Below are 72,089 nucleotides of genomic sequence, written 5' to 3' on the forward strand. Positions count from 1 at the left end.
TTTCTTTTTGAGATAATTTGAATCCTCCTTTGGTCTTGTCAATTTGAACACCCAAATATTTGTTTACCTTCCCCAAGGTTTTCAATGTAAAATGTTTCCCCAATTTTTCAGCGAATTCATCACACTCATGTTTTTGTTGTCCAAAGTATAGAATGTCGTCAACATATATGAGTACATATTCAATGGAATTTTCTCCTTTTTTAATAAAAAAACATAAGTCAGCGGATGTGGCTGAGAAGCCCATTTCTTTAAGTATCTTTGCCAAACACTCATACCATCTTTTCCCAGATTGCTTTAATTCGTATAAGCTTTTGTTTAATAACCAAGTTTCTCCCTTTTGTGTATTATTTCCCGGGGGTGCCTTCACATATATTTCTTTGTCAAGGTCAGCATGTAAATAAGCAGTTTGTACATCAAACTGGTACACATCTAAATTTAAAATGGATGCTATTGTTAGTGAGCTTTTAACACTCTCTGACCTTACAGTGGGAGAGTACGTATCCACATAGTCATCTGGGAACTGTTGTGCAAAACCTTGGGCCACAAGTCTAGCTTTGTATAAGAGTTCATTATTTTCTAGTTCCTTAATTTTGAATATCCATTTTGTCCCTATGGGAGTTTTACCTACAGGTGGTTTTGCGTGTGTGTATACATTTAACTCCTTTAAGCTATCCATTTCCTTTTTCATTGCTTGTTCCCACTTGACCTTCTCCTCTTGTGGTAATTTTAGTATTTCTTCATATGTACTGGGTGTTTTATTGTATGCATCGATAGACAGTTTGTAATCCTCCAATCTTTTTGGTACTTTGTTTCTGTTGGTTCTAATGGGTCTATTTGGGGGTGCCTCAGCATCATGCATATACCTTGCTTCCTTTTTTGTTAATGCATCTACTTGTAGGTTGGGATGATTTTTATTCCATTCTCTATTTGAAGCCTCTTGGTGTCTGTGTATGTCAATTTGTCGTGTTTTGGGTTCGGTTTTATATGGTATGTGTTTATTAAGATCTATTGAGTTTTCAACTTTAGGGTACAACTCATTTAAATGTATTTTAGACCAATTTGCGTGCTCGTGGAATACAGCCGTTCTAGATATTATGAATTTATTGTTTTTGTCTATAAATCGATATCCTTTGGTCCCTGATTTGTATCTCATGAATTTAATCTTTTTGATACCTTTTCCCCTTTGTGTCTTAATTGTTTTGGAACATATACATCAGCAGTGACACCAAATATATGTAGATGGCCAATTTTTGGTTTTCTGCCATACATGACTTCGTAAGGTGTTTTCTCAATTACACTAGACCATAGCCTATTTATGGTATAATTTGAATACATAAGTGCTTCGGCCCAGCATCATCTAACACACATCTAACCATGGTTTGTAACAAACTATTTTTGCGTTCTACGACTCCATTCTGGAATGCAGAAAAAGGAGAAGTTTTGAAGTGAAGTATTCCTTGCATTCTTAGCCAATTAGAGAATTCCTTTGACAAGAATTCTGATCCCCTATCAGTCATTATTTGCTTAATTTTTATATTATGTTGGGTCTCTACTCTTTTGTGGAATTCTTTAAACTTTTAAAAAACTTTGTTTTTGTGATTGAGCGTATATACGAAACCATATCTACTGAAATCATCAACTATGGTGAGGAAGTATCTTTTTCTATATTTAATTGATGGTGTCATGGGACCAACTAGGTCCATATGTACCAATTGGAAGATTGAGTGTGTGGTGCGTGTGGCTTTTCTTGGTCTGGGTTTGTTTTTGAGTTTTGAAGATTTGCACACGGAACATTCTAAATAATTTTTGCAATTCTTTACTTTTACATCATCAGAACATTCTAACATTTTTTGAATAACAGGGAAACTGGCATGTCCCAACTTTCTATGGAGTAAATGTGCGCACTCATCATGCATTGGCTTACCATTGGATATTTTTTCAGTAGAAACATCATCATTAATGTGGTTATGTTTCATGTCAGATTCAATACCTTCATGATTATCTGTCTTATATTTTTTATTTTCTGACAGTATGTTTGTGTGTGTTCCTTCATCATCTTTTGGTTGAAAGTATGTCAATCCTTCTTTGGTAATAATATTTCCTATGTCCCTTTTGTTTTTAGTCATATATACCTTTCCATTTTTGAATGTAATTTCTATTTCCTTTTCTTCGCTTAATTTAAGAGTAGCTAATATGTTATGTGGAATTTCTGGAATAAACAACACCCCCTCTATTTTTCCTATGCCCTTGATGTGTGTGTTGCCTATTCCTCTCACTAGGACTTTATCTTGATTAGCCACATTAACATAGTAATTCTTTTCTGTGAAATCATTAAGAAGTTCTTTATTGTTGGTGGTATGATTAGTGGCTCCAGAGTCAATAAGCCACGTGTTACTTGATTCTGTTGGTGTGAACTTGTTATGTCCTAGTCCATATAATGACCCATGTCTATCTTCCTTATAATTGCCTCTGTAACTTTTTCTATCTTTAGTGATGGATGAATCTCTATGTTTGTATCTATAATCAGGTGAATGTCTGTCTGTGAAGTTAACTCTTCTATCTGACCTCTCTCTGCGATATGATTGGTCCCTATTTCTTTCATACCTTGGGCAGTCTCTCATATAATGATTTCTTGAACCGCATGTGTGACATTCAGGTGTATATCTACCTCTGCCTTGGAACTCTACCTTCTTTGTAGTTCTACTTTCTCTGTGGCTCATGGAACGTTCCTTTCTCAGATTATCTTCTGATATAAGTTTGGTTGTAAGTGTTTCTAGTGATAGGTTCTCTAAACTGAGACTGGCTAATAGGGTGATATAGTTATCCCAGCTAGAATCTAATGAATTGATTATAATACTCTTTAAACTTCCCTCTGAAATATTTTCTCCTCTTTGAATGAGATCAGCTCTGGTGGCAATTAAATTCAAAATATGTTCATTCATGGGCGTTCCACTTTTTAGCTTGGCAGAGTGGAATTCCCTAGAAATCCTAGTTGTTGTGGCAACACTCTTACTATGAAACATGTTAAACAATTTTTGAAATATTTCAGAAACAGTTAAGTTGTGTTCAATGCTAGGGTAGATGCTAGGTGATATAGTGGCAATGAGAATATAATAAGCTTTATGGTGTAAACAGTCCAGTTCATAAATCCAGGGTTTGCTGGGTGGATCATTGTAGTCGACAGGTAAATCCCATTATCGTTTTAAAGAGAGAAAGACCAAAATAATCCTGGAACAAAGTTTATTCTTTGCAAAGGGCCTTTCTCTCTAAAGTAGAGAAAGACGGAAATAAAACAATTTACACAAGTTTTTATAGTCTTCAGGACATTCAGAATACACGTCAATAAAGTACCTTGGGAATCAGTTTCAGATCTTACATAACATCTTATATAACATATGCAGTACATAATTCCACCCTGGAAATTCCCCAATTCCCAACAGAAATACCCCTCAAAAACATCAATTGCGTACTTCCTTTAATTAATAAGGGCAAGTTAACCCAGGAACATATTTCCTGCAAGACAAACATCTTCTCAAAAACAGGAATTACACATTTCCTTTCTCATGTTCTTAAATGTTAGCTAAATTATATAATCAGGTTATACAAGGTAAAACAAAACCTTAACATGATTTCAAAATGGCGTAACTCAGGTTATGCTTTTACAGGAATAATTCCTATTTTTCTCACAATCCCCAATTCTCCTCTTCATTATCTTTTTATTCCTGTAAACTATGAATATCCTGTAACAGTATAGAAACTCCTCTCCATACAATAGGTAATTTGGTCAATGCCATGTTACCACATAAAAACATTAACTTGGAGGGAACTTGTATCCTTAGACATAGAAAATGTAACCCTTCCTCCAAAATCCAAAACTTCTTGTATGAAGGTATATAATTACCAAATAGCTCAGTGCATTACTTATATAAAAATTCCATTCTATTTGTAAGGCCAATGTATTGAGGAACTATCTCATATGTACGTTTGCACTTGGCAGACACCATCTTCAAAAGATGACTTAATACATATCTCAGCTTCCTCAGTGGTGTCTATTAGGGTTAGTGGTGTTTCTATAAAAGAATAACGGTGCTCGAATTCAGTATGGAAACATAGCTGCTACCATGTTATAGGGTAACTAGGCAACACAGCCAAAATCCCCATTCCTATCCACACCTGTAGAATCACAAACATTACCACAAAAAACCCCATTATTCCTAGTGAACTAGCTCTCCCAACATCAATCAATCAAGGAGAACTTACATCCACTGGATACCAAAACATAGATTTACACCAATCAATAATATCTTTCCTCAATACAATCAAAAACACAACAAGAATTATTACCACTCCTAGCCAATTACAAATCTCTTCATAAAACTCTTCTTCCATCCATTGGTCCCCAATCGTCTAAGGTTTGTCATCAAAAAGTCAATTTAAGAGGGTTTGCAGGTTCTGTAGCAACTGTCCTTCCATAAGGCAAAGCCACCAGTCCCTTGACTCTGGAATAGCATACCCAAATTTGTTCCTTAGTCCTTACAGCCGATTCAGTAGTCAGCAAAACTTGGAACGGTCCCTTCCACACCAGCTGCAACTTCTTCTCAGTAATGGCTTTTATCGGACCCAGTCTCCATTTTTGTATTCATGTGCTTGGAAATCAAGAGGTGGATTCTGTCCTTTTTTCCTTAAATGAGAAAAACACTGGGACAGTCTCTGTATATATATTTTTCAGAAAAAACATCCTTCAATTCTATCCTAGGCATCTCAACTTTCCCCACATATGGCAATCCAAACATCATTTCATACGTAGATATCCCCAGATCTTTCCTAGGACTAGTTCCTATTCTTAATAGAGCTAAAGGCAAACACTTCATTCAAAGTAGTTGAAACTCTAACATTAATTTTTATAACATAGATTTACTTATCTGATTAGCACATTCACAACACCCTATAGAACTTTGCATAAACAATAAATGTAATTGCCAATCAATTCCTAATTGTTCCATAAGCTTCATCACCTTGGACAATGAAATGTATACTCCTATCACTATATTTGGGTATTATTCGCTCTAATATGATTTAACAATCTTCTGAGCACCTATCTTTACACAAAGAAAGGCTTCAACCTATCCAGTAAAATAATCCACTATTATTATTACATATATCAATGGTCACACCACCAGCATTTCAATGTAATCTACTTAGATTCATTGAAAAGGCCAAATGGTCAAATCTCTACATAATTTTTTTCATACACAATGTATTCATTTCCGTACCATTCGTATAACTATTGTATACACACCCCTAGACACATATATGCATATACATTTAATAAAATCAATAAGTGCTTGCGTTCCCCAATAGGTTCCCTCATGCACTCATTCAATCACATTCCACATCACTACTTTAGTAAAAATTCTCACTCCATTTTAGTAATCCATTTCCCATTCACTTACACACCCCTTCATCCACTATTTATATAATATCAAGTTTAGAAGGATCCCCAGCTGCCTTTAAAACAGCTGTGATAATTTCCACCTATCGCAATTCCTTTTACTAAATATCAACCCCCTTTCAATCCAGATTATCCCAAAAGTATGTAAGATACCATAAGCATAGTTTAAATCAGCATAAATATTCCCTACCTCATTAATTAATATGTGCAATGCTCATAATAAAGCAAAAACCTCACCTATCTGCACTGACCATTCAAACGGTAACTTTCCACCTTCCAATATCTCAATAGTGTCTCCATTCACAACTGCATCTCATCCAGTCTCATCCCATTCTCAATTCATTTATTCATAACCACACAATTTCATTCCACATCTTCCCATCTCTCTCTCCTATTGGTCAAGAGAACCAAACTCTCTTGAAACAATTTTAAAAACCTAGCATTTGTGCACCACCTTTTAGTTCCCAGTTCACATGCAAACCAACATTCCTTTGGCTATACCATCTTCCACTACTACAGACAAGTGGAAATTTTTCTCCTTAAACCAGGCAAACATAACACTGGAGCAACACTATATTATTACTTTCTTCAACTCTTCAACTCTTCAACTCTTCAACCTTTCTTCCAAACAACTTAGTTTAAAATTAACTATCAATAAATCAATAGAGTCTCAATAAATACTCAACTCTCCCCACTTCAGAGGAATCACACCACACTTCTATCAAAAATTAGCTAAACTATTTCCAAAAGCTTCAAAGAAATGCAAAGCTTAATCTAAATTCACAAGTCTATACAGACAAACTTACAAGTAACTTCCTAGCTAACCAGACCAAAAGTCCATCTTTACCTTCTACCAGTAATTCTTCCCTCAAGGAAACATCCTTTACCTAGACAACACTAAGCTAAAATAACATAGTCAACTATTCCCCAGACTATCCAGTATCTAGTATCTAGAAATCTCCTTCTCAGCATTCAAAATCAGACACAAAAACATAAAAGAGGGTAATAAAAAACTTCAAAAAGCAAAAGAAAATCACCTAATAGAGGTATTCCGGATCTCTACTCCCAAAAACTTTTCAAACTTTCAATGTCACTTCTCTAAAGCAGGACAGGAAATACATCTGCATAGCTGCCAATGCAGTCAAAAACAATGCAGGATCAAATCACCCATTCGCCCCTCCTTTCTCTCAGACAAACTCAACAAAGGAAAAAAAAATGTGTAAAAGGGAAAACAAACCGCACCTTCCCTCCCCCCTTTCTCACTTCTCTTATTCAGAACAAAAAGACGGGGGAAATATAGAGAAGAAAAATACTACTCCTGTCTCTAATTAACATCGCAAATACCTCTACCTAATCCTACTTCTCCATAGGATCTCTCTCATCTCTCACTTGCTCATTTAAACACTTGCTATTACAACATAACAACAACTACAACAACAAACTCTTGCCACTCACTATTTCATTATACAAAAGGAAATTTCTCAGGCATTCACAAATATCAGGATCACCTTACCACCCCCATTTAAGGGCTTACCACATACACTCATATTTATCCTGCAATCAGACCTTTTAGTGTATTCCAACGCACACATGCCTTTTCCCTGCCAATACAAATACTTCAGGGAGCTTTACTATCATTCTCATTATTATTTTTTTTTACAAGACAATGAGCTCTATTGCCTAAACAACTCTCATTACACACACATACCATTTAACAACATTTGCAAACCTGGAATAAAACCTGGAAAGGTTCCATCCCTTCAGATACCCATTTCAGTTTTATCCTTGACATCTTGTAGCCCATTCCTCAAGCAGTGGAAAACTTCAGGATGCGGTTTTTAATCAAAAACTTGATTTGGGGCCCTAACCACACCTGTCCTCCACAGCTCCAGACTTAAGCCAAGAAGGTCACTTAATTAGCCGGCACACACATATCACCATCACATCACATTAATCAAAGACAAAATATTCGCATTCAACCTCAGGTAAGAAGAACAATAAACCTTCCTTACCACATTCCTACAGAGTTTTCTGCCTCATCCAAGAACAATAAAGATCTGTATACCAAGCTCACATCCCAGAAGAGACAATGCATCTCTCCCAAGCAGATTAAGACCTACTTCTAGAACAAATATCACATCCAAACGTATAATACACTTTTTGCTTTCCAATCCACCAACACTAGACTTTTTCCACTGGTGTAATCCTCTCCCAATTCCAGGACACTGTCGCCACATTGCAACCAAAGTTTCACAAAACCTTTTCCTCTCCTCATCATTTCTTTCCTTCCTTTTCTCTTCTAGTCTTGGCCTCGTCCCTATTCACATAGACCTTTTAAGCTTCTTTCAACAGAGCAGCAATATCAGTAATAGCTTCTGTATGTCTGGCCATGATTTCGTCACAAATTTCATTTTCATTAAGGACTCATAAGCCGGCGTTTCAGGAGAAAGACCAGTGTGCTTATTCAAATTGTCCTTAATATTTTCCAGAAACACAGACGGTGTTTCTTCCCACAACTGTTCCACCTCAAAAAGTTTTGTTTCTTCCTTGAGGTACAGCTGTCTTAACTCCCTCCATTTGTTCCCGATCAGCTAAATTATTATTATTCCAACCAAGATCAACTAATGGAGACTTAACATCTGCAGCAACGGGCTGAACAGCCCCCACTTGGGTTTAATCCCCAAAGAAAACCATAGCTGCCTTTCGAATTTGTGACCTCTCCTCAGGGGAGAACAAATAACCCAATATACGCTGTAACTCTGCAAAAGTATACAGATTGGGTCTCAAGAACAAATCCAATGACTCAGACAACTTAATCAGATCCGCCTAGAAAGACGCATATTTCTTTTATAATCTTCCAGATCAGAAGATGTCAAAGACTCATTCACAAAAGCCGCAATACCATTCGGCATTCCTCTTAAAGGAAACATTCCTTTAGTTTGTGAACATGTAACATGAGGAGAAGTGGATGGATTCTGTTTCACAGTTACTAACAATTCACCCAACTCCTTTTCCAGCTGCCTATATTACTGCCCTGCTGAAGTCTCTTCCTTTCGGCTCCCAGCAACAACATCAGTTTCACCCACAACTTGGATTATACGAAGGAGGGGGAGGTGGGCATGTAGCATAAGCTAAAGGATCCCAACCTTCCTCTTCTTCTTCCTTCCCATACAAAACTCTAGAACTTCTCGGGGAAGAGGAGTTAAACTACTGAACATGGAACTGAGGTTCAACATTTAACAATTGAACTTTCAACTTCTTTTTTCACCAAAACTTTCTTCAAAGCATTGATCCAATATGGGTCTGACTCCCCAAACTTACTCCACCTATAATTAGGCTGTATCAACACAAACGTCAGCCAAACCTCCTTACAATAATTAATCATAGTCACCTTATCTAATACCTTTGTACAAGCTTCCAACCAACCTGTATTACACTAATTATACACACAAATCATACAGGCCACACACACAAACATACACAAATCCAAACCACCAAAAAGAAAACATATACTCACTCCTGGTGCACCGAAGTCTTCAGGAACGTTCCTCTCTGTCCAGGCATTCAGGTCTCTGCCTCAAGGTTCATAGAAAAGCAATTCCGGCTGGAAAGGAAATAACCCCATCTCACTGAAATCAGTGTTATGTGCGCACGCAGGGAAATCCCTTCCAGACAGAATGTTTTCAGTCCCTTCAGGCACCAATTGTGGTCGACAGGTAAATCCCATTATCGTTTTAAAGAGACAAAGACCAAAATAATCCTGGAACAAAGTTTATTCTTTGCAAAGGGCCTTTCTCTCTAAAGTAGAGAAAGACGGAAATAAAACAATTTACACAAGTTTTTATAGTCTTCAGGACATTCAGAATACATGTCAATAAAGTACCTTAGGAATCAGTTTCAGATCTTACATAACATCTTATATAACATATGCAGTACATAATTCCACCCTGGAAATTCCCCAATTCCCAACAGAAATACCCCTCAAAAACATCAATTGCGTACTTCCTTTAATTAATAAGGGCAAGTTAACCCAGGAACATATTTCCTGCAAGACAAACATCTTCTCAAAAACAGGAATTACACATTTCCTTTCTCATGTTCTTAAATGTCAGCTAAATTATATAATCAGTTTATACAAGGTAAAACAAAACCTTAACATGATTTCAAAATGGCGTAACTCAGGTTATGCTTTTACAGGAATAATTCCTATTTTTCTCACAATCATTAATAAAAAATAACATGTTTTAAGTATATAACTTGGAGCTGTTGACTCCAATCCAATAAATTTGATCCATCTGACTTTAATTTGACATAGTCTGCTGGTAAAGCCCCTAGGTTGTGTGAAGAATTACTTACAGTCTGTCGCTGTCCATAATTTAGGTCTTTAGAGAACTCACAATATGGCGTTGGAATGCTAGAGGCATATCTGTACTGACCTGAGTCTATGTTTTCTGCATTTTTTCTTACAGGGGTGTTCTGAGCATGCTCAGATTGTATTTTTCTCCAGCAGTCGCCGATGAAGGATCCTGTGCTCGTGGCTCTCGGGAGAAGGCCCCAATCTTCAGGATTTTCCTCTGTATCGATTCTGGGAGGCCTCGAGTAGTTGATGGTCGCCTGGGAGGCTGTTTGAGTCACTGGGGCATTCCTGCTGCTCTGCTGGTCATCGGAGTCATCTGGGAGGGTCCGGTGGCTCTGTTCCTCTGCTCGGCTGCAGAACTGGGCCTGGTCTGGATCATCGCTGTCGGAGTACATTGATTGCTCAGCGTGAGGTCTTCTGATCGGTGAGTATGATCTTTTATTTCTGGGTTCTTGCTTGATTCTCGAGTGTGCCTGGCAGCTGGATTCGATGGGTGGCGGCTTGTAAATCTTTTTGCGTGTGGTGGCTTCATCTTTTATGCAGTTTAATTCAGTTTGTTGTTTATTATAGGTAGGTTTAGTGGATTTTTACTGTTTGTCTGGCTGTGGGTCTGGTAATTTTAATTTCTTTCCAAATGCCTTGGTTAACACTTGCATGGCATTATTTATTTCTAGTGTGGAAGGCTGGTCAGATAAATCATCTTTTAATGGTTTATCATTTGTTTTTCTTGTTTGGTGGCCGTTTTTTTTGTAGGCCCTTTTTTGTTTCCTGCCTTGGGGTTCGAATCCTGAAATCCCATTGGCTGCTGGTCGGCCACCTTTAATGAATTAGTCATGCAAGATGGCCACCATGAAAAAGGCGCAAAATTTTTGCCGGCTTCATCATCAGTTATAGAGTCATTATTTGGTTCTCTTACCTCACTCTCTTCATCTTGGCTCTTCCTCCTCATCTGTCGCTGCTCCATGATTTTCTATGAGATTGTGGAGTTTTGCTAACAGATTTGGATCGCTTGGGATTTCTTCTATCATTTTAATTATTTTCTTTTTCATATCTTCCTCCCTTTTGATGACTGATGGGGTATCTTCATTTATGATTTGTTGTTCTTTGGTATCTGACAGTATCTCATTACTGGAAAGTTTCTCTTCTTTCTCTGTCTTTTCTTTCAGTGTGTTTTCTGTAGGAGTTAGTTGAGCTGCCATTCTTTTTTTGATTGATCTGGTAACAGGTCTTCTTTTTCCTTCATCTAGTTTTGGAGTTTCTTGCATCTTTTGGATTGGTTGGGCCTTTAAACCATCCTCTGCTACCAACTTGTTTCTTTTATTTCTTTTATATAGGCCCAATAATCAGGATGCAAGTCATGAGAACATAAACAGTATTTATTTCTTTGTTTCTATTGCAGGAGATCATCAGGCAAGGCAAGGCAACTGTTTAGGACCTCAGAATATATACACAGTAGGAGGAGTCAAATGGTAAGCAGGAGTCAGTGGGACAATTGATGTATAGATGATTAACTCTTACATGACTTTAAATATGTACATATAGTTAGGTATTTTCAACATGCAACACTGCATTCTAACCCAACTATTCCAATTCCAAAAGGTCTTCAAAGACAAATACATGTAAAGCCCATTGCAACTGTACAACCATGAGATAACTAGAATATGAGTGACTAGATATATGGTGGGCTTCCAATTCAGGAATGGGGACAACAGACACTGTAAATGATGCTATGGTCAGAACTGCTGCTTGCTCTTTGAGAATAAACTATGCATCCAAGACAGTATCCGGATTGTACACAAGTCTCAAGGGGGGGGAGGGGACCCTATCCAAGATTAAAGATGGAATGCTCCAGATCTAGAGGCTCAAATATTAAGTTTAGCAGGACTGAATAGCCTTCAAGTATTATATAAGTTTTATGTAGATATTAAACAGAAGGGGAGAGAATGTTGAACCCTGCTACTTGCTCTAGGTCTGTGATGGTGAACCTGTGGCACCCGTGCCAGAGATGGCACGCAGCGCCCTCTCTGTGGGCATGTGAACCATTGTCCCAATTCAGCTCCACTGTGTATGTGCGTGCTCCTCCCGCCAGCCAGCTGGTCTTCAGGTCTCTGCTGTACATGCGGGTGTGTGTGTGTGTGTGTGTGTGGTGTGTCCACACTGTTCTGTCAAGATAATATTCCTTACACCTCATAGACTGGCCTAACATTCAAGAGTTGCAGCCAAAGGCTAAGACCCAAAGAACCTAAGAAAATGAGAGCTAGACAATGGCACCATTCTCAAACAGGAGGCCCATTATTAACAAATGTGATCCATCTTTAGGTTACTAACTTTAGGTTACTAACTACCTGATGACATAGAAATTACTCTATTCTGCTGTAAGTCTTTGCCTGGTCAAGCTGATCTCTTCTTGGTTTTTTTTTTTTTCACTTTTTCCCCAAGGAAATTGTGCACTGCCTCTCTGTACTGCAAGATATTATTTATGATATAATAAGCCTGTAGCTTCCCCTTTTGCAATCAAATAGCTTTTCTTTTCTGGCTAACAATGCAATTAACCCTTCACATTCCCTGATCACATAGCTTCTCATTCTCATTGACTGATCTCCTACACTAGTTGCAGGGAACAGGAATTTCTCATCATCCCCAAACATATATTTTGATGACATAAACAACTAAGTGACAACTTTGTGATTGAACATTCCAATACAGATGGGAGGGGAAAGCCGAGGGTTATAAATGTATGTACTGAAAAACCCATAAGCATGAACATAAGCCATGAAATGGACTTCTACCGTTGTTCATCACAGCAGATTGAAAGGAAGCTGTCCTATGCAAGCATACAAAATTTATCAATATAGCTCTGCTTATTACATTTATTTTATCGTCTTTTGTCCACTCCTTCTCCAGAACCTGAAGTGTACTGAGGTGGCGTCACTTGCTTGTTTTTGTTTCAATATTCCATAATCAAGCTACTCTATTGATGTAAGCACTATAAGTATCAAAATCATCTGAAAAGAGGATGTGAGAATCAGTTCGTATGTAATTCAAATCTGAAATTCAGATAGTAGATAGTAGAAACTTGTAGTAGCAAGGTTCAATATGGATTTGTGCTTTGAGTTTTGAAGGTAACCACATGCAATACAAATGATTCAAACTTCAAGCTGGGGATATTGAGAAAACATCAAAGCACTTACATGTTTCATTTCAGAGGGGGGCATGGGAAAGAAAGAGTACAATATTAAATCTTTCAGAAATATTGGCTTTAATACAACAAATTTTCAACCTAGGGTTTTATTACTATCATTAAACATTTTTTTAACTGTATGTCTTTTAAGGGAGAAATAGCAGGATGAAAAAAAAGGAAACACAGCAATTTACAAATTATCCAGCAAAATACCTATACAGACTTTTTGCAGAACCAAGGCAGAATGTTCTATTCCAAATTAGAAAGCTTTTTTTCTAAATAATAATAATAATAATAATAACAACAACAACAACAACAACAACAACAACAACAACAACAACGACCACGTTGCTAAGATCATTCACTGGAAATTGTGCCAGAAATTTGGATTTGAGTACAGCAAAAACCACTGGGAACATCAGGTTGAGAAAGTTTTAGAGAATGAGAAACTCAAGATCTTGTGGAACTTTAGGATTCAGACTGACAGGCACTTGGTCCACAACACACCTGACATAACAATAGTTGAAAAGAAAAAAGTATGGTTCATTGACATTGCAATACCTGGTGATGCACGGATTGAAGATAAGCAGCAAGAAAAAAATCACAAAGTACCGGGACTTGCAAATTGAAGTTGAGCGACTGTGGAAAAAGAAATCGTATGTTGTCCCAATTGTAATTGGAGCCCTTGGAGCAATACCCAAAGGGCTATCTCGCTATTTAGAAATTCTAAATTTATCAGACTTGAACATTTTGACTCTACAAAAAACCACCTTACTCGGAACAGCTTATATCATCCGACGATACCTTAACAGTTCCTAGGTCCTTGGTTAGGACTCGAGCTGCTGAGCTATTAACAGCCTCAAAGGCTGTGAATCTCACTAAAGATTAACTAATAATAATAATAATAATAATAATAATAATAATAATAATAATAATAATGTTTAAACTGAGTTTTTTTAAAAAATTAAAGATGAAAGAATCCACTTCATATCACTTTTCTAGATGGACAAGTAAGGATTTTAACAGAGTCTATATTACAAGTCATATACATTTTCTAAGACACAAGAATGGGTGAAAATAAAATGTGTGAATTTGAGAATCATAACACAATCAGAAAACCAGGTTTTCTAAAGAGGAGTTTGATCATTTTACTTCTTTTCTCTCTCTCAACCAGATGAACTTGCCTAACTAATTCTAGAAGGAGATTGAGATAAACAGCAGCAGCACAAACATATCCCCAAGTGGGTCTATGACAACTCACCCTGTCCATCCCCCTCTGGCTGACTCACCCCAGCCTACCATGGGACAACTCAACATGGGATAAATCAAGAGAGGAACAAGAGAATTGCAGCAGGTCTTGTCTTGCTTTAGCTTTGAACTTTCTCAAGTTAGAATTTCTCGAGGCTGGGCTGAGCCAGAACATGGAGTCCTGGAGGCCCATCAGTCAAGCCGTGGAGCAATGCAGCACACCTGGGTAGCAGATCCAGGATAAGGGGAAGGGATGTCTACAAGAGGAGGCCTGCTGCCGCTGCTCCTTCCTGGTAGTCCTGTTGTGAGGGTCAGTCACTCTGCTGACATCCAGGTACCTTCAGCCTTGCCAAACGTGCAAGTAGTGAACTCAGGGTTCTTTGGTGGCTTTGTTTTAAAACGGTCCACAGATTCCCCTGGGGCTATTTACTCAGCCAGAAAGAATTCCTAATTGATCCAGTGGCATTCTCCTTGCCAGTCAATGAAGAATTCCTTGAGGATTACTAGGATCAGCCTGTTTGCTCCCACTTTACAGCAAGGAGCCAAACGCAGAAAAAAAATGGGCTTATCCTTCGGGGCGAGCACCAGCATGTCCGCTCTTTTTCTCCCCCGTGCCCCCTTTTTCCCTTTTTGTTCTCAACTTCAAACCTGCCCTTTCCCTTTTCATGCAAGCAAGCTAGCAGCTGCAAATTACCTGAGGTGACTTGACCAGGACAAAATGACCAGGGCAAGTTATCCCATTCTACCTCCAAGCAGTATGATAAGCAGGAGTGCTAAAGAATGCTAAAACTGCAACAGTGCTAAAACTGATCACATCACTCATTTCATGCCTTTCAGTTTTGTCTATTAACAGAAGAAAAGCTGAAACAATGTTTGTAAATCTGCAAAGGCAAGAAGCATTGGAACATTAATTTGATTCAAGACTTCAAACTGATAGTCAATGACTCAATAGAGTAATTTAATTTCATCTTCTTTGAGCTGAGCCACCCCTTCAAAGCTTCACATAAAGAAATAATAGTACATTGTAATGATGGATTGTGTTTACATTATTTATCCATTCCCAAAATCTAAAGAAAATGACAACGAACCTATCACACTATTATATAGTTTATCCATTATTTCCCTCTTTCTCTTTATTATCATCATTTGCTGCATTTGCCCTTGATTATTCTTTAGAAAGATGTAAGCACTAGTACATTCATGCCCTAAAGAAAATATAGCACCTTTGCATCAACATAACTTTCCAATAACTTTTCAGTCCATTAGGCAGAGACAGATATTTCTCAGTTGGTGCTAGATTGAGTCAGTTTACCTACTGCAGTCAGAATGAAATGTATTCACTGAAATAATGTGGAAAAGTCTTTAAAAAGATGTAGGAAAAAATAAACTTAATCTCTCCATTCTCCGTCCTCTATTCCCCACCCATACACAGAACCCCATGCATTCTCTGGAGAAGATTTATACCATCAGGTGGCATAATTTATGTCATTGACTTCAACTCCTGTTTAATGTAAGGAGTCAAATTGACCCATGCTTGTAAGGTAATTATCCAGCTTAGTTGGAACCAGTGGTGAAATATGAAGCGGTTTACTACCGGTTCGCTGACTGCACATGCGCACTGTGTGCCCGCATGCGCAGTGCACACCATGCACCAAATATGAGGTGTGCAAGCATGCATTGCATGCCAAAAGGAGGCATGGGTTAAGTAGAACAGCGTGTGTGTGGGGGAGGTGATCAGCTGTGGCGCGCAATCTTTTTTTTACTTTTAAAAGCATTTTTTTTTTTACAACCTATTTGGCCAAATAGGTTGTAAAAAAAAATGCTTTTAAAAGTTAAAACAAAGGCTCTGGCAATCGCGTGGCTGAGCTGTGATCGTCAGAGCCTTTTTTTTTACCTTTTAAACACATTTTTTTACAACCTATTCAGCCAAAAAAGTTGTAAAAAAATGCTTTTAAAAGGTTAAAAAAAGAGGCTCTGATGATCAGGCAGCTCAGCTGGGATTGTCAGAGCCTCTTTTTTTTACCTTTTAAAAGCATTTTTTAAAAGAAGCAGCAAGTGGGCGACCGGGTGGGCAGGCATGGGCGGGCGGCAGGAATTTCTTGCTATCAGTTTTCTGAACTACCCGCTGCCATTGCTATCGGGGACAATCCGGTCTGAACCGGGAGCATTTCACCCCTGGTTGGAACCCTTCAGGTGAAAGAATGAGTAAGTAATAGTTTTACCATTGAACTGTTCTTCCTATGGAGAAGTTTTCCACTGCCTTTATCAAGATGATTTTCACAGGGACTTCCTCAAGATTATTTCATTCCTGATCACTCCCCACTGCTGTTTTACTTTACAACAGATGTGAAATACATTTATGCATTAACAGGCCTGATCTGCTCAGTTTTATTGATGGATAGATGTGGAGCTGAATTAGGCTCCAGAAACATAGGCATTTATGTTTTAAAAATGTTTATTTTATAAAGTTTATTATGTTTTGCCCCACCTCACTCCTACATGCCCCTCTTCTCTACCCTTTGCCTTCTAACTGCTTTTGCTGCCAATCTTTTCACCAGCTTTGCTTGCTCTGATTCTGGCTGACACCTCATATTTCTGCCTCCTTGCCTGGGCAGCCTGAATGCACAAAGCTTGGCAAACAAAAGAAGAGAAAAACAGACACGTTAGCTTAGGGCTGTGAGTATGGCAGGAAAGAAACTTCCAACCTGATGTTGGCCAGGTTCTCAGGTTCCTTAAACTGGCCCTGATCAGAACCTCTAATTACTTCAGCAGCTGCTGAGACTTTAGATTACATGGCATATTGAATATTTTTTCTACAGAAATGTTATCCACAAAAGGCATTCATACAGGAATAAAATCCTGATTAAATTCTATAAAGGTTTAGAACAGGGCTGTTAAACTCGCAGCCCATTGGCCAGATGTGTTATGTACTGGCTACACCCATGCCTGGTTTAGCAAAGGGGGAAAAAGTCGAGATACATCACATCATGCCATGATGCTGTACGTTTGACATTCCTGGTTTAGATTGACAGTTAGTTTTCCTATAGTTTGCTTTGGCTTCACCTTCTACACACAGATTTTGTATATTTGCATTAAGAAAATGATGGTTTTAAAAAATATAATTGGTGAATGCTCATAATTTGTTGCAGGAGAGAAACACTAAATAGATGGTTTTGACAGTAAATATGTCCTAATCATGGTCAAAGTACTAAAATCTTTGAATCAATTTTTGGAATATTTTTTCCACTGGGGTATGATGCAATATGCAGCTACTCTGGTTCATAATATTCCCCTTGGAGCAATAGCTAATAGCAAAAGCTCTTGAGAAATATTTTTGAAGGTCAACGTATGGTTTTTTTCCCATGAATATGCTATGTAATTTTATACTCAGAAATTACAAAAAAGTAAACTACTGTGCTGTACTACAGTTTATGAATTTGATGCAACCATTTCAATTTATTTTCAATGTTTCCTAAAATGGAATCTGTTGTGACTAGCTGTCCAAAAAGTGTAATTTCTTTTTAAAAAATAAACTACTTGTTTTTATAAATATTCCCACTAGTTTTTTTTATTTATAGATAATTCAACTTTCTTTCTCATATCAGTTTTTTGTTTTCATATTTACACCTTTCATTAGTTTTCTGTTTATGTGTTCAGTACTCTTTATATCCAAGAGTCTTTAAAGAATTAGAAAAGAAAAATATAACTATGCTCTTTCTAAATTCATATAGAAAATTGAAGCTAAGGCTGCTTATTTTCTGAGCTGGTTTAGGATAAAAATTTATCCTTTTGCATATCATTGATCTTCAGTATTTCTCTACTCATGGTATCTTGCTGTATTACTGATGACTTTGGTAGCATCATCATTTTACTCTGTAGACCAACTTATAGAGTGGCACTACTCCATTTATTCACTTAGGAATGTTTGCTTTCTTTGTTTGCTTGGTCATTTGCTTGCTTTATTCATCTTCCATAGAAATTCACAACACAATTGTTTGGTGCAAATTGCTCAGATACGCTGATATGGCTTTATTTTATCTTAATCAGTAAGGTTGGGTTGAAACAGACAACTCATCAAATGCCATCTTTTAAAACAGAACACTGTGTAGAAATTTCAGTTAAAAGGTCTCCAGTCCTACTCACCATTAATATTCCATTCATGTCAATTAAACTGTTATCTGAAAGTATAATCTGGAAATAAGAGCTAACTAGATACCCTATTGGCTGATAATTTCAGAGATACTTCCTCATCTAAACAGATAAACATGATGACCATGGATGGCCAAAAAAGCAGTGGCAACAGGAGCATTTCTGACTTTCTGCCATTTTCTGTATTAAGTTTTCTTGTGGGAATCTGTCAACAAGCATCATAAATCCCTTTCCCTTTCTCTTTCCTTTCCCTTCCCGCAGGCATGTTAGTTGCTGCTGCTGGATGTGGGAGAAAATGAGGGATTGCAAGATTGGTTGGTAAACTGCCACAGAACATTGGAAGTGAAGATCACATGACTGCAGCAATAGCCCAGCAGTGTAGCAGGAACTAGCACCAATAAAGCAGTCACAACTTCCTCACATTTCATTCCCTTGGGAATCATAGGTCCTAGATTTTGGATACATCTGTATGTTAAGCCACTTGAGGTACCTTGACTGAAAAATTGTTGTCCTATGATGCACCATTTCATCACATTTAAAGGTGATGCCAAGACATTTAGTAGTATATAGATAGAATTTATTTTTAAGTCATCTGTAAATATACTTAATTGAACTTTAAACATATTCGTATTTACAGCTTTAGAATTAAAATTACTTTTATTCATATCATCTTAATTGTCTTCTTAAATGCCGCAATGATGAACTTACAGATAAATATGACCTTCATGCAATAGCTTTCATCCAATATGGTGAAGAGAATAATAAAGAATCAAGCATACACAGCTTTGAACAAGATAATAAAAGATTCAAAGCTGACAATTGAAGATCTGATACTCAGAAATAGATTATGTACTATTATGTTCAATTCCACAGTTTATTACATAATATTGCACACTTTTGATGAACTTAACTGTACTCTTACACAGCTACTGAATAATATTCATAGTAATAGAATACAATGTATACTCCTTAAGGACTGTCCTAACTGATACATTTTAACACATGTAATTCAGCAGCGAATCCCAATTCTCAATCAAACAAAAGACAACTTTTGAAATAATGATATTTCCAATTCATAGGCAATTCGATTCAGAAGTATGCATGGAATAGGTTGAAATGAAGGTTATTTGCTTACTAAGTACAACAATAGATCTAACAATGATTCTTTCAGTACCTTGAAATTTAACAAATTTAAGGAATTGTCATGGAGTAAAATTTTCAACTGCATGGAGCTTTATGCAGTTACATCCCTGATTACTGGAAGGAAAAGCATTGTGAGTGGAGTAAAAGAAATTCAAATGTAGAAGACGTAGATAATGAAAAGTTTCATTTTAACAGTCACCATTTTTTTTAAAAAAAAATTGTTGACTATCTCCACAATTTTCCTCCATTTATGAACTTATTAACAATCAGATTTTAAAAATCCACTGTCCCTGCTAGACACAGTCGAAGATATTGGTATAGTATAGTTCACTTGATCTCTCTCTCTTTCTCTTTATTAAAAGATGCTTTGTTAGGATTGATCAATTTTTATTGGTTCATTGAAGTATCAAATACAAAGAAAAATGAAAATAATAGGAAAGTGAGGGAGGAAAAAGGAAAAAATATAGGGTAAAAGGGAAAAGAAAAAAGCATTGATTTCCGACTCTTTTTGGCACAGTAGAGTAAGGTAATAACATACAACTTCATCTTTTTCCTTTTGCATAATAATATATACATATTTCTGTCCATTTATTATTTAGACCAGAATGCTGCATTGCTTCCCCAATTCAGTGAGGCATTTGAGCTAGACCTGACATCGGTATGGCTACGTGGCATTGGGAAACAGGGTTTCCAATTTTTCTCAGATTTCTGAAGTATAGATGACTTTTCAGTCCTTTTCAGTGAGTATTTTCACTGCCATAGATGTTACATTAATTATGTTGGCTTCTACAATTGTTCCAATTAAACAATGTAACACCAATTGAGTGGCATAATTTGGGGAAAGGAAGAGTAAGTTTAGGATGTCAAAGATTATTGGAAGCATCCCCATGGTGAACATGTTGAATTCAACAGTGACCTGAAAGAGTCTTACTCAACCATTGTTACTGGCAACAGTTGGCTTAATAAATTTGGCTTTCTCAAAGCCTTTTTCCTGTGTCTGAATTCAGAAATACTGAGATTTAATTAATTAATTAATTTTGAAAATATTTTTATTGCCACCTACTTGCTCACAGTGACTCAAGTGGCTTAGAGGGAATAAAAACACAATAGAAAAGAAATAAAAATAATAACAAGTAAAAATAATAAAATAATAATCCCACTCACCCACCCTGGCAACAATGCACACTCATACCAGCTATTTAATGGGCTTCACCCTGCTCTGGGTTTATATATGTTTTGTTAATTTATATGGCTTGTTCTGCACAACACAGAATGCAACTTATTACCTATGTAGGATTTCACAATAGCTAATTGTTTTTCACTGTCTGCCTGAATTCCCAGGAAAAAAAATGGGGGAAGAGAATGTGAACAATACTGTCAGGCCATAGACTTACATTCAGCACTTCTAACCATTCTATCAATGAGCAGTTTCCTTTTGCTTCCCAGCCCTTGTTTTGAAAAGAGAAAAAATATAATCATATAGATAGTTGAGATGACATCATCTTGATTCATCTACCAGTCCGAAACATTGATTTCCAGTAATGATCATACTAAGCTGAAAATAAAATAAATGTAACATGTAAAATAATGATCTTTACACTATAATTTAATTGTGCAACTTTCCATTAGAGTCATATTTTGATAGGTAATAATGTAACTCACCCCTTTTAAAATGCATACTACTACTGCATACAAACATGCAATATGACTGGAATTTTATTTATTTATTAATTTGTTAAATTTATTTGCCACACTCATCTCACTGTGGCGCTACTCTAGGTGGCTTACATCGTGTGTGTGTGTGTGTGGTGGTGTGATACCACATGATTTTTGTATAATTGGGACAAAATCACCAGGTTTCTGCAGACACTCGTGCAATCCAGGAATCTCTGAGCTCACTACATTGACCTGACAAATTCAGAACTCTTTAGTAGTCATGGCACTTTTGCATAATTTTCATTACTGATTGAGAGCTAAAGCTTCTCTTTTGGACATAGAGGTAGAAATGGAAGCAGTAAATCTTACAGGATCAGATAATAATTGTTATTTATGGTAATGTTTAATTGGATGCAATGGATAGAAATTTGTAATACTTGAATTGCTATTTTTGCAGTACAAATAGTGGTTGCTATTTCTGGGGATATTTAATGGAGTTCTTTTTAACAAAAACAAATGACTCAATGGTGAATTGGACTTTGATTATTTGATTATAGGATCAGGGTGAATTTGTCTAAATGGAGGTGGAGATATATTTAAATAGTTATTTCTGATAACCCTTACTGGACTGTTGCTGACTAATAAGGAGAGATGAAAATTTAGAGAGTGTCTACTGGAAAATAAGGGGAAGCATGGAATGAAAAATAATTTGGTTGTATTTAAGAGATAATGATAATTATCATTATGTTGTGTATGGGAAAAAGGGGGGGAAATTTCTCCTCTTCTGCTTTGCCCCTTCCTTTCTTTTCTTTTTGTTCTGCACTTTTTCTTCTTTAATTTATTTTTAATTTCAAAAAATAAAAAGTAACGTATTTTTATATTGCTGCATTAGTTTTACTTGTTTAATATAATCCTTAATAAAATTATTGAAAAATATATACTTTATAACCAAGTTGCCAAGTCTTGCAAAGAGCCAATTAGGTATTTAATACCCTAGTTTACTCAATGTCAAAGCTATTACTTTTACAAGAGTGATAATGATTGACAGTTCATTTGGAGAAAGCAATTACTTCAGTTTTATTGTAATTGATGATGAGTTGCTCCTCTCTGCACTAATGGATGAGAGCACAAAGACCCCATTTCAGTCCCACTTGTGTTATTAAGGGGGGGGATTGGTACTTCATTGGCATATAAAAAATAAATAAAACTGATCTGTTGCCCAACAAATTGGGAAACAGGAATGAAGCTCAGATATTGTCAGATTTTGCCCTAATAAATTAATGTACAAATTAAATGGGAAGGGTGCCAACATGCAAAGTTACCTTACCCCTTTGAAGATGTGAATTGAAGGTAAGAGGTGTCCTAGCAATCACAATGGGTCTGCTTTCCCCCCCCCCCTCATGACAATGACTAAAGGAAATGTTCCTATGCAAGGATAGGGTGCAGCTGGCAGATATTACTGAGACCTTTTCTACTATGTATCTGAATTCCTTATTTTTTCCTGAGTCTTCTCAATATTATCTCACGTTCATACTGGATGTGAAGCCCCTCATTCAACTTCAATCCTTTTGCAACATTCAGCTAAATGTCATTTCTTCAACCATCTTCCTTCACATACAGACTTGCCTAACTCTTCTTTGTTCAGCTCTGGAAAGGAAACTTCTAGTTTCCTTTCCAGCAAGGAAAGATTCCCTAAAAACTGCTTTCCTTGTTACGTATTGATGATGAAGAAAATGTTGATTCTGACATGGTTGAGAAAATAAGTGGAGCAAAACCTGTTTAGAAGAACCGTCTTACTAAATTACATGCAGTCAATTACATTCTTTGCTTTTTTTTTTTTTTTTTTAAATTGATTTATATGCCGCCTTCTCCGGAGACTCAGGGCAGCTTACAATGCGTTAAGCAATAGCTTTCATACTTTTGTATATTTTTATACAAAGTCAGCTTATTGCCCCCACAATCTGGGTTCTCAACAAACCCTACATGTGTGTGTGTGTGTGTGTGTGTGTGTGTGTGTGTGTGTGTGTGGTATCATCTCATCTTTCTCTATTAAATGACAAAAACTGGAAAATATCATAAAGGTATCAAAAATATATCTCTGTGATGCATTTGATTTCCATTAACAGCTACACTTGAAAAGTCCTGGGGGAAATGGGAACAACTACCTTTATTGAAAATTTAACTCACTGTATTGAACTTTGATCAGAGTAAACTCTTTAAAAAGCCCTAACAAAGTTCATATTTAAATATTAATTTTATTAGGTCATAATTGTTTACTAATCTTAGTGCATGAATTCTAAAGGATGTAGAAAATGGATTGGTGCACACAGGCTTACTTCCCATTCTCATCTCATCTTTGAATGTTGCTTGGTTTACCTGAGAGGAGATTTCTTCCCTACTATCATTACAGATCTTTTGGAAAACTAAAGGATTTCTATTTTCCTGAACTTCTCCAAGCAATCTGAGACCTTAGTAAAGCAAATCAGTAGTCCTTTCCTCAGTTTTCATGAAGGCTGGGGAGAGAAAGTGGTAGAACTGATTGGACAATATGTACAACAGATCTGTTTTTGTTGTTAGTTGCAAAGTCATCTCTGACCCATCGCGACCCCATGGACAATGTTCCTTCCTGTCCTCCACCATATCTATTAGGTACAGCTTAATTATCTGTTGGTTTGGCCTCATATTATCATTAAGAGCACTTGAAGAAGAGTGTGGTTTGTGCTTTGCATTTTTAATACCTAAGCAATAGCAGTGTGCCAGCAGTGCAAAGGTGAGCCATTCATGAAGTAAGTTTCTATGCACTGAGTGCTAGGCTCCCTTGGCACAAATACTTCTTTGTAGGTTGAGTACTGAATCAGCCTATTATGAAAGAATAGTCTCCTTCGCAGTATTCATGCTACATAATGCAAGCTCGGATGATCTGTTTACAAATGAAAAGATTCCTCGCTTCTTGAAAAAGCCAGAAAATTACAAATATCTATAAGAAATCTAACAACAACAAAGACATTAAGATCTCTTCTGTTTCCTTAAACGCCACTTAAAAGTACTTTGTGTTTATAGGTACTTTCAGATGAGCTACAATTGTCCTTGTGTATTTTGTTACTTATTCCTCTGTTTTTCCAGCACTTCGGGTTTATTTCCTTAACCAGAATCTCACATACATGCATAATAAATACAGTAGTGGCCAAAATTGTGGAAACCTTTTGGGAAAAGTGTATTTTTGAGGTTTGATGGCTAATAACACCACTTTTTGGGGGGAGTTTCAGGATAATCATATTCCACTGGTGGAGTGGCCTGGGAATAGTCAGACCTTAACCCAATTGAAAATCTATGGAGCCGACTAAAGAAAGTTGTTAGTCAGAAGCGACTCAGCAATAAAACCCAGTTAATAGAAGCAATCATTCAATCTTGGTTTCACATTATAACAGCTGCAGAACTAAAAGACTTGGTTACTCCATGGGAAGACATTATAAAGCCATAATTCATGCTAAAGGTTACCCAACTAATTATTAACTGACATGGTGATAATTTTTGTATATCTTGTTTTTTCTACTTGTTTCACTTTTCTTCTTTATACTGTAACTGCTATTCTAATAGTAAATCTTTCATAAAAGTTATTGCATTACATTCTTAAATTATAAGATAATTGCTTAAATTATCTTTCCATTGATATATAATTTTATAGTACTATTCCCCCCCCAAAAGTGGTGTTATTAGCTAGTTTTAGAAAATACACTTTTCCTAAAAGGTTTCCATAATTTTGGCCACTACTATATTTCTTTCCAGTTCTAATTACTATATTTTTTCTGTTATTTTATGCAGCTTTTAAAATCCATTTAGTTTTTCTTAATAAAAAGTCAGAATCATCTTTGTCTGCCCACAATAATTCCAAATGATTTCAAATAAAAGATCCTCTGATATTATTTGAAAGGCAGAGGGAGAAAATGAGATCTCTTCCCTTTATGGACTCATTTTATTTCTTTAATGGATTGATTTTTAGTGCACAGACTATAAGCAAGATATTGCTGACTATACAATAAATGCATTTGTTCACAGAGATGTTTTTAAACTGTTATTTAAATGTTATAGTGAATCTGTTAGTCTATCTGTTAGTCATGTGGGTCCTGTAATGTCACATAAAGCAATAAATAAATAGATAATCAAAGTTCTGCTCCCTTATTTAGCAAATGAAAATTTCCAAGTGTGGTCTGAATCTAAATTACACTGTAATAATTCTAAATCAAATTGATGGTCTAATAACAACCACATGAAACTGGAAGAATATAAGCCTCAGATATTAACCTAAAAGACTAAGCAATGCAGATGGAAGTTTCTAAGTGTTCTTGTTGTTGTTTTTAGTTACGAAGTCATGTCCAACCCATCACGACCCCATGGACAACGTTCCTCCAGGCCTTCCTGTCCTCTGGAGTCCATTTAAGCTCATGTCTACTGCTTCAGTGATTCCATTCCACCACCTCATTCTCTGCCGTCCCTTCTTCTTTTGCCCTCAATCATTCCCAGCATTAGGCTCTTCTCCAGTGAGTCCTTCCTTCTCATTAGGTGGCCAAAGTATTTGAGTTTCATCTTCAGGATCTGGCCTTCTAAAGAGCAGTCAGGGTTGATCTCCTCTAGGACTGACCGGTTTGATCGCCTTGCAGTCCAAGGGACTCGCAGGAGTCTTCTCCAGCACCATAGTTCAAAGGCCACAATTCTTTGGCGCTCAGCCTTTCTTATTTATTTATTTCTTAGATTTCTAAGATGGTCCAACTTTCACAGCCATATATTGCAACTGGGAAAACCATAGCCTTGACTATTCACACTTTTGTTCGCAGGGTGATGTCTCTGCTTTTTAGTATGCTGTCTAGATTTGCCATAGCTTTCCTCACCAGGAGCAAGCCTCTTTTAATTTCTTGGCTACAGTCCCCATCTCTTTGTGATCTTGGAGCCAAGGAAAATAAAATCTGTCACTACCTCCATTTCTTCCCCATCTATTTGCCAGGAATTGAGAGGGCCGGATGCCATGATCTTAGTTTTCTTAATGTTGAGTTTCAAGCCAACTTTTGCACTCTTCTTCTTCACCCACATCAAGAGGCTCTTTAGTTCCTCTTCACTTTCTGCCATAGAGTGGTATCATCTGCATATCTGAGGTTGTTGATATTTCTCCCAGCAATCTTAATTCCAATTTTTGATTCATCTAGGCCCGCCTTTCTCATAATGTGCTCTGCACGTAAGTTAAATAGGCAGGGCAACAGTATACAGCCTTGTCAGACTCCTTTCCCAATTTTGAACCAATCAGTGGTTCCGCGTCCAGTTCTTACTGTTGCTTCTTGACCCGCATATAGGTTTCTCAAGAGACCAATAAGATGGTACTCCCATCTTTTTAAGAACTTGCAACAATTTGTTCTGATCCACATAATTAAAGGCTTTAGCATAGTCAATGAAGCAGAAGTAGATGTTTTTCTGGAACTCCCTAACTTTCTCCATGATCCAGTGTATGTTAGCAATTTGAACTCTAGTTCCTCTGCCTCTTCAAAATCCTGCCTGTACTTCTGATAGTTCTTGATCCACATATTGCTGGAGCCTAGCTTGTAGGATTTTAAGCATAACCTTACTAGCATGTGAAATGAGTGCAATGGTGCGATAGTTTGAACATTATTTGGCATTGCCTTTCTTTGGAATTGGAATGTAAACTGACCTTTCTGTCATTCTGTCATTTTGGGGATTGTATCCCAGTATTGCTTTTCCTACTCTTTTACTGATTATGAAGGCTACTCCATTTCTTCTGAGGGATTCTTGCCCACAGTAGTATACCTGATGGTCATCTGAATTAAATTCACCCATTCCTGTCCATTTTAGTTTGCTGATTCCTAAGATGTCAATGTTCAGTCTTGTCATTTCTTGTTTGACCATGTCCAACTTGCCTTGATCTTACATTCCAGGTTCCTGCAGAGAAAAAATCTTTACAGCATCGGACTTTCCTTTCACCACCAGATGCATCCACAGCTGAGCATCCTTTCGGCTTTGGCCCAGTCGCTTCACTCTTTCTGGCACTACTAGTATTAGCCCTCTGCTCTTCCCCAGTAGCATATTGGACACCTTCCAACCTGAGGGACTTATCTTCTGGCATCATATATTTTTTCCTTTTGGTACTGTCCATGGGGTTTTCATGGCAAAGATACTGGAGTGGGTTGCCATTTCCTTTTCCAGTTTCAAGTGTATAGTACATTTATTTTTGCAACACAGAAAGAAAAATAAATATGAAAAATGGGAAAATGGGCAGTTGTCTGACTTCAGTTAATATGTCTATGTATACATTTGTAGGTGTGGGTACATATTAAGAAAAAATAAAAATATAGCCAATTCATCAAAATACATTTCCTTTTCTAGAATAGACAAAGCAGTATATTTGTACATATTGGCATGTAAATAGACATAGTGACATGTAAGAAGAAGGAGAGAGAGAGAGAGAGAGAGAGAGAGAGAGAGAGAGAGAAAGAAAGAAAGAAAGAAAGAAAATAAAGAAGGGGAGGAGGAAAGGAGGGAGGGAGGGAGGGAGGGAAGAAGGAAGGAAGGAAGGAAGGAAGGAAGGAAGGAAGGAAGGAAGGAAGGAAGGAAGGAAGGAAGGATTTCTGGAAGAGAAAGGACCAATATTATTTGGACTACCAATAGTTAAAACCATTTGCTGGATTTCGCCTTTGTGACTCAGGGCAGTAATTACAAAAACTAAGTTATCTTGGTCAAGAGACTTTGATTGAAGTACAGTCAGTTTGCACCCTCCTCAGTATTGTGACAATATGGTAGCTATCTCTCTGTAATGGTGGTGTAACTGGTGTAATGTCACATATGGTACTCCCTTCTCCATACTTTAGTGCACTGTTCTTCTGCCAGCCTTCCCTTCCTTAATTGATGAGATGCAACTGGTCATGGTATCTGGATGAGATTAATGCTGTTGCATGTCAGCTATCATGAATTCCACAGAGCAGAACTGTTCTTCATCTTAATTGGTTTATGCCATATCCTTTTAGGTTTCACACTGATTTCTCCATTAATTGAGAATTAGATGTTGAAAGTTCCATTTCTATTTATTTTTCCAATATGTTCCTTAGTAATCGTTCACTAAAAGAAATTCCTTCCCACTTCAATTGCTTCAAAGTCTTAGGGCTAATTTTTAAAGCTTTAAACCTAGAGATGATGAGACAGCTATTAATAAAAGGTGTGAGAAAAGTTTTTTGAGTTTTATATTATTATTATTATTATTATTATTATTATTATTATTTTTCCTGGTACACATATATTTCTGCACTGTATGTGCAGGAAAAGAAAAAAAAACCCACACAGTTCAACATTGTCTGAGGAAGCAGCACCTTCACATTTTAATTGGGGCAAGAAGAGAAGTAAATTACACACAGAAAATCTCCAAAAGACATAGGATAAAAAAAATGAAGAAAAAGTTCTTGAGAAAAAACTAATAGCAAAATTTGTATGTAGAAAGATTTCATTGGCTGGCCCATAGTGATACCAAAGGAATGGAAGTCAGATTTACCAAGGATCAGAAATCGTAGGATCATAGAGTCATAATTTTCTTGTTGGTTTTTTTAAATTGATATTTTTTTGGGGAAAAAAAGTAGTATAAAGCTGAAAAACAGAAAACTCCCTGTTCTGAAACTTCTGATATCTGGGAGTATAGTTTTACTGACATAAACCTTATCTCAGAAAGGAATATACTGGTAAAAATATTTGATCGAAAAATGTTTTAAGATTTTGTAGAGAAAATAGTGTTACTTCAGTTTCTTTGCCCATAAATAACTATGAAAATTAATCAGGATATATCAATTATTAAGAAGTGAATTAGGAAAAGCATAAAAGGAAAATTATTGGGGATCCGTTTCAGCTAACCTGAGGAAAAACTCATTTTCCTTCTTATTACTGTGTGGCTCAAATAGTTGCATAGCTCATGTTTTATTTATTTATACCCCACCTTTATTATTTCTTTTATAAATAATTCAAGACCACAAACATACATAATACTCCTCTTCCTGCTACTTTCTCCACAGCAACAACCTTGTGAGGTGGTTGGGCTGAGAAAGAGTGACTGGAACAAGCTTATCCAGCTGACTTTAATGTGTATGGTGGAATTAGAACTGATAGTCTCCTGGCTTCTATGGTTTCTAGGCCAGTACCTTAACCACTATATCAAACTGGCACACGCTGTGAGGCTGGATTGTACTAATGGTCTGATGACATGAATATTTTGTCATGTTATCCAAACTTTATAATCTTCTGAAGCTACGCCAGCCTGGTTTAACTTGTAGCCAATTTGTGTTTTAATAAAAAGAAAGACAGAATGAGAATGATTTAAAGGTTAAGTATTGTGCATCTAAAATCCTGGGAGACAGATTACTCAAATAAAGTTTGACAGTTTAGTACAACAATTCTAAATGTAACAAGTAAGTATTAATCTAATGGTCTAGCAAAAACCAAATCATATTGAGTTATTTTAAGATATAGAACAATTGATCATTTTTACTAAAATACTTTCCACATGTGGAGATGAGTCAAATGAAGCTTTATATGCCATTTTTTGCATGCCATGTCATCATTGACATGGTGTCAATGATGGTGTACTGTCACATCCAGTGGTGGGTTGCTCCTGCTTCTGTCTGATTCTTGAGAACCGGTAGTAAAAGTGTTGGGAGGCTCCGCCTACTCGCCCAGACGTCATAAGGTACAATCTGCGCATGCGCAGAAGCACACGCACACCAGGGGTGGGTTCTAAATTTTTTTACTACCGGTTCTGTGGGCGTGGCTTATTTTGTGGGTGTGACTTGTAGGTCATGTGACTAGGTTGGCGTGGCTAGCTGGTCAGTCATTTCTGGAAGGTCCTCGCACTTATGACCAGTCCTTGCACTTACGACCCGACTCATTTGTTTGCTTTTAACACTGATCAGCTGTAGGACGGCCCTTTGAAGCCCCGTGGCAAGAGTTTAAACAGTTTTTTTCCCTCTAGTCATCAGCTGGGACTCAGGAGGCAGCAATAGATTGGGTGTGGGACCAAATAAAAGGTAAGAATAACGTGGGTGGGGGGGTGGGAGGGCGGGGGGGAGAACCGGTTCGGTGACATCATATCGTCACCGCTACCGGCTCGGTTGAACCGGACCGAACCGGGAGGAACTCACCACTGGCGCACATGCTCCCATTGCGAACTAGTAGTAAAGGTAAGTAGAACCCACCCCTGGTCACATCTAACAGCTAAACTAGAATTTCCTCTTGCAAAACTGATTTTTCTTCAATAAACAACTATTATGAATGTAGGGAAAGGAATGGACAGGTTAGAAGAGTCTATGAGTCCCAAAAACTGTCCATTGGATCCCCACAAGTCTTGGATCTGCTTTTCCTCACCACTGCATGTCTGCAGGCCTTGGACCTTATCATTATTTATTAAATCTGTATGCCACATAATTGTTACATTATTCCACTGCTTACTTTAATGTTAGTTTTGATCTGTGTTTTAACTGCTTGCATTGTTTTGTTTTCATATGTTGTTATCTGCCATTAATAGAAAAGTGAAGTAACTTCCACTGCTATGGAATTTGTTCCCATCAAACCTACTGTCAACTCTTCCTCTCAAGAGCTGTAAGGGCTTTTCTCCTTCCCACGACTCTCCAAATCCAATAAGAACCAATGCACTTTAAGCTGCTAACAGAGAAACAGGTCTATTTTACTACTTATATTACATCTGCAAGCAACTTTAGCAGATACATAAACACACAAGAATAACTTTACAACAGTAACTACTGAACTCAATGAGCTGGAAATCCAGTATCCAGAGGCTTGTTTAGCGTCTCCCTGACCAAACTCAACAATTTCCTTAAAGGGGCAATTTATTTTCAATCACAGAGTACTACACAGCACAATCAACTTTGCCAGCTATCCACAATAGCTTTAGGAAAAAAAAGTGTCTTTTCTGGTGACTTATACTTTCGAAGATCTCTTCCTTGCTATCTCCTACAAATCCAGATTGGCTGTTCATCAGCAGCTCTGCCTGTCCTGCTCCAGTGTGGGTTCCTCCAGGTTTGGCCCTGTTCGGCTGAGCTGGTAGCGGTGGAACCAAATCGGTTCTCTTTGTTCGGGAGCTGGGCAGAGTGGACTGCTGCACCTCAGCTGGGCAGATTCGTAACGCGCTTGTGCAGAGCGTAAGTTTGACACGCTTGCGAGTGAAGCACGTGCACGAAGAGGCGATTGTGCGCAAAGTGCGTGCACAAAGAGAACCGGTAGTAAAGCCGGTTAGAACCCACCACTGTCCTGCTCCCTAACCCAGCTATCACCAGGAGACTCAGCTCAGTCTCATGACCCCAATCTTCTGTTCAGAAGGCACACTGGGTTTATTTCCTGGGTGGATAAATCTTAGCTGCTGAGCCAACTCTCTTGAACCCAAGGCTGCAGGCAGGCATACTACTGTGTTATACATAAGGAAAAAAGTGTGTCACACAAACATTTTATTTCATACACACAAACCACTCTCACATAAACATATACAGTAGATATTCCTCTGCTCTGTCCTTTCAGCAGGAATAGAAAGAATGAAAGAAAAACATGATGATAGGATACATGATAAAAGGAAGAGATGATTGCATTAGGAAGGAAAAGAACAAAAATAGAAAGAAACTGAACTGGATGAAGATAAATCAAAAGGAAGATGTAAGTAGGGAAGGAGAAGAAAGTCCTGTTCAGGCATTACAATAAGGGCCAGATAAATAGCCTTTACCCAGCAAGTTCTAATCTGTACGCTGATATTTATTGGCATCTGGTTTTGCAGGAACATTATCTACAGCAAGGGTGTCAAACTTGATTTCATTGAGGGTTGCATCATGGTTGTGTTTTTGGTCAGGGGGCTGAGTGGGTGTGGCTAGAGTGGGCATGACTAGCTTGATGTCCTGCAGTCCTCTGCTGGCAAAAACAGAACTCAGGAAGGCCTCCAGCTGGCAGAGGGCTGCAGGAGGCCATCACAGCAAAAAACAGAACCTGGGGGGCCAAGTATGGCCCTTTCGAGCTCTGTTTTCACTGGCAGAGGTCCCGTGGGCTGGTCCTTCACTGTTTCCGGGGCAGCCCTGCAAGCCAGATCTAAGCACCTCATGGGCTGGATCCGGCCCGTGGGCCTTGAATTTGACACCCCGGTCTACAATCATGTTCACTTCACTGTTTCATAATTTTGAATGGTATTTTTCTTTGTAATCAGCAGTTTTAAAATACCTGCATTCATTCATTTTTAGGGCATAAACACTCTTAAAATAAAATAATGACTGTGTGTTGTGTTGTGGTGTATTTGTGTGTATGTTGGGGGAAAAGAAAGATATAAGAAAACCTCAGTTTTGAGGAACAAATGTGCAAATGTTGATAAGAGGATGGAGAGAGGCTCACTTTTTCAATGAAGAGTTCATGACAGTTGCTTGCATTCACAGTGGCAATACCATCGAGTAGGATAGATAAATTTAACCTGTGCTGCTAAAGCAATGTCAGCACAACCTGGAGCAGAGATTGACATGGAGGCTGAAGACAAATGGCAAGGGAGAAATGTCATTTTTTTATATGTGAATCCATCTGCTTCATTTAGCTAATACAGAGCAGATTGATGAAAAATTGTTAATAAGTCCTTGTATAGTTTGTGCTTTCATGGCAAAAATTGCTTATAGAGTGCATGGTGAGCACTTAGATAAGCAGACAATATGAAATTCAGCATTTTCAACAGAAAACCAAAAGCATATTGTTTCCATGCTGATGACTTGCAGGAAAGTACTGAGAAGGGAAAGTTAGGTAGCCCGCAATTTATGACCACAATGGGGACTGGTACTTTCATTTCTAAGCAAGGAGATTGTTAAGTGAGTCATGTCTGATTTAAAATTATTTTGCCATGGTTGTTAAGTGGCTCACTGCAGTTGTTAAATGAATCATGTGGCCATTGAGAGTTTCTTAAGGTTGTTGATGTCCCTCATCCTTGCCGATTAAGAGAAGAAAGGAATTTGGAAAGCTCAATAGCTTTCTATTGAGCTACTAAGATACTAAGATACTAAGACTTATATACTGCTTTACAGTGCTTTACAGCCCTTTCTAAGTGGTTTACAGAGTCAACAATCTGGGTCCTCATTTTACCGACTTTGGAAGAATGGAGGGCTGAATCAACCTTGAGGTGGTGAGATTTGAACTGCTGAACTGCTGGCAGCCGGTGGTCAGCAGAAGTAGCCTGCAATATTGCATTTTAACCATTGCGCCGCCATGGCTCAAATCTCTCAGCCCAGCCCACCTCACAGGGCTGCTGTTGTGGGGAAAACAGGAGGAGGAAGAGACGTTGAATATGCTCATCACCTTGAGTTATTTGTAAAAATAATAAAGATGGGATACAGAAAAATAAATAAACGTTAAGGTAAATCCAGACAATGACCTACTGCAGTAAGGGTTAACAGCTTAGGCCTCACATCCCCAAATGATACTATATGCCCTAGAATAAAGTTAACATGGCTAAAAAGTACAAACTCTGTCTAAAACACATAACAAAGAAAGAGAAAATTGTGGTCTTGAATCATATCTTTGTATAATTTTGAATGGTCATTCACAATTATACAGAGACAGGTCAAATGTGGCCAGCAGCTATTAAAAGTCTTCCTACTTTGAACTACATATTATTCTGGGTCCTTTTGCTTTCTCCTTATAAAAAATATTTAACTTATAGCTTCAGACATGAATAGTAGCAATAGTTTCAACACAATGGAGGGACCACACTGGAGGGACCATTCTAGATGGAATCTAGGAATCTAGGAATTTCAACACAATAAATTAGGATCTTTGAAGAACTATAGCTCTTTTTCATCACACCCACTACAGTCATATAGCCTGCAGTTAACCACATTGTCTTGTTCTAACCAATCTTTTCCCATTCTTTTTTTTTCTTTCTGGTTGACAGTTTGATGAAAGAATGATACAATTTAAGAATAAGATGAGTACTCTTCGTAAGATTTGTTCCTCCATTGAGATTGTCTGTTATCTTAATAGTAGTAGAAAGCCCTAGGATATTATCATTGTTATGTTTGTGTTGGGGCCTGGCTATAAATCTCCAAACTATCTAGGCTGCGAAGCTCAAATTTGGCAGAAATCTTACAAAGAACCAACACTGAGTGGTTAAATGGGGATCTCTTTTTTTTTTTCCAGACTAAATTGAAACTGCATTAAATGCTTGTTTGCTTTCTGTCAGCAACAGGATGTTATTCCCTCTTATTATTCCTATCTGTTTGCTCCTTTTTCCTGTCTTTTGACATTTCAAAAGATTCTTTGCCCTGTATTTCACATCCTTGAAAGTGAGCAATTGTTGACAGTTGACATAACTGACAAATCTGGCCTCAGGATCTCAGCCTCTCATTCCCCTCATAGTTTTCCCCCTCATAGCTGAAATTTAGGTGATATTGCAAATGTATTTATTCCCAGTGCCAAAGAGAAGCTCAGCTTTGACATTAGGATGTGCAAATGTTGATGTAGGAAAAGGAGAAAGATAAGACAAGATTCAACTATATTCTTCACAAGTAGTGCTTGAAGCTCTTCAGTGACAAACTATCTTGAATGCTTCACAGTCTCTTCACTGAAGAACAATATGATTGGGTGGAAACAACAGCAAAAGAATAAGAAAGTACAATTTTTTTCCTCTAAATTTTGAAGAATAGCTCAAATAGTACACTATTGCAGATTACCACATAATTGGCACTTTCCAAAACAGTAGGCAAGCAAAAGCAAACTTAGTCTAATTAAATAAACTTAATTCTTTTCTAAATTAAGAGTTGACCTAGCTAAATGTAGCTGTCTTATTATTTAAAATCTGCATAAAATGCATATATCAGACAATGTTCGGCACTCTGCATGTTTTATGCATATACTTTAAGCAGGCTACATAGAAAATTGAAATTAATGTAAAATGGAGCAAAATTAACACATAAATAGAAAGAAATGACAAATTTATTTTAACCAGTAGATTCTATCCTTGTATAATGAAATGTCAGATATCTGCAGATTCTTCAATGTTATGACATTTTAATAGTTATGTTATTTGTTATTTGGGATTGAAATCCTGTGAAATTTGGTTTGTGCATGTTTGGATAAAGACATTTTAATGGAAAAGTCTTAAAATAGAAGAGCTTTAAAAACAGATAAGGAATAATTCAATTTCATGTGTGCTTTCAGACCTGTAAAAAAAAAAATCTATTGCCAAAGTCATTTCCAATTATTTTCCTTAGAAAATGAATTAAGGTATGATTATCTAGGGAAAACCTGAGTGTTCTCCTGCTAATTAATTTTGAAACATTATTAATGTTGATAACCAGAGCTCATTATATCCAGTTGCAGGCAGGAATTTGCTGATTGCAGATTGTTAAAATCTCCAGATTATCGAGCAAAACAAAAGACATAAATTTACTTACTGTTAATTAGCACCCATGAATCATGATTGCTTTGCCATGCTTTTAAAACTTCATCATAGAGTTAAATATGAAAATCTTAAGAAAAAAAAGGAATGCCTTATAAATCATAATTATTATCTAAGTGAATAACTGCAATGGTTGATATTAAATACATAATATTAAATGCCAAATATTCTGTTGCGAAGTTAATAGGAGTAGCTAGAATTTCAGATCTAGCCATAAGAAAGCAGTTCTAGCTATGGCAGAATGTAATGGCACCAACACACACACATGCACACTCGTGCAAGAAATGTGGCTCAGACTCCTGGTTCAGCACTTACTTCCCACAACCCCGTTTCTCCTTATCTCATGAGGAGAGACAACACAGCTTGTCTCTGGTCAGGTATCTGAACTATAATTCAGCCCTGTTTCTATTGGCTGAGAATTTTTCTTCTGACCCAGGTTCCATCCAGCCTCCAGGAGAATTAAATCAAGCATTAAAATAAATTTATTGATTTATTGTGGCACCTGCCCTATAGAATAACAGTCATTCTGAGATTCATGTGGCCTCTCCCTGTCTTTATTTAAACCAGTCTTAAAAGTTGGTTCTTCCCCTACATGTTACTCTAGACCAGGGATTGGACCTCTTGTGGGATTTATTAGATTTTGTGTTTTTTTAAACCAAACATTGCTCTTACACTCTTACACTCTTTTAGTTTACTGTACATATAAGACCTGCAGTGGCGCAGTAGTTAGAGTGCAGTAGAGTACAGTACTGCAGGCTACTTCTGCTGATCACCGGCTGCCAGCAGTTTGGCAGATCGAATCTCACCAGGCTCAAGGTTGACTTAGCCTTCCATCCTTCCGAGGTCAATAAAATGAGGACTCAGATTGTTGAGGGCTGACTCTGTAAACCCCTTTACAGGGCTGTAAAGTATATAAGTCTACTTTAGCAATAAAGTAGCTATTGCTACTTTAGCAAATAGCTATTGCTATTGTTTCATTTTGATTTTATTCTCTGAACAGTTCAGACTTCTGATGGAATTGGTGGTATCAGATACCCATGACTATATGCAAAAGTTCCATTTATTTGTTTATTGCTACAGCTTATATATAGGAATCTTCCAGACTACTGTTTTACAGGCACCTAGACAACAGTAGAGAAAGGTAAATGACACTCAAAGGGGGTTGAATTTAGTGCTGTTGTGGTTATGTAACGATTCTAAACTGAGGCCTCTTTTAACTCCTCCCTCTGGCTCTGCCAGCCCTTGTCCTAGAGGTAGCATCTAAATCTAATTAACAAAAGAATGAAGAATGCCAATTAGGTTGAAGTAAGATTCTGTAAAGATCCTCAGTTATCCATGTCAAGGTTGTCTCAAAGGTGCTTTTTTCAGGAGACAACTGGACTTTCTTGTTTTTTCTTTTGAAGAGGTTTCACTTCTTACCTAAGAAGCTTCTTCAACTCTGACAGGTTAGTGGGGAATGGAAGGATTTATATTCCTTGCAGACATCTGGACAGGGTCCTCAGGGTCACTTGAGGAGTGCTCCTGGTTCCTGTAGTCTGCAATTTTTCTCTGGAAATCCATTCCTACACCCACACCATTCAAAAGAAAAAACAAGAAAATCCAGTCTCGGTGGTGCAATGGACTAAAGTGCTGTTAAGTACTAGCATTTAGCTGTCAGCTGCCTGCAATTAGTGCAAGTTCGAATCTCACCAGGCTCAAGGTTGACTCAGCCTTCCATCCTTTCGAGATAGGTAAATTGAGGACCTGGATTGTGGGGGCAATAAGTCAATTTTGTATAGAACAACACCGCTTTGGGGGGGGGGAAGCCCTAATAAGCAGGTATATGCAAAAAAGTATGCAAGCTATTGCTATAATGCATTGTAAGCCGCCCTGAGTCTACGGAGAAGGGCGGCATATAAATTGGACTAATAAATAAATAAATAAACCATGACTTGGATGACTGAGGATCTTTACAGACATTTAGCTATACAATTTGGGATGAATCCCCTTTGAATGGGGTGGGAGTAGTAATGGATTTCCAGAGAAAAATTGCAGACTACAGGCAGGGGTTGGTTCTACTTACCTTTACTATCAGTTTGCAATGGGAACATCAATTATGATGGGCGGAGCCTGTGGTGGGCAGAGCCTCCCACCGCTTTTACTACCGGTTCTAAAGAACCGAACAGAACCGGGAGCAACCCACCACTGACTACAGGAGCACTCCTCAGGTGACCCTGAGGACACAGATAAACCTCCAAGGGTTTCAATGACCCTCTGAAACAATGCAAATGTCTGATTGGCTCTTTGCCATTGAAATCTATAGGGCTTTGGTCTTCTTCACTCAATACTTGGAGTAATGGATCATTTACCTTTCGCTTTTCATATCTCACCTTCTTGTAATAGATTTTCTCTGCATTCAGTATGTGGGTGACCATTATGACAACTAACAATTGTCATAATTGTTATAACCTGAGGAATTGTGATATTCTAATAGGACTATTTCTTGGTCTTTAAAAGGCATATCTTTTTTAATAGCTTCACTGTACACCTCTATAATAATGTAATGGATTTAGGTGAATGGAAAAGGTGTAATTATTTTTAAGCAACACAGTGTTTTTTTATTATCTTTTCTCATTTGATTGTAATTCTGAATGGCAAAATCTAACTTTAGCTCTGTAGGTGGTAAGAGTAAATGTTGAGTCTGTCTGGCTTGAAATAAAGCAATAACACAAGTTTGTAATATTTTCTTTCTGATTTAGTAGAGATTAAATCTGACAGGAAAAGAGCTGCTTGGCATTTTAATTTTTAGATTATTGACAACAGATGTTCAAATCATGTTTGTATATATCAAGGCAAATGCCATTAGTGCATAAGAATAAAAATGATTATCCGACCCAACTTTATGCCGTTTAAGACTACCCCTATTATTTCAGAGTTGTTTAACATTTTTTACTAGTAGATAGGTCGTAAGTGTGAAAAACTATCATAAGTCACTATTTTCAGTGGCGTAGTAACTTTGAACAGTCACTAAATGAACTGTTGTAAGTCAAGGACTACCTGTAAAATATATATGTATGTATTCCACTTTTCATCACAATACAGTGTAACTGAAAGGATTATAGACTGCTAATAACATTTTCCTGAATGCAATTAGAAGTTTAAGTATACTCTGGTTTCTCCATAAGTAAATAGATGATATCCCTAGCAGGATGTGGCAAGGCATTCTCCAGGTTCACTAGATATCAATAGTAACCAATTCAAAAATGGAATTTTTACAGCTTCCTGTAAAACAAATGGTTTCCTTCCAGAAATAATATTTTAACAAACTGAATTTGTTTGACATTGGCTTGTGCCATAGTAAAGTATATTTTTGCATTTCATTACTTTTTCTACATGAATGAAGTACAAAAATACTCACTGTAGCAGAATTGAATACAATATTTCTTCTGCATTTAATTCTTTTAAGAAGATAAGCATATGAGTAATTATTTCTATATGAAAGTGCTCTGCTTTAAGTTCTCTCTCTCGTTCTCTCTATTCTTTGTGAATAAATTGTGATAACAGCAGGAATGGCCCTATGGTTGTGATATATTGAATGTATTCCATTTGCTAGATAGGACTATTCAGTATGCTGGCTTTTTCTAAATGTCTTGAGCTTGCATATTCCTTCTGTTCCCACTTATGAGGAGTAGGTAATGCTCCCAATCTAGCAACTTTCAATATGACCTTCCGCAGTTGCAAAAATATTGTTGGAATGTGAATAAATTTATTGCTCACAGTGCTCACAGTGCAATTTCAAAGCTGAAGGTTCTCCATAAGAAAGCTTTCCCTTCCCCAATCTAATTCACTGAATTCCTTCATTCCTCTACCACAGTAAAATACCTTATGCCACCAGACTCCAAATTTTGGGCTTAGACAACTTAGAACTACGCCGACTTCAGTCTGATTTAGGCATAGTACATAAAATTATCTGCCACAATGTCATTCCTGTCAATGACTACTTCAGCTTCAACCACAACAATACATGAGCAAATAATAGATACAAACTCACGGTAAACCATTCCAAACTCGATTGCAGAAAATAAGACTTCAGTAACAGAGTGATCAATGCCTGGAATGCACTACCTGACTCTGTGGTTTCTTCCCCAAACTCCCAAAGCTTTAACCTTAACCTGTCTACTGTTGATCTCACCCCATTCCTAAGAAGTCTGTAAGGGACATGCATAAGTGCACCAGCATGCCTACTGTCCCTGTCCTAATATTCCTTTTTATTTACTCTTTTCATATATTCAAATTATGTTTATACTTTTACCTGTTATCTTATATATGCTTGACAAATAAACTTATGGTTATGATTATACTTTCATATCTCCTAGCCATGTTTAATATAGTTTTATTGTTCCATTTTAGTACCACATATGTACACCCACTGTACGTCTACTAAACCAAGTTTCCAATTTTCAGTTTTCCAAAGCCAATTCAGATTTTCCTATAAGACATTTCTAGATGAGGAGCCTTTCATATTTCAGTTTAGAATGTACCCAAGATCTGATTTTTAAAATTATTTTCAAGTCATACTTTGGTAGAGGCCTACTGATTTATGCTTGCTCTTTGTGGCTAATAACTGAGTTTAGAGAATTTTCCATCCAGGACAATTCTGTGCTGAAATGCATAGCCCTTCCACCAGTGATGAAATCTGAACTGGTTTGCTACCGGTTTGCTAGCCGCGCATGCGCACTGTGCACCAAATGTGTGCTGGATGCGCGTGCGCAGTGGGCACCAAATGTGTGCTGGGTGTGCGTGCGCAGTGGGAACCAAATGTGTGCTGCGTGCGCGTGTGCAGTGGCCACCAAATGTTTGCTGCGTGCGTGTGCACAGTGCGGACCAAACATGTGTTGTGCACACACATTCACTGTACGCGCCAAAAGGAGGCTTGGGAAAGTAAGTAGAACAGCAAGGGGGGATCAGCTGTGCCACACGATTTAGCTTTGCTAGAAAGCAGGATTTCCTGCTTTCTAGCAAAGCTAAACCACACGGCACAGCTGATCATCGGAAATACCGGTTTGGAGGAACTGGTAGCTTTTTAAAACTACAAGTTTGACTTAACTGGTAGCTAAGTACCAGTTCAACTGTACTTAAGCTACCGCTTTGCCTGAAATGGTAGTTTTTATTGCTACCGGTTCATCTGAAGTGGAGCGAACTGGAAGCATTTCAGCCCTGCCTCCCACTCTTCACAAAATTTTGAGATAATAAATTCTTGGTTTTTCTTGGCATGCTTATCTCAAATCTCACCCTCAGAATGCCTAATGGCAAGGTACCAGGAATTTGGGGGGGGGAGAGATTTTTTTTCTCCTCTAATCATGACAACCCATTGTTATGATCATATCACAGAAGCTAGAGGTAAGAGTCACCTAATAATCCATTTTACTGAGTGCACAACCTAATGAAAATATGCTGAGCACCCAGTAGAGATCTTGTGAGTTATCTAAGCATTGTTCATATTATTGCAACAGTTTTCTCCAGCTACAGGGATAATTGGCACAAGGATGTATCATGACTCAGTTGGAAGCCCCAGTAACAAAATGTTGTGATCAGCACAGGACTTCTTATCAAAACGGCCTTTTGTTTTTTTAATCTCAAGGGTTACTTTTTTTGAATAAGTCATCAAAACAATGTCATCCATCCAAGGGAGGTGATGGTGTGTAATTATGTTGATTGACTAAGAAAAAGAAAATTGCAATATATTGGAAAAGGTGGGATTATTGAACAAAGAATGGAAATAGAAATTAGAAAGGGAAGAATAAATGAAAAAGAGAAAGAATATATGATTCCTCTGCACAGTGTAGTTTATAAATAAGAAGTTAGGGCAGCCAAGAAAAGTCAATGAATAAGACAATGGTATGGAAGCACACAATTGTACATAATACTATAAAAATACCAAACTGGTATTGTTTCATGGTTTATCTTTATGGTATGTTTTTATTGTATGCCACACAAAATCTTATTTAAGATTTAAGGATGTGCTGATAATGAATGAATGAAAAAAATATCCAGTGCTTCTCAAGGCAACATGTTTCTGGGAAGCCTCAGTTGTGGTGTTCTGAGAACTGTGACAGTGATTTCTATTCAGCCCATGTCTCAGTAGATCACAGCACTTCAATGACTTTGTCTGAACTCAGAAACAAGAACTTAGCACTTGGATGGGCAACTGATACTGTTGACTTTTTGACAGACACATCAAAAATCATCTCAGAAGAAAAAAGAAAATCTCCATATAGTGAAACCTATGGTTTTCCCAGTAATAATGTATGGCTGTGAGAAATAGACCATAAGGAAGGTTCAGCGCTGAAGAATTGGTGCTTTTGAAATGTGGTGCTGGAGAAAATTCCTGAGAGTTCCTTGGACTGCAAGTAGATCAAATCACTCATTCCTAAAGGAAATCAATTCTGAGGGCTCTTTGGAAGGACAGATACTGAAGCTGAAGCTCAAATACTTTGGCCGTCTAATGAAGAGAAAGGACTCATCAGAAAAGACCTTGATTGGGAAAAATTGAAAGCAAAAGGAGAAGGGGTCAGCAGAGGATAAGATTGTTAAATAGTTTCATTAACATAATGAACATTAATTTCGGCAAACTCAGGGAGAAAATGGAGGACAGGGCAACCTGGCATGCTATGGTCCATGGGTCATGAAAGGATGGACATGTTTTAGTGACTGAAGAATAACAACATAAATTTCTAAGAAAATTACAAGTGCATATCCAGGAAGATAAATCTATGAAGACACCCGGAATCATGTTAGGAAGATTTTTTTAAATTCATTTCCATTTTTTATTTTGTATCCTTATTAGTAAATTAATTTAATAAGTTTTTTAAGTCTTTCTCTATTAGTCTATTGTGCATTTATCCATTGGATTTCCAGGTTTTGGAATTTACGCTTAAATGCAGGCAACAAATATATCTGAAAGTGTCAATCTTCAGTTTAAAAAATGAAGCAAACTCATAGAGTTTATTGATCTTAGAGAGAAGTAATTTATTTGTATTTATTTTATAATATTTATAGCCTGCCCCAGTCCTATGGATTTTATACTTTACTATTTCATGTTTCTATTTAATAGATAGCATAATGTTTAAGAAAGAAACATGTCATTGCCTAGGCAAGATTTTCTAAATTTATCCTTTAAGTAAATCAGCAAATCATTAAAAATATTCATTAATTAATATAACCAAACTTTACTTACTAGTAAGAGATAATTACTGAACTCAGCAGGATTTCTGAATATATATGCATAGATTACATTGTGAAACAATTGAATTAATGCCTAGGATCATTTCCTTGTTATAGAAGATCCAACACTGTAAAAATTATATCCTGCTGTGTCATTTATTTTCCAGACTATATGCAAATTCTGATTAGTGACTGATAGTTTAGTAATTCTGTAAATGAAATGTTTTATTTAGGGAAATCTTTATGCACATTTTATAGCTGGTAGAATAAATAAAATGGGAATTGAATGTTCACAGGAAGTAGCTAGATGTCATTTTCAACATGTCATCTCTTAACAAAGGGTTTCATTATGTATAAAATGAGGTTCCATGTTTTCAAAACGACTCCAATAATGACTACTAAAATTCATTGACTGTATAAAAAAGATCTGAGTCTCAGAAGAAAGATGGTTTTGTGATTAAATTTGTGTCAGAATATTATCTTCGCAACAACTGGGCAGAATAAAAAGAATGCCAATAAAGGTTTCTTGTTCCATTGGCAATTTTCTGTAATATATACAGCAGTTCCAAGTCTTTAATGATTTTATATAATCCACTGAAACTGATTTTAATTGCAATGGATTGTGGAAGTTACTATTTTTTTAATTATATGCAATCAACTTAATACAGGCAAGTCCTCTCTTGTTTCAGTGACTGTTCAAAATCATGATTGTGCTGAAAAAGAAGGTTCACAACTGGCTTATGACCATCACAGTGTCCCCACAGTCACATGATCACAATGTGAAACTTAGCAACCGCCATGCATTTATGACAGTGAAAGCACAGATGGGAAATAACTTTTTTTTTGAATCCATGCTAATAACTTCAAATTTTGTTAAGGGACTGGTCATAAATCGAGAACTATCTGTAGTTTGTTCAATATGGATACAGCCAGCTAATGATTGAGGTGCTGGTATAGAAATCAGGGGACTACCAGTTCTATTCCTGTCTTGGGCATGAATAACTGGCTGGATGACTTTGGGCTACTCAGTCTCTCTCAACTCCCCTCCCCTCACAGGGTTGCAGTTGTGAGGAAAATAAGAGGACAAGGAGTATTATTTATGTTCAACCATACAAAGTAATAAAGGTGAGATAAAAATAAAATAAATTGATCAATCAACCAATTTTAGGAGTAGGAAAAAAGAGGCCCAATTTCTCCATTGTAAAATTTAATATAATGTGAGCAAAAAATTAATATAATATGAACATAAACTTTTATTATGCTTGTGACATTACTAAAGAGTAACTGTACAGTATGATTGGCTTCTACCCAAAGGTGCTTTTTCAAGAGGAAACTGGATTTTCTGGTTTTTCTTTGAAGACGTTTCACTTCTCATCCAGAAGCAGAAGCTTCTTCAGCTCTGGCTGGATGGTGGGGAATGGAAGGATTTATACTCCTTGCAGACAGCTGGTCATTTGCATTCTTTTACAGAGTTCTTGAGGCTGCCTGGAGGTTTATCTGTGTCTTCAGAGTCACCGGAATAGTGCAAATGGATGTGGAGCCATCTTGGAACTGCTGAAAGGATTGTGTTGTAGACTGGAGATAAATGATGTTGTATCTCTCCCCCTCTGTTGAGAGAGAGCTGTTCAATTTTGACATAGATAGCCTCTTTGACCTCTTGTTCAAACCAGTGGTCCTCTCTGTCCAAAACATGGACTTTGCTGTCTTCAAAAGAGTGGCCTTTGTCTTTTAAATGTAGATATTCCCTAAAAGAATGCAAATGACCAGCTGTCTGCAAGGATTATAAATCCCTCCATTTCCCACCATCCAGCCAGAGCTGAAGAAGCTTCTTGGATAAGAAGCGAAACATCTTCAAAGAAAATCAGAAAGTCCAGTTGTCTCTTGAAAAATGACTTTTGGGACAAACATGATCTGGATGACTGAGAATCTCCATAGATGATTGGCTTCTACATGATCAAAAGCCAAGTATGACATCACAAAATGGAACCGCCTTTACGGGACCGCCTACTACCACAAGCAGCCTCCCACCGGCCGGTACGCTCTCATAGAGAGGGGCTCCTCCGGGTGCCATCAGCTAAACAATGTTGACTGGCGGCCCCCAGGGGGAGGGCCTTCTCTGTGGGGGCACCCACTATCTGGAACGAGCTCTCCCCAGAGATACAGAGGATCCCGGATCTGCGCACTTTCCGCCGTGCTCTTAAAACTCTCCTATTCCAGCAAGCTGGCCTGGCCTAATTTTCTCCCCTGTTTTAAAATTCTTTTAAATTGAAATTTTAATCTGTTTTAAATTATTGGGATTTTAATTGTCTCGGGCTAAATTATTTAATCTGGTTTTAATTATGTTTTTTAACTTTTGTATCTATGTATTTTATTTTGTGCCTGTTCACCGCCCTGAGTCCTTCAGGAGTAGGGCGGTATATAAATCTAATAAAACAAACAAACAAACAAACAAAATGACTTAGACAGAGGAAGTGGCTGTTCTCTACTGAGATGTATATTGAATTCTTCATAGTTCCATACTACCTTTACAAGATTTCCATGTCATGATTTTCTGTTTTTGAGGCTCAAAACTGTATGCATCAGAAGACACACAACCCAAATCTTCAAAGTTTCTTGACTTCCTAGAAAATATTTATTGGTGGAAGCATGGATCATGCATAGAAGATTTGGTCTCAAATACTCTACAGAAATTATGATAAATGAGTATAGTCTCTCAAAAACATTTAGAAGGGGAACACTTTTTTTGGATACACATCAATATTATATGAACAGTGAGGGATCTAGGTATTCATTTAAATACAAATATAATAATAATACAACAAATAATAATATAATATTTGTTATATTAATCATACTTATGTAATTTTGGTATACATATTTGTATTAGAGTGTGTTCCTTCTTTGTTTAGTTGTTCAGTATTTAAACGTACATAGTGATGCCATCTTTCAACATCTAATCTTTACATATAGCTATTACTTTTAGTATATTATATAAAAATATGTATAATAATATTCCCCTTGATCTTGTTTCTGCTTTTATTTTAGCTCTCAATAAAGCCAATCTTATATTAAACAGCATTCCCTTTCTAACCATCATCTCTTGCCCACTTTAGTATTTCAATTCTTATTCATTTTTTGACTTGCTTCCCAAACTCCTCCATTGGGTCTTCGTCTCTGTCTACATCTTTCCTATTTAGCCCAAATATTTCTTCCATCTCTACTATCTGTTGCTGTTGTATCTCTGGAGGGTCTGCCCAAGCCCCTATCTTCTCTTCAAAACTATCTTTTTATCCAATCCCATTTTTTGATCCCTTAATATATATTTCAGCTTATTTGATTTGTAAGTCTTTACTGTCTTCTCCTTCTTCTCTTCTTGTTTTATTCATTGATTTATCTGTTCTGTTGTTTCTGTTTTCCTCTGGTCTTTCTATATCCTCTATTTCCTCTAGTTCCTGTCTTTATTCATTGTCCCTTGTTGAACATTTTCTGATTTCCCCACAATGTCATGCATTAAGTCTTTTATCTCCCTGTGATTATTTATCACCATATCATAAGTACTTTGAAGCATCAACACCATTTCTTTTTGAAATCCACTCATCTCTCCCTGAGGCCTTGTCTTATTTTGATAAGTCCAGATATTGCTCAATAGCATGTCAGTAGTCTATCACCACCCCAAAGTCTCAATTGTCTATGACCTCAGAAAGCCATTTTAGAAACCATTTGCTCAATCTCCCCTGAGTTGCTCCTCAGTGGAATGCAATAGTTATAGTTCTTTGTGTCCCAAATTAGTCATTAGTTCCATTAGGTAATCCAGGAAGATTTCCAAATGCCTCCTTAAGTCCACTCTGTAAATTCAGTAATAGATTCTGGCATTTAAAAGTCGCTTTCTTTAGGTGTCTTCCATAATCTCACAGTTAAACCTCCAGTAACCATGAAGTAGACAAATATAGAACAGCAGTCCTCCAGATGTTATTTATTTCCACTTTTTTCCTTTTGTTTTATCAGTACTTTCCAAGGTTGTAGTTTATTTTCCTACAATATATTCCATTAAAAACCAGTAGATGGCACCTTCAGCTTAAATTTCAACATTGCACAAAATCTAGCAAATATTTATTTCTGTTTTTGCAAATAGTCAATATTCAGACAAATAATTCCAGCATTTTAAAATACCGTACCAAAATATTGCTAATAAAGTTTGAAACTAATCTTTCTATATTTTAAAGATTTTGCACTATCCCTTTAATTCCTTTTCTTTTGGGTTTGTAATTTTTTTTCTCTGTAATTATTCACTGCTTAAGCAAGCATTTCAAAGAGTCTCTTTTCCAGCGTTTATTTTCTTCGGGGTTATGTTCTAGGTAAAAAGAAAATCACCTCACCCAGTTCCAATCACTGTTTATCTACACTGCTCCAGCACATTCTTTATTTCTTTGGCTGCCCCAGCTTTACGGCAGCCATAATGGCTATCTCTCTTCTTCATCATTGGATGTGAGGGAATCCCTGGGTCCAGCTGGAGAGACACCACTCTCTGTGACCTGCAGGGTGCCCCTCCTTTCTTCGTCACCCCTACAGGGTGACTTTAGCCCCTTGGGGGGCCCTCCAATGAGGAGGCTTCGGTGTGAGTTTGTGGAGCCCCACTACTCGCGTCTGATCTTGCCGCGACATCAAACTGGAAGCCTGAATTGCTAAAACTTGAATTGCTAAAGACAGACAAAATGTACCACAAGAAGAGGCTAAAATAAAATGGAGTGGACAAAGAAAAAGGCAGAATTATATGATTTAAAATTTCTTTTTCCTAAAGGACGTCAAATGGAGCCACTTTTAAATATACATAACTGCATTGTAAATGTTAATTATTTCCTTACCTTACCTTGTTCTATTAAAGGCATAGTATGCATTGTAGACCAGGAAAATACTGCAAGTTTAAGAAATAATGCACAGCTTTACTCCAATAAGTCCAATATCTAAACATTATAAAGTAAATTTGAACAGTAGAATCAATAGGAAGTCCAGAGATTAAAACCTGATGAGCAGTCTGCCAAGGTAAGAAGATCTGAAAGAATGAAGCAAGTCAAATGAGACCATATCATACTTAGGACAGGGGAGAAAGAGATCCAGAAATCTAGTCTATTGATAGGTATTTCAGTTGACCACAGCAGAGTAGTATATGGCCATGAATAGCATTGCATAGCAATGTAGAACCAAACAAAAATGAAGATGCTATATCTGGAGTACAGCAGTGGTGGGTTTCACTTACCTTTGCTACTGGTTATTTGATGATGTCTGGGCAGGTGGGCAGAGCCTCCCACCGCCGCTACTATTGGTTTGCCCAAACAGGGATGAATTGGTAGCAACCCACCACTGGAGTACAGGTGTATTGTTGGTCACATATCAAAGTCCAGATATGCAGAGCTATGGATCCCATCCTTTGCACCTACCTTGTTATATGGAACAGGTTAGATGACTTATGCATGATTGATTTTGCAGACTATCAATGACTGGGTGAATATATCCCTGGAACATAAGAAATACTATTCAGTCTACAGCACCAAAAATTCTATTCATTTCCTTGTACTTTTTCAATGCATAGGATTTCTTTTGTCACTATGAGAAATAATTCTTATAACTACTTTAACCCCACTGGGAAAAAAGCAACTTCTGGTGGAGGCATGTGAAATTCCTACTGTACATTTAATGAAAATATTGAACATAAGGCTAATCTTTCTTTTCCTACTTTATACTGAATTGGAATGCAGGTACTGCCTGAAGCTTGCAATGATGCACCAGAGTGGATGGGGGGAATCAACAGAACCATACAATTACAGTTCATTGAAAAAGTCATCTCTGTGTCACATAATATAATCTTTTTTTCCAGTTCCATATGCGTTTAGTGTGCCTGCTCTTCCTTAATTCTTTTTTATTTTATACATTGCTCTTTGCCACCACTTCCCTGAGTACTGTACTATAGTTTTAAATGTTATGCATACAGCAAGCAGCCATTAGACGATAAGGCATGGTTCAGGCTTTCCTGTTGAAAGACAATAGCTCGTCCATGCTGTCCTGCATGTGAAAAAGCACATCAGAATGTATAAAGTGGCTTATCAGTTCTTCAAGGTAGACCAAGCTAGGAAACTAACATCATGAATGCTAATGCTATTTTTATTTTAAGATTATACTAATAGACTATTGCAAATCTGAATGTGCTTCCCTCCTCCCTCCCTTTACATACATAGGGAGGGTCTTTTTTGAGATACTTACTCAGATTACATTTCTGCCCTGGACTCACATTTCTTTTATCTGTCCATTGCTTTAGTAGTGGCACTTCCTCCTGTTCCTCAAGATTATTTCTCCTGTCCATTACTGTAGATGGCTAATGGCTATAGCCATTAGTTAATGTCTAGTTCATTTTTCTTAACAAGTTGAATCTTAAAATACTCAATATTAACGTACTCCGAGTACTTGAATTGATTAATAATGCATTCATGCCTACAGATTATACAATGCCTTTCTTTGAAGTCCAGCATCTTCTCCCAACCACAAAAGCACTTTTTACTATGCTTTCAGTTTAGGTTCTATATAAGTCTTTATCCTTTCTTTCCAGGCACAGGTTCTGTATCAAAACTTGTCATTTGGTCAGCATAGCTGCAGATGAGTTTTACTGTCCAGTAGTTTAAAAATTGTTTTCTCACTGGCAGATGGTGCTTTGTGGGAGGAGAAATGAAGACAGAAGAATACATCAATCACTTTCCTTAACTTGGCTACAAGAAGGAAAGGCAACACTATTTACCAGCCTATTATGGCTATTTATCATCTAGTATGGCAGAATGGGGTTCAGAAATGTGGATAACACTGTTTTAGCCAGTGTAGATTTTGGCTACCTCAAAGACTGTTGGGTAGCACTTAACTTGGCCATGAGGGATAATCCTATACCAGATAATAGGGTAGAGATAATTAACTTAAGACAATGTATGTTTTAAATATTGTCAGTTAAGCCTTTTAGATCAGCCCCAATCTTCAATTTAGTCATGTGCACCAACCCTGGAACTTTTCAGGTTCTCTCTCTCCCTGTCTAGAATCCTAGGCCTCAGATTCTGTCCTAGTACCAATTGATTACTGGGTGCATCGTAAGTGATAGTTTCAATCTAGGCACCTGGTGACTTGGCACCTGGTACCTACAAGGACGGCTTGTTCAAAACAGAATCTTCCCAGTCTTTTAGGTCATCTAGGAAGAAACAGCTTCTTAGTTTCCATTTCCCAGAAGAAAACTCCAGCCAGGTATTGCTACTTTTTGACAGCTGTGCCAGTTCTCCGGAACAATCTCCTTGTGGAGATCAGATGCCCCCCACTCTGCTTACCAATGCTGAAGACAGAATTGTTTCAGAGGCTGCTTTAACAAGAATGGGCCACTTTTGTTTTGCTTTGAATAGTTTTATTTTTGAATTGTTATTTTTATTATGACTGAGATTAGATTTTATGTGGGATTTTATGCTTATCATTAATATTTTAAATGGCTCTTTTTCAATTCTCTGAGACTCCGAGAGTTAACTTTGATTATAACATGATGCAAATAAAATAGACAAACAGCTAAATAAACTGAATAGCAAAGTGACCAAACTGTGAACTGCTAGGCTTACCTTAAAAAAATAAAATAAATCAGAACTGTAGGTAATTCAAAGAAGGAAAATAAATTATTATTTTTTTAAAGAAAATGTTTCTGCTGAATTTGTAACACAGCAATATTATTTATTTGTTTGTTTGTTCAATTTCTATGGCTCCTCATCTCAGTTAATGATTCTGGGCAGCTTATATGCAAGGCAAAAGGCATATATGCAAAATCTTATTACACTTAAAAGTAGCTGGAAAAGGTAAATATAGTAAGAAAGAACTTTTCATTTTTAAGCTGCTTGGGTGTATGTGTGTATTAACATTTTAACTTTGTATGAGTGTGCTTATAATTTTAATTTAACACTCTGTGTGTGAGAGAGAGGGGGGGAGGAAGAGAGAGAGACAAAGACAGACAGACAGACAGACACACACACACACACAGAGAGAGAGAGAGAGAGAGAGAGAGAGAGAGAGAGAGAGAGACCCAATATTTGAGAGGCTGCCACAAAGAAGAGGGAGTTCAACATATTCTCCAAAGCTCCTGAAGGTAGGACAAGAAGCAACAGATGGAAACTAAGCAAGGAGAGAAGCAATCTAGAACTAAGGAGAAATTTCCTGACAGAACAATTATTCAGTGGAACAACTTGCCACCAGAAGTTGTGGGTGATCAAACACTCAAGTTTTTAAGAAGAGATTTGACAACTATTTGTCTGAAATGGTATAGGGCTTCCTGCCCAAGCAGGAGGTTGGACCAAAAGACTGCCAAGGTCCCTTTCAACTCTGTTATTCTGAGTGAGAAAGATCTATTTGTTTTCCTGTAACAGAAAGCTGGGAATCCACAGCAATAGGGAAATTATCCAATGGTTAGCCTGCTGTCCAAACTGAACGCCTTGCAAACCTTTGTAAAAGTTCTCTGTCTAAACAGGATTTTCTTAATATGGTTTATGTTAAGCTAGCATGAGCACCAGACAGGAGCAGTTTAAGGTGTAGTGCAAATATGTTGTCACTTAGCCCTTTTTGTTTTTCTTAACTACTTGGTCTTCTGCCTTATGGGAGAACACATTTGTATCTGTGCTGTTTGAAATAGTAAGATCAAAGGAGAAGGGTTGTGTATATTCTTCTGATATATACACTGGACTTGCAACAACAGCAACAATAATAATATATTTAGGAGGATAACAGAGATGAAAATATGACATGTATCGAAATATGTCAGTCCTACTCAATGATTGGTCTAACCCTTTTGAGCCATCTCTTTGGATAAATGAACTACAGCTTTGATACTTCTTTTTTCTTTTCCTTTTTTCCCCGGGAGAGATTCATTTTTACAGGCTTGGTTCAATGTTTACTCAGCATTCTTGCTAATGGATTACTACTTAGGTCAGCATTGCCTAGTGCTTCAGTGTCTGGCAGACAAATATACAAACAACTTTGGCTTGAATGGATTTCAAGGCAGCTAGTTTTAACATCTCAGCGGTTAGACCTGGGGACATTCTGAGCAATCCTATACAGACAAAAGAGTCCTGATCCTAATTCATAATCTATACAACAAAACCAGTCTTGGAATAAGATGTAACTTGGGAGGGGACCTTTATTATTTTATCCAGACTGTCAAGAATGTATTTTAGTACCTTTGCTTTTTAACATATATAGTAATTGTCTGATTAAACCAGTTGTCAGGTTCCGAATCAGGATAAGAAAATAAATCGCAGATAACAGGGTGGATGTTGTTCTAAAGTTTTATCTTCCTAAATTCGGCACGAATTTAGGTATGAAATTCAATTTTTTTTTACTACCTGTTCTGTGAGCATGGCTTGGTGGGTGTGGTGTGGCTTGGTGGGCATGGCAGGGGAAGGATACTGCAAAATCTCCATTTCCACCCTATTCCAAGGGAAGGATGCTGCAAAATCCCCATTCCCTCCCCACTCCTGGGGGAAGGATATTGCAAAAATGTCCATTCCCACCCCACTCTGGGGCCAGCCAGAGATAGTATTTGCCGGTTCTGCAAACTACTCAAAATTTCAGCAACCGGTTCTCCAGAACCTGTCAGAACCTGCTGGATTTCACCCCTGGAATAAACCCTTTAGAAATTGATATTCATATGTCTAATTTAGCTGAGAGACATCTCCCAATTCTACTCTTAGCTGACAATGCAGTTCTTTGTTCCTTGTCTTCTATAGACAGGGAGTGAACACTAAGAACCTGGCATACTACTGTAATGAGGAACAACTAGTTATGAAGTATGATAAACGTTTTAGTTTTAGTTTTCTTCAGCAAAAGCACAAGTGGACAATTGATTCTGTGAGTTAGAGCAAGTCAAATGTTTTAAATACTTGAGCATAGAATCTCAATCCTCTAGGAAATAAATAGCCCAGGTAAATCATGCTCCTTGTACTGCCCCAAAAAGCTCACCAGTTATAACTAAATATTGTAAGCCACAGAAGACAAATTACATTCCAGCACAATCAAACTGTTTATGGCTGAAACAGTTGCCCAATTATTATATGGGATATAACTTGGGCCAAAGACAAACTTGAGAACTTATGAAATCATTCAGTCAAATTTCCTTAGGACTTTGTTCAGGACTACAAAATATACCCATATGCAGGCTTAGAGCTAACATACCAAGTATTAAAGCCCATATATAGACTGGGATTCTAATCACAGGATTCAGAATCAAGTTTCACCTTACAGACCTGATGTCTCGACTATTGCCAGACAGCCAACAAGCTCATTGGCATCATACTTGTTAGGAAGAATTTTGCAATCTTGGCTTCTCTCCTGAATATTTAAGCCAATTAATGCTTGAAAAGGTCAAATCAATAGTAAAATAAATCATTAGATGCATTGATCCCTAAATGACATCACCAATGCTCCTGAATTCTAGTGTCAAATGTTAGATACTGAATGCCTTCTACTTCAGGGGATCTATACAATCTAATCCTAGACAAATACAGATGGACCTTTTCCAGATCCTGGTCTTCCTTTAGCAGTTTTGGTAGGTAAATTTCATGGGACTTGATGTTTAAACAGATGTTGCCCTTATTAATCCAGGGAGTAGAAATTCTTGCTCATACAGTGTTCTTTTCGGATGCTGCAAGATATGCTTTGATTTCCTCAATCATCTCTAAATCTGAGGGTCATACTGATAAATTTTATGTTGATTACCTTTTAATGGATGTTAACTCTCAAATATTTTCAAGTTATGCAATTGTACTAACCTTTGAATTAGATATGTTTTATATTTAAGCATATAACTCTCATGTATTAAACAAGGCTAATTTTACAAAAATATGATAATTTTGTGTGTGTGTATGTATGTATATATGTAAAGGTAAAAGTTACCCTCGCACATATGTGCTAGTTGTTCTTGACTCTAGGGGACAGTGCTCATCTCCGTTTCAAAGCCGAAGAGCCAGCAATGTCCGAAGATGTCTCCATGGTCATGTGGCTGGCATGACTAAACACCAAAGGTGCAGGGAACGCTATTTCCTTCCCACCGAAGGTGGTCCCTATTTTTCTACTTGCATTTTTTTATGTGCTTTTGAACTGCTAGGTTGGCAGAAGCTGGGACAAGTAACGGGAGCTCACCCCGTTATGCAGCACTAGGGATTCAAACCGCTGAACTGCCAACCTTTCGATCAACAAGCTCAGCATCTTAGCCACTGAGCCACCATGTCCCTTCACATATAATATTACAATTTGGTTTTCCCAGTAAGTAAAAACGTAATTTGAATATACTAAAAGAAATAAGTTCTTCACACATTTATACAACTGCCAGAGAAAGAGGATTGTAATATTTACCTTTAATAATCATAAACATGTATAATATTCATTTTCATGCTCTCCTTTTCATTACCATCCATTAGTATATAATCTAAAGGACATGAACCTACCCCAAACAACAACCATAAGTCAGACAGTGGAGCAAATATAATGGTTTGGACAAAGTAATAAGATCCCCAGAGACAATGACACAGAATACTGGGAGACTTAAACATATATTCTGAGTCTGTCATGCTGAAACTTAAAAGGAAAGCCAGATTGAAGTCTAACAAACAACCTTTAACAAACTCAGCCGATATAACACATGCTCCTCATTTGAGTTCTTTACAGTTCACTTTTTGGTTTTGTGGGTTTTAAATCAAGGATTGAAAAAGAACACTGGCAATGCCTCCAGAACATCTTTTGTCAAAGACAGATGTGTAAAATCTGACTGAGGACAATTCATGAGCACTGAAATGTCCCTGATGATGATAAGAAATATGACTTGGGGGAATTTGGTATGAGGAGAAGATTATGCATACTGTATATCAAGCAAACAGAGAAACAGCTATGAATGTTAAATAAACCTATCTGTAGACTTTTGATATACTATCACCATGATTTTTATAAAACTTACCTATTGGCAGGATTTTATAGCCATACATAGTTTTCAGAAAAGTAACCAAGACATAATATTTCATTGGCTATAGAAAATCCATCTTTTAAAATATAGTCATTTATCACATAGAGGTCCAAAGCAGGTTACTGATGTTACAGTTCGATGAATTTAAATTTAAAGCACATGGCTGAAGATTAGAATATTGTCTAGGTAACACTGGTTTATTTAAATTAATTTGAAATATATTTGACTTTTAGGGATTATATCTGCAAAGAAAATTTACAACTTCCTTATGAGTTGGAGCACTTTTTCAACCTGCAGAGATTTCTTAAAAGATAAATTGAAGAACTTTCTCTATCTGCAAATATACCATGAATATTTAAGGAAAACCCATATTTCCTTTTTTATAAAAACTTTGACGATTAAATTTCTAATTTCTTGATATAGCATACACTTTTGCTATTGTTTGCTATTGTTTAACACTTTTGCTATTGTTTAACAACCTCTTAATATTTAACAGATGGATACAAAATGTTTTTCTAAAGCAAACAAAACTGTATCTTATTGCAACTCATCATAGCAACTCATCTAAACTTTGAGTTTAGATCCAAAGATGCTTGGATGTTTTGATATTTTTGCCTCTTATTAACTCTGTTAGGTTAGTATTGTAGATACAGCCCCATTCCAAAACCAGAAATCTTAAAAGTAAAACACAATTCCAACCAGTTGTTGGTCAAACAGCTTTCTGGCTTATTGTAAATTTTAATCATAACTATGATGTTTTTATATCTTATGGTTCTTACTCCTTTGATATCAAATCAGGAGCTAATGTGATGGAATGAATTTGTTAGAAGAAATAGAACTTGATTGTAGTCTAATAACAGAATCTTATGAATAAAGGAAAAGTGTGTTCATTGTTCTGATGTGAGCAAGAATAGTGTGTAAATTTGGGGACCAAACATTCTTGTTAGTAAGTTATTGGTAAATCAAGCATCTTGTTGATAATTCATTCTTGAATTAGCAGATGCTGTTTTAAATCAGACTTGAGTTTTCTTCATAAGTTGTTTTTACAAGTTGCAACAAGAAGGGGACTTTATTAAACTATTTTTGGTTTAATTTATACAAAATATGCATAAATCTCTAGATTTAGCAAAGGGAACTCGGTGATAAAAAATTCTTAAAGTTATGAAATAAGATTCTAGATCAAGATAACATAGTGAAGATGAGCTGTCGAATGAGTTTCAGGGAAGCCTATCAGATTAGAAACAAGTAAGATAAGTAGCATATCAAACTTGATAAGTGGTTATGTTCCAAATCTAACATGGAACAGATTGATAGAGACAAAAAAAATGAATGACAAGTTTTAGCAATTTATCTGGACAGTACAAGACACTGCAACATGGAAAAGTAAAAGTCAGTATCTCATTCATCTATAAAATGCCCCAGCATTTCATAATGAAAATGCATTTCCTTGCACAGAAGTTCTTAACCTGGGTCAGATTTTAGGGATCTGTGAACTTCAATGGGAAGAATATATAACTATTGATTTAGTGGATCAATAAGGAAGCCTTTATTAATCATAAATTGGTTTCATACACATGTATTAATTTCTCTCAAAGGGTTCATGGCACAAAAAGGTTAAGAACCCCTGCTCTAGCAGCTTATGTACCTTCAAAATTTTATTTATTATCATTGCAGAAGACCATGGGAATCAAACTCAATTGCATCACGTGATGTCATATGATGTATCATGATGTTTTTTGCCTTTGCGGAGTTGACGTGGGTGTGGCCTGCATGTGATGTATCTGGCCCATGGGTCACCAGTTTGACACCCCTGCAGAAGACAAATCAGCTGGGGGTTTTAAACAATAAGTTGATTTATTACATAAGATACTCCTCAAGTTATGAATGTAATGGAGCCTGACCATTCCATTTGTAACCCAATGATTCTTAGGAGTGAATTTTGTACTTGAACATGATCACTCCCTCCCTTTGCCCACACATTCGCTAATCAAATGTGTGGCTTGTTAAGTGCACATGAGATATCTTGGGGTGGGGAAGGCCATGGGGGGACTAGTGATGGAATAGGCCATTTGCTTCAGACCACCAAAGGCCTCCCCTGACCCACAGATACCTATTTCTCTGTCCCCTATAGTCACTACTATTTCTCCCCCTCATCCTGCCATGCCGGGTCACTTACCTGATGAAGATCTGTCTCCACTCCAGCCTGTTTCTTTGCGTGCTCGCTTCTTTTTCATTGCCTAAGCATTCCTCAAGCAGTTTGGTGGCAAGGAAGGAGACCCAGAAGGGCATGTGCAGCCTTCCAGGCCTCCTTTCTCGCCACTGAGCTACTTGAGGATGGCTTTGGCGATGAAAAGGGAGGCCCCTAATGGTGTGTGTGGCCTTCCAGGCCTTCTTTCTCACCACTGAACCACTTGAGGACGGCTTCGAAATGTTGTAGAACCTCTGCAGTCATTCGTAAGGGTAAACAGCTGCCATGGTGCTGAAACATTTGTAATTTCGGGAGTTGTTTGGAAACACTAGGGGGCACTTATTGTGTAACGTCAAACGTTCGCTAAAAGAATGCTCGTAACCTGGGGATTACCTGAACTGATTGATTTAGTGACTGCGGAACACTAATTTAATTAACTTCTCAGGAGCCTGAGTGGCGTAGGAGGCTAATGCCTCCTACCAAGGCAGCATTTAACATTCAGCTGCCTGCAATTACTGCGAGTTCAATTTTCACCAGGCTCAAGGTTGACTCAGCCTTCCATCCTTTCTAAGGTGGGTAAAATGAGGACTCAGTTTGTGGGGGCAATAAGCTGACTTTGTATAAAATATACAAAAGTATGAAGGCTATTGCTTAACGCATTGTAAGCCGCCCTGAGTCTCCGGAGAAGAGCGGCATATAAAAATAAATAAAATAAATAAAATAAAAAATTAAAAAAAAGATCTTTATTTTAATATTTTCAATGACATGCTTTGAATGCCTTGAAATAAAATTTCAGTGCATATTTAAGCTACAATAAATCAGATGGTTTCTTTATCCAAGGGAGATTACAGGAATGGAGAATGATGATTCATTAGGATTTTTAATTTACATAAAGTTTTTCCTTAATGAAATTTGATGGACATTTTTTCTTTATGTGTAACTTATTAACGAACCAGAGAACTATCACAATAGAAGTGTTAATTTCCCTTGTGTGTTTCTGCCTAACTACTCTAGGCTGGAAATTTATCAATCCACTTGACACAATTCTGTAAGATAAATTACATTGGCAGGATTTTTTTGATAAATTAAGGAATGACACAAGCATAATACAAAAGTGTTTTTTTCCGATATCAGCACATATTCGGGTAAGCAGATTTCTTTAAAGAAATATAAATTTCAAACTACATTCAGATTAGGAAACTTTGTTTACATCTTGATTAATGAATGGGGGACAAGATAATGACTCACTTTTTTTCTATTAAAATATCTGCAGACTTGAGAATATAAATAAATTGATTTACTTATATTAAAGTTCAAAAAGATAGTGCCCACACCTAACTTTTGTGATGGGAAAACTACAATAGTTTGTGTTTATAGATGATGTTGATTATCTCAATTTCATTTGGTATAGAGATAGTTTAGTTCAGCGGTCACCAACTAGTGGTCTGTGGACCACTGGTGGTCCATGAGAAAATTTTGGTGGTCCACAGAAAAATTATTTGCATTTTTTATATTGCACTAAATCAGGGGTCCTCAAACTATGGCTCCTGGGCCAGATATGTACAATGAATGTTTGTTGCTGCAGAGAGTCTCCCCCTTTGGGGTCTTTTTCTGTGGATCAGAGGAGGGCAAAAATTCCGACTCGGGGTTTGCTTCAGCCTCCTGGTGCGGGGCTTTGGGCAAAGACTGGAGGGAAGCACTGCTGCTGGCAAAGAGCTGGAGGGCCTTGTTCCAGTGGGACTGCCTCATGGCATGGAATTGGCTAACCATCTCAGCCCACTGAGCCTTCACGCCTGGCCTTGCACTCCTGCAGGTCTTCCCTCTGCTTGGTAAGCCTATGCTCGTAGTCCTCAGTGAGGTGCTTCTGCTGAGTCTCCTTCTCAGCCAGATCCAATTTGAACTGAGCCAGCTTTTTTGCCAACTCTTTCTTGTGGTAGCTGCTTAGTTCCAACAACTGCTTCTTGTTGGGGCCCTGAGGAGCCTGGGTGGGCAGGCAAGAAGTGACTGCGAGGGAAGGAGTGAGTAGAGGCCGTAGAGGCCCCCCTCGACGCGAGTGACATTGAGTTGGCTATTTTCACCCAATCACATGACCACCTAGCCACACCCACCCAGCCGGTCATTAGGCAGATCATATTAGTGGTTCGCAGGATTTTAAATTATGAATTTAGTGGTCCCTGAGATCCGAAAGGTTGGTGACCCCTGGTTTAGTTTGCCTTATAGGATAACCTGAACAAAAGCAGGTAGACCCAAAGATGCTTTTTCAAGAGGCAACTGGACTTTCTTTGTTTTTCCCTGAAGATGTTTTGCTTCTCATACAAGAAGCTTCTTCAGTTCTGAGTTGAATGATGGGGAACAGAAGGATTTATATTCCTTGCTGTCATCTAGTTGTTAACACTCCTTCCAGAGTTGTTGAGGCCACTTGGAGGTTTATCGGTGCCCTTAAGGTCACCTGAATAGTACAAATTTTTGGAACTGTTGAAAGGAGTGTAAACAGGAAATTGGTAGTGTTGTATCCTTTCCCCTCTGTTGAGAGAGGACTGTTCAATTTTAATGTAGATGGCCTTTTTGACCCCTCTTTCAAACCAGCAGTCCTCTCTGTCTAGAATGCTGGTGATCTACTGTTAATGATTCTAACCAATGAATGCCAAAGAAGATGTAGTTCACTTATATGCTGCTAAAATTCAATAATGGGCCAGATGAAGGAGAATGTCAAAGGGCTTTTAGACCTTTCATTCTCCAGTGCATTTATAATATGTGAAACTTATGCCAAATAGATGAATTGATTCAAAAGATATGCATCTTCCAGAAGGTCTTTTATCTTTGTTGGCGCATTAAATACGTGAAAACTTTGGCTGTTCAGAATTTGAAAAATGTACACAACAATCAATAGAGAAAATTGAGATAAGAGGAACAACACGCAGCCAGAGAACAGAAATTACTCTGCTGTTTGCTTTGCCTACAACAGCAAAAGAGCAATGATTCAGGAGTACTGTGTGCTGCCTATCTGGAAAGATTCTTGTTTTGTTGGACCTTTTGTAATTCTGAAAAATCTGCTCCTGTATCTTGGCCATGGAATGGTTATGAATTCCCATGTGACTATTGTAAAAATCAATAGAAATCCGAAAGAAAATTGATTAATTTTCTGTCTGATTTTATATTCAAACTTACATGAAAGTGATTGTTTTTCTCTCTGTGTGTTCCTCTCTCTCTCTCTCTCTCTCTCTCTCCCTCTCTCTCTCTCTCTCTCTCTCTCTCTCTCTTTCTGTCTCTCTCTCTCTTGCTCATTCATCACCTTTGTGATTGTTATGCCCACTTATGTTCTTATGTTGCTCTGTTCTGGTGTCACTTGCATAGTAATTGCAAGCTGCCATACTAGCAGTGAAGCAATTTGAGAATCTTGATGTCTCCTGATCATTTAAATTTATGCAAATGATCCAACAGATTCCTCAGAAGCATATTTATAGTTGCCAGCACAGCTTCCTGTCCATTATAACACCATTAACATCGGCTTCTCCCAGCTTGCTCTCGGCAATATAGGTTCTCCTCAGGTGAGTCATAATGAAGAATCCTACTGATATGCTCCCTATCAGTCTCCCAGTGACAGGCATCAATGACCATCATTTCTCAATTAGGCAAATACTTTTTCTTATGACAAACTGAAATAATGCTAAGTGGTTTTCAAGCATTAGTGCTATCCTTTCCATTTAGCTTGTGCCTGTCGTCCTCATTTATGTGCCGATTTTGAAATTTATAGTCTGGCAAAAATGTGTTTCTTCCAAAGCACCTGACTGAACAGAAGAAGGTGGGTGAACCCAACACTTCCAATTTTACACGGGAGAAAATCCGAATAACCAAAGACACACACACACACACACACACACACACACACACACACACACACATATATATATAACAGAAATAGAAAGTTTGGTGGTTTTCTGTGTTTTGTTTTGTTTTGTTTTGTTTTGTTTTGTTTTGTTTTGTTTTGTTTTGTTTTGTTTTGTTTTGTTTTGTTTTGTTTTGTTTTGCAAAGATGCCATCCACCATGTGGTGTTCCAGTTTGAAATGATAAATGCATCTTAGGTGAATCAGTTAAACCAATAACTAGGACAAAGAGTATGAATACTTCATTTAAAAAAAAAAAACAGAGTTGATTTGACCTAAAGATTTCACAAATTTTGGCTCTATTCCTTACAGACAAGTATGCCATGCCCTACTCAGAAGTGATTTCTGAGGCTCTCAATAAAGAAGTAATTGATGCCTATCAGTCCGTAAAAGATTACTACACCGTTTCTAAAGCCCTGGGACTTCACTGATCCACAGTCATAAAAACTAATTGAACATTTTGCAAATAATTACAGCAACTATCAGGATAAAATGGTTACAACAAGATAACATGATAGTGCTCACTAATTGTACCTACACGCCTGACTTAAGGAATTTTTCCCTGGTACACCTGGAGCTTGTAATATATGCAAGATCAGGTGAAGTTCATATTTTGACATAAAGAGTGACAAAATATGCCAGGACTGGAAAATGACTTTTTAAAAAAGAAAAATCAGGAAACAGATTATGGCAAAAAACCTTCCATGTTCTTGCTTTTTTTAAAAAAAAAAAAATCCTGCACAGATGTGCCTGTGTAATTTTAGGAGCTGAGCTAAACCTGGGCATCTATGTTTTTACAATTCCTCACATAATACTGTTATCAAGTCCAGAGAAAGTAACATGATGAGACAAAAGGGAGTTCAGATACTGGGTAAGATGAAAATGAGCACAGGTAGAACTAAAGAAATGTGACATATCTTACAACTAAGTTCGTACCACATTTCTTAAAAAATACACACAAACAAACAAATCCTTGATCTTTCCAAAATTATGGGATTTGAAGTCCTGTTTATCATCAGGATGATAAAAGTTGTTCTAAAACTTCAAAACCACTACCACAAAAAAGGCAAAATGTAACTTAGATCAAAAGATGTGCTTTTTTTCATGTCAAGATCACTGAGGCAACATAACTCATAGGAAAGACTGACACTACTGATGAAAATATACAATCCTGGAAATAATAAATAGTGAGCAAGCCAGAACTACAGCTTTCATCTCTCCAGACTCTTTTCTTTGTTTCATATTTAGTTTTTCAATGTAGGTATCCTAAAAAAAATTCACAACAGTTTTACATAAGGGATAAGCAATCAGAGGACAGTTCGGTGTAGTGATCAAGGCAGACTGGGAGACCGTGAGTTCTAGTCCTGCCTTGGGCACAAAGCCAGCTGGGTGACCTGGAGACAATCATTTTCTCTCATCCTTAGAGAGAAAATGGGTGCAGGCAATGGCAAACCATTCCTGAAAAACCTTGCCAAGAAAAAGTAAGGGAGTCTCTGAGTATCAGACATTATGGAAGAAAAACAACAATTTTGTAAATCACTTGGTGATTGGTGGCGATCAGCGGCACTGGTGCCGATCTCCATCGCCTAGAACAGCTGATCGGCAGTATTCCAGGAGGCCTATCCAACTGCCGATCAGCTGCTCGGCAGCAAAGTTTCCAGCGTTCCCGGGTAGCAATGAACCTTCCTCTCCCGCTGCAATATTCACTCTATAAGACTCACAGACATTTCCACCCACTTTTTTAGGGGGGAAAAATACGGTAATTTATATGTTGACATGACATATACAATGGAAATTTTCAAGAAGCCATTTTTCCTTGCCTTATGTGTGACTTTTATGGGGGTTTTTTTGGGGGGAGGGGTTGATGGAGATGGGGAAATTTTTATCTTTTTCAGAGAAGTAACAGATATGTTACTATGTTCTTCATGACTTAAACAGGACCATAAATCCCGCCTTTCTCCTAAGTATTGACTTAGTAGATGCATTTGTCTGCTTATTCTATCATAGTTATTCTGCACCACATAGTTATAACAGATTGCAGCATGGCATAGAAGAGTTAAAGACACAATAAGCATTTTTCTAATCTCTGACATTAATGGTCCTACTTTATTTTCCAGATGAATATATCTGGATAATTCATTAGATAGAATGTTTTGGTGTTGCTGATCTTTTTAAAATTTAGGATGACAGTTGTGTGATCTTCCATATACTACTTTTATTCAGAAGGTTCAATCAATTGTGAATGAAACTACAACAAAATTGATGGATAAATCAAAAGTCACTTTAAGGTGCTAAAATAAATAGGAGTGAGTGTTTCAAGTATACGTATTGAGAATGTTAGGCATGAAATTAATTTTCCAGTGCAGTCTGTAATATAATACAACCTTTTTCCATTTGCACATAGCAAACAGTACTGACAAATAGTGCTAAATTTATCATAAAACAAATAAGTAAATGATAAAAAGATGAAATATTTGCTATTATTTAAAAATAATATCTTGGAAAATAACATTCTTAGAATTACTATATGTAAATAATAGGAATTCTTTGCAAAAAGAAAAGCAAAAACCTTTGGGCCAAATAGAATTTATTTATTTTTTATTGCTTGTCTTTTATCCTAGCGTCTTCTCTGAGAGTTCAAGAGAGCTTACACAGAGATTTCCACTAATGTTAAACTCATAATTAAACCCTATAAGGTAGATGAGACTGAGAAAAAGAAAATGACTGGTGTGAAATCTCTAACTCTCTATGGACAAATAAGAATTTGTTTCTGGATCTATCTGAAATCCAGCATGGTATATCTGGTGTTTGGAAGGCACATCTACACAGTCAGATGCCATATTGTTCCATTAACATTGGACTAACCTGTGAATTGTAGGACAGATGTCAGCAGCACACTTTCTGGAACAGTGATAGTGGTGAGATTACTTTCTGCACAATCATTATTGTAATATCCAGTTGAGAAGCTTCAACTTAGCCATGCTATTAATATGGGATCTTAATTAAACATTTCGTGGAAAATGTTAGAGTCTAGTAAGAATAGCTTACTTCTTGCCATTTTAGCAGGCTATTATTGGATTGGGGAGGGGAAGGTGGGCTATCTTAATGAGGGATGTACCATCAGCACGGTGGATGGGAGGGGCAGATATGGCAGGAGCAGGGGACCATATCATGTGTCGGGGGTGCGCACTCGCTACTTGAGAGCAATTGCGCGGCCCGGTCCCCAAGGCTCCTTTCGGATACTAGGTGGCATAGTTACTCAGGACCTGGGCCTCCGGCTGATGCTGTGCAATGCCAGGTCCGTGGTAAATAAGGCCCCCCTCATTTACGATCTTATTCAAGAGGGGGGAGCGGACCTGGCGGGTATTACGGAGACCTGGTTGGGCCCAGAGGGAGGGGTCCCTCTGGTTGCGATGTGCCCACCAGGCTTCAGAGCATTCCATCAGCCAAGGGCCCAGGGGAAAGGCGGTGTGTGTGTGTGGCGGTTATTATTAAAGAAGGTCTTGGTCCGAGGGAGACCACTGTGTCACAGATTGCCGGATGTGAGTCCCTCTTTGTGAGATAGGGTCATGGGGTTCAGATGGTGCTTGCTGCTTACGTACCTGGCTCCCTGCCGCATGGCAGCGGCCCTGCCCGAGCTACTCGACGTGATAGCCATGGTGGCAGTTGATACCCAGGCTTATGGTCATGGGTGATTTCAACTTGCCATCCGTTGGTGAAACGTCGGAGTTGGCTCGGAAGTTCATGGCTTCCATGACGGCCATGGACCTGACCCAGTTAGTTCATGGCCCCACTCACAGGGAGGGACACACTCTGGACTTGATTTTTGTCTCTGGCCAGTGGTTGAGTGGTCTTATTATAGGGGATATAGACATGAAACCCTTGTCATGGTCAGATCACTCACTCCTTTGTCTGGATCTTCAAACCGGTTCACCCTGCTGCAGGGAGGTGGAGCCAATTATGTGGGTCCACCCCAGGTGCCTGATGGATCCTGATAAGTTCCAGATGGAGCTTGGGCCATTTCCTGAAGATCTGGCACACGATTTGGCCGAGGACCTGGTGGCTGCCTGGGATTGGGCGGCTGCTGGGGCCTTGGATCAAGTCGTGCCTTTGCGGCCTCTGACCCAGTGTCGATCCTTTGCGGCTCCTTGGTTCACCAAGGAGCTGAGGGAGATGAAATGCCAGAAAAGACGCCTAGAGAGCGGTTGGAGGGCCAGTCTCGCTGAATCTGACCGAACACTGGTAAGGTCGCATATTAAGACCTACTTAGTGGTGATAAAAGCGGCAAAGTTTAATTACTTTTCTGCTCTTATTGCATCATCAGAGAATCGTCCGGCTGCCCTGTTCAGGGTGACCCGCTCCCTGCTCCACCTGGGAGCGTGGGAGGATCCCCTGGAAGGCAGGGCCAAGGATTTCGGACAATATCTGTATGACAAAATCGCTCAGATCCGGGGGGATTTGGACTCTGACTGGGTAGATTGGCGAGGGTGGCGAGGAATAGTCTTGAGAACGTTATTTGGGAAGAGTTTGACTCTGTGACCCCTGATGACGTGAACAGGATTCTGAGGAGACTTAGTGCGGCCACATGTTTACTGGATCCATGTCCCTCCTGGTTAGTACTAGCTTCCCGGGAGGTTACATGAGGCTGGCTCCAGGGAATTATTAATGCTTCGTTGAGTGAGGGTTACTTCCCCACGGCCTTGAAAGAGGCAGTGGTGAGGCCTCTCCTCAAGAAGCCTTCCCTGGACCCAGCAGAATTAGCCAACTATCATCCTGTCTCCAACCTTGGCTTTGTGGCGAAGGTTGTCAAGAGTGTGGTCGCACGACAATTTCCACAGTACCTGGAGGAAACGTCTTATCTAGATCCATTCCAGTCAGGTTTCAGGCCCGGGCACAGCACAGAAACGGCATTGGTCGCGTTTGTAGATGATCTCTGGAGGGCTCGGGACAGGGGTTGCTCCTCTGTTCTGGCCCTGTTAGACCTCTCAGCGGCTTTTGATACCATCGACCATGGTATCATGCTGCACCGGTTGGAAGAGTTGGGGATGGGGGGCACCGTGTTATGGTGGTTCTCCTTCCTCTCAGACCGGTCGCAGTTCGTGTTGGCAGGGGGGCAGAGGTCGACCTCAAGGCCTGTTATATGTGGAGTGCCTCAGGGGTCGGTCCTCTCACCCCTTCTGTTCAACATTTATGTGAAGCCGCTGGGTGAGATCATCCGTGGCTTTGGGGTGAAGTACCATCAGTACACTGATGACACCCAGCTGTACATCTCCACCCCAGGCCACCCCAACAATGCCCTTGAAGTGATGTCCTGGTGCCTGGAGGCTGTGGGGATCTGGATGAGGAGACACAGGCTCAAGCTCAACCCTTCCAAGACTGAGTGGCTGTGGTTCCCAGCATCCCGATATAGTCAGTTGACTCCATCACTGACTATTGAGGGTGAGTCTTTGGCCCCCTCGGAGAGGGCTCGCAATCTGGGAGTCCTCCTGGATACGCAGCTGTCCTTGGAGGAACATCTGACGGCTGTTGCCAGGTTCGCCTGATCTGCCAGTTGCAGCCCTTTCTTGATCGGGATTTCCTGTGCACAGTCACTCATGCCCTCGTCACCTCTCGCCTTGACTACTGCAACGTTCTCTACATGGGGCTCCCCTTGAAGAGCACCCGGAGGCTCCAACTGGTCCAGAATGCGGCCACGCGGGTAGTCACGGGAGCCGCATGGCGCTCCCATACAACACCTGTCCTGCGTGAGCTGCACTGGCTCCCAGTGGTCTTCTGGGTGCGCTTCAAGGTGTTGGTTATCACCTTTAAAGCACTCCATGGCATAGGACCTAGTTATCTTCGAGACCGCCTGCTGCTACCGACGGCCTCCCATCGACCTGTGTGCTCCCACAGAGAGGGCCTCCTCGGGGTGCCATCAGCCAAACAATGTAGGTTGGTGACCCCCAGGGGAAGGCCTTCTCTGTGGGGACACCTACCCTCTGGAATCAGCTACCCCCAGAGATAAGGAGAATCCAAGACCTCAGTTCCTTCCGCCGTGCCCTTAAAACCTTCTTTTTCCAGCAAGCTGGGCTGGCCTAACACTTTTTAAAATGTTTTTAATTGTTTGTTATTGTTTTTAATCATGGGGCCAAATTTATATATATCTTTTTAATTGTATTTTAATGTTTGTAGTTTATGCTTTTACTTGGCTGTTCACTGCCCTGAGTCCTCAGGGAGAAGGGCTGTATACAAATTTATAAATAAATAAATAAATAAATAAATAAATAAATAAATAAATAAATAATTGAAATAAATTGGAGGAGATAATATGTTCTGCTGTACCATTTACTCAATCTTTTCTTAGAATCCTTTTATCACTGAGTCTGCTTTTTTTGCTCTTTCCCTCCATTATTTTCCCAACTCTAAAGGTTCAAGAGGCCTGCAGAACATTAAATAATAGTAAGAATAGGAGAAAACAAGCAAGTAATGATATAGATCCAGAGAAAAATGTTCCAACTAACACAACAATCCTCTAAGGCAGGGGTGTCAAACCCAAGGCCCGCAGGCTGGATCCAGCCCACAGGATGCTTCCAAGGGACTGCCTTGGAAACAGAGAAGGACCGACCTGCCGTGCCTCTGCCATCAAAAATGGAGCTCCATGTTCACTGGCAGAGGGCTGCAGAAAGCCATCACAGTCGAAAATGGAGCTCTCCCTGGTCTTGCCTTCCTCCACTGGAGAGAATGGATTCCCCCAGCCCCGCCCACCACAGGTGCCCCCAACATGAGTAATGTCAAGATGACCATGCCTCCTACTCACCCCCAACCCCCCTGAGGTCAAACACAATTCTGATATGGCCCTCAATGAAATAGAGTGTGACCACCTGCTCTAAGGAGTGCATCACCCATCTAAGGACCCCTTAAGTATCATTGGGAGAAACCACACAATTTTGGGGGAGGATATTGTTTCAAAGGACAAGTCTTGAAACTTGAAAAGCACACTTTCTGGATCTCGGCAAATGTCATTATTTAATTGATGGGATCTGAAATGCACCCATTCTGGCCCAATTTATGGGATAGGCAGAAACTATCAGAGATAGACAATTTATCTGTTAATCACGCCCTATGCTTGAATGTTTCATAGATGGATAAGCAGCTCTTTGAGTTGCAACTGGAAGCCAACTGGCAACCCGCACAAATTGTGGAGCAATGGTGTTACATGAGTGTTCTAAAACATGGCTTTTATTCCCCCTATCATTGCATTTTGGACTGGATGTAAGTTCTGAGCATTCTTCAAGGAAGGGCAACTTCCTGTAGAACACAGTGCATAGTCCACACATGAGGTGACTATGGCAAAAATGATGGTCTGAAAGGCCTCCCGCTTCAGAAATGGGTGCAGCTGACATATCAGATGGGTCTATGCAAAGATCTTCCTCACCACAGCTCAGCAAACCACTACAACACTTATGACAATTGTAGCATCCTGTGGTTAGATTATCATAATTTGCAATCTTTCCTACTGGCTTTCTACTAGCAAATAGCAGGGAAAGTTGCAAGTTGTCTGGGTAAGGCTTCCACATTTGTGCACCCTTCTTAAGCATTCTGTGCTTACATAGCACCTTCCCACCCATTTGTACAACCTCCTTGAGCTTTGCTACACCTCCCTCACCATTCTCTCATTCAGCAGCAGTTATCCCAAGCCCTGTTACATTCTTGCTATGCCTCCCCACAACTCGCAAATGCTCCCTGAACCTTGCTACACTCTCATCATATTCCCTCACCACTTATATACCCTCAGGGAAATTCCCTAATTCTCAATACACTTGCACTCTAATCCTCCATAGCCACTAGTGCACCCTCATGCTCTCTCTCCCACTCAACACAAACCCTACGCTCATGCCATGCTTCCCCTCCATTTGCACAGCCTCGCATTCTTTCTTCTAACCAGCAGCTGCCACTTACCTATCTGCCTGCCTCCTTGCTAGTTGCCTAAGACTTCCTATTAACTTAGATTGTTGGGAGCCAGCAGGAAGTTAAAAAGAGGTGCTTACTTAAAGACCCACAAACCTTACTTAATGGCAACAGGAAGTACAGGGATTGCTTGTTACTGAACAACACAGTCATCTAATGTTGTGTTTTATGATCACATTGCTTAGTGGCAGAAATTTTGGTCACCACTGCTGTCCTAACTCAGGGAATACTTGTATATATTATCTTCATACAGACATAGATAACTACATGAAAAAAATATTTCCTTTTTTTTTCTTCTTCTTTTTTTTAAAAAATATTTTTATTATTAAAATATAAACAAAAATACAATGACAATACAAAACAAACAAAGCTCCCACCACCCACAGCACCCACACAACATTCTACATATATACTTTTTGTCATCAACAGTATATATAGTATTTTTCTTTACATATTAATGAGAAAGTAATATTAGATTCTTAATTCAACTACTTAAGACTTAGGATATATTTACATCTTCTCCTTATTATTGATAGTCTTTCACCCTAGTTATTATCATCTACGGTTATGTTTATTTTCCTTTCCAGCCATTGGTACCATTGGTGCCACACACGATAATAGTCACTTTCTTCCTTGTCCTGGAGTTCCAGCGTCAATCTGTCCATCTCGGCACATTCTGTTATCTTTGAGATAATTTTATCTTTGGTTGGGAGTTGGTCTAACTTCCAGTTTTGAGCGAATAGTAGACGTGCTGCTGTCAGGATATGTATAATCAGGTATTTCGTCTCTTTGGTGTATTGTGTTGTTATCATGCCAAATAAAAAAAATTCTGGACTGTCTTCTATTTGTAGATTCGTTATTTCTTATGAAAAAAAATATTTCCATTAATGAGGAACCAGGGGAAAGGTTTTTCTTAAATTCTAGGTAAAGTGGGATCAGAAAATAGTAGGAAAAATATATTTATGGCTGGCCATTAGGGCATTAAAATTCATCATAAAATTGTTTGCATTATGTGTAGTAAAAGGACATTAGGAGCAGTTATTTGTTAGAATGCCTTGACTGTTTCATCTAACTTTAATGTGAACATCATAGAACAGCATACAGAAAATCAGTAGACAAAAGGAAGCAGCAGGCAGGGGTTTTGCCTTTATATTTATCTTTTTTTTAATATCTTGTAGGTAATCCTGAGTTGACTTGGGGGCAGCATATAAATTTAATAAATAGTACAAAGTTAAATTGGATAATCCTAGTCCAAGAAATCCTCTTTATTTTGCATCTTGGAGCAATTATATTTAATTGTTGGTTTCCTATCTTTCATACAAATCTAGAAATATGAGCCATTTTTTAAAAGGTAAATCAGTTGTCAATATTGGTATAGTTTGAAATAAAAATAATATTCTAGATAAAACATTCATCTTAATAACATAGATTCTATCCAACAGTGACAATTCTATTTTATCCCATCTTGCTAACTGTTCTTAATAAGATCCCATACTTTAACATAGTTATTCTGGAACAACATACAGTTCATATTAATTAATGTAACCCCTTTTTTCAATTTTACACCAGGTTTCTTCATTAAAATTCTTGGTCTTGTATGTTCAATTTTTTAACCAATATCTTTGTCTTATCTATGTTAAGCAAATTGCTAATTTGCTTGTCTTCTCTTACATTTCTATTTAACACTTCCAGAACTAAACTAAAAGGTGAATATGACAAGGGACACCTTTATTGTCTCCCTTTCTGTAAGTCACATGGTTTACTCAAATCACCTTTAACAAAGATATATGCCTTCTTGGAGATATTAATTGACTTAACTCCTTGCGAAAAATTCACCCCAAAGTCCATATTTTCCACAAAAAATCAGTTCATGCTTTTTAATAGTCATTATTCAACAATGAAATTGGTCTATAATTAGTCCGTTGTTAGAAGCCAGATCTTGTATTTCTTTGGTAATAAAGTGATGTTTGCCTCTTTCCAAGAATTTGGTATAGTAGACCCTTGTATAATAAAATTTATCATATTTTTTAGTGGAATTGAAAGTTGATCCTCAAAACATTTGTAACATAAACTCAAAAATCTGTCTGGTCCTGGTGGTTTTTCCCTGCTTTAATTTTCTTTATAGCCTCTAGATTTTAAAAGTTGTTATATGATTTTTTTTAACTTGGGTAAGCTTTGATAATTTCTGTTTCTTCAAATAATTATAAATCTCTTCCACAGAAACTATAATTCTAAAATAAAAAAGAAACCACAAGAAAAATTGCAAGAAATTAAAAGAAAATAAGATAAATTATCTTATTTTCACCAACAGACTGCCTTTTTATATCAACTTAAACTTTTACAGTAACAACTATCAAAGTTGTTTGATATGATTGGCTTATGAACTAAGAAAAAAAGAAAATGATATTAAAGATTCAAGAAGGTAATTCAACTCAAGTAGATAATGCAAGTATGCAAAAATCTTTTCATGATTATTATTCAAGTGTACATAAGAATAATAGGTATGTTTTCAATTTTTTTCTGAAGATAATTTTTAATGTACATAAAGGCAGTTTTTATTTATTTGCAAACAAAGCCAAGAAAAGTTTCTTGTGCTATTAAAACTGAATTAAACACAATTCTGTTTTATGCAAAGATCAGTATCATTCAAGGAGGTTATAAAGCATGAACCTTAAGTTCTACCTTTCTAAAAGTAAGCTACACTGAGTCCAATGGGACTTCCAATATTTCCCACTAATCATGCAAAATATCAAGCTGTCAAGAAGTATCTTTATCTCTGCAATTACATCTTAGAAGCAAATTATTTTTAATTTACTTAAGCATTCAACTCCAAAAGAAAAGGGAAAGAAAAGTATCCATGTAAACAAAGTACAACTTGAAGCTTGCAGATTCTCATTAGAATTTCAAGGTGACTAATGACTTCAATATTGTCTATTGAATTTGTAATCATGACTATTTTTTCTATCAAAACAATGCCACAAAATGTGATGCATACTCAGTGAAAGCAATAGTTAGCTATTTAAAATAGCTTTAAATTACAGTACACATTTCCATGAGAAAGAGATCAATAAGTATATTTAAGTATAAATAAATAAATAAACATTTTCCACTCTAGTTTCTACAGACAAATATCTGCATCCATTGTTTTTTTTAAAAAAAACTTGCTAGGTTAAAATATATTTCTTTGGTTTAAGATTCACAAAACCAAA

At 37.8% G+C, this 72,089-nt stretch overlaps 1 long non-coding RNA gene across 1 annotated transcript; it reads right to left on the reverse strand.

Annotated features, from left to right (window-relative positions):
* Positions 1-3,226: 3,226 nt before the first annotated feature.
* LOC148115111 (uncharacterized) lies at positions 3,227-9,574 on the reverse strand. The gene is made up of 2 exons (XR_015732183.1): positions 6,340-9,574; positions 3,227-6,299 (listed from the first exon to the last, which is right to left on the reverse strand). It is a non-coding gene; the product is annotated as an uncharacterized LOC148115111 (long non-coding RNA).
* Between the last annotated feature and the right edge of the window lie 62,515 nt (positions 9,575-72,089).

This window comes from Pantherophis guttatus, chromosome 2 (assembly GCF_059756535.1).
Source record: "Pantherophis guttatus breed Tessera chromosome 2, ASM5975653v1, whole genome shotgun sequence".
NCBI lineage: Eukaryota > Metazoa > Chordata > Lepidosauria > Squamata > Colubridae > Pantherophis > Pantherophis guttatus.